This window comes from Scomber japonicus, chromosome 14 (genome assembly GCF_027409825.1).
Source record: "Scomber japonicus isolate fScoJap1 chromosome 14, fScoJap1.pri, whole genome shotgun sequence".
NCBI lineage: Eukaryota > Metazoa > Chordata > Actinopteri > Scombriformes > Scombridae > Scomber > Scomber japonicus.
In genome coordinates this window covers 32057896-32129984 of record NC_070591.1, presented here as the reverse complement: position 1 = coordinate 32129984, position 72089 = coordinate 32057896, and the positions used below count along the sequence as shown (strand labels likewise).

At 41.1% G+C, this 72089-nt stretch overlaps 2 protein-coding genes across 2 annotated transcripts; both read left to right on the top strand.

The window, feature by feature from the left end:
- The first annotated feature begins 20016 nt into the window (after positions 1-20016).
- On the top strand, positions 20017-46620 carry hells (helicase, lymphoid specific). Its single transcript, XM_053332471.1, has 23 exons — positions 20017-20090; positions 20757-20854; positions 27232-27350; positions 27799-27921; positions 29708-29749; positions 30390-30417; positions 30555-30613; positions 30701-30742; positions 30867-31094; positions 33729-33911; positions 35941-36084; positions 37135-37331; positions 40713-40806; positions 41023-41184; positions 41716-41855; positions 42530-42674; positions 42960-43043; positions 44025-44144; positions 44228-44344; positions 44893-45052; positions 45272-45368; positions 45467-45543; positions 46329-46620. Exons 1-23 carry the CDS (start codon positions 20083-20085, stop codon positions 46415-46417), a joined length of 2556 nt encoding a protein of 851 aa, XP_053188446.1. The 5' UTR covers positions 20017-20082; the 3' UTR covers positions 46418-46620.
- A 12462-nt stretch (positions 46621-59082) lies between these two features.
- calhm3 (calcium homeostasis modulator 3) lies at positions 59083-66297 on the top strand. The gene is made up of 4 exons (XM_053332477.1): positions 59083-59369; positions 62941-63068; positions 63199-63326; positions 65848-66297. The coding sequence occupies exons 1-4, from the start codon at positions 59083-59085 to the stop codon at positions 66295-66297; spliced, it is 993 nt and encodes a 330-aa protein (XP_053188452.1).
- Positions 66298-72089: the final 5792 nt, after the last annotated feature.

Genomic DNA, 72089 nt, shown 5'->3' with positions numbered 1-72089 from the left:
GGCGTATCAGAGGAGTTAAAAGATGAGTTGGCCACCAGAGACGAGCCTGATAGCTTAGAGGCCTTGATACACTTCACCATTAGGTTAGATAATAGGATTAGAGAGAGATGAAGAGAAAAGTCCCAGGGACAGAGGTCTCGGTCCCTTGCCTCTGCTCCAGCCACCCAAGTGGCTTTTTTCCCTCCCACCATTGCCTCACCATCTAGCAGTCCCACAGCAGACACTGGCCCTCCTGCTCCCACGGCGGAGGAACCCATGCAGTTGGGGCGTGCTAAATTGTCCCCAGAGGAGAGACAGCGACGCTTCATGAACCGGCTCTGCATCTACTGTGGCCAGAAGGGGCATTATCGAGCACAGTGTTCCTCCGCTAACCACATCCGATTACCAGGTATGATACACTGGACCCAACATACTCTCCCGGTTGACGTGTTAATTGACTCAGGGGCTGATGATAATTTCATAGATATTGACTTGGTACGGGAACACAATCTCCCAGTTCATCAACTAGTCCGACCCAAACAAATCCTAGCAATTGACGGCCAGCCCATTGACAGCGTCACGCACAAAACCCAGCCTATTAAACTCACCCTGTCAGGTAATCATCATGAGCAGGCAGAGCTATTTGTCATATCATCCCCTTTAACCCCCATCGTTCTTGGGTTGCCCTGGCTACAAACCCACAACCCCCATATAGACTGGGTGACAGCCTCGATTCGCAATTGGAGTGATCACTGTCACCGACACTGTCTTTTTTCGGCCATCCCCAAACCCTCTGTTGATTTGCCTGTACCTCCCGAAAACATAGACTTGGCTAATGTTCCCTGTGAATATCTTAAGCTAAAGGAAGCATTCAGTAAAGATCGAGCTCCCACTCTTCCACCACACCGACCATATGACTGCGCTATTGATCTGCTCCCTGGCTCATCTCTTCCCACACAACAACTATACAACATCTCCAAACCTGAAAAGGAAACCATGGAAACATACATCAATAACTCATTAGCGGCATGTCTAATTCGTCCCTCCTCTTCCCCGGTTGGAGCTGGTTTCTTTTTTGTTGAAAAAAAGGACAAAACTCTGCGGCGCTGCATCGATTACACTGGTCTAAATGCTGTCACTGTCAAAAACAAGTACCCTCTTCCGCTGCTAGTTTCGGCCTTCACACCACTTCATGACTCAGTCATTTTTACAAAGTTGGACTTGAGAAATGCTTACCATCTAGTCAGAATTAAAGAGGGAGATGAATGGAAAACAGCATTCAACACACGCTTGGGACACTTTGAATATCTGGTGATGCCTTTTGGTTTAACAAATGCTCCTGCTGTTTTCCAGGCCTTGGTTAACGACGTGCTCAGGGACATGCTGAACAGGTTTGTTTTTGTGTACATTGACGATATTCTGATTTTTTCTTGCAGTTATGAAGAGCACGTGGACCATGTAACACAGGTATTGAAAAGATTGCTCGAGAATAAGTTGTATGTAAAGGCAGAAAAGTGCGTCTTTCATACCACATCCATTAGCTTTTTGGGGTACATAGTCAAAAAGGGGCAGCTCAAACCTGATCCTGAGAAAATCAGAGCAGTGGAACAGTGGCCTGCCCCAGCCACCCGTAAACAGCTACAGAGGTTTCTGGGTTTTGCCAATTTTTATAGACGATTTATCGGGACTACAGTCGCCTTGCTACCCCTCTCACCCAGTTAACCTCCGTCAAGAAGACATTTGTTTGGTCACCGGAGGCACAGGCAGCTTTTGAGAGGCTGAAAACTAAGTTCACTGCAGCCCCTGTGTTAATTCATCCTGATCCGGACCTCCAATTCATAGTGGAGGTTGACGCCTCAGATTCGGGGGTCGGGGCTGTCCTCTCCCAGCGCTCACCTGCAGACCACAGAATTCACCCATGTGCTTTTTTCTCCAGACGCCTTACTCCAGCAGAGAGAAACTACGATGTGGGGAAACGAGAGTTGCTTGCGGTGGTCTTGGCCCTTAAGGAGTGGCGGCACTGGTTGGAGGGGACGGTCCAGCCGTTCATTGTCTGGACTGACCATAAAAACCTGGCCTATCTCCGTTCGGCTCGCCGACTGAACTCGCGCCAAGCCAGATGGGCCCTCTTCTTAGGAAGGTTTGATTTCACCCTCTCCTACCGCCCAGGCTCGAGGAACACTAAGCCGGATGCCCTCTCAAGGCAGTTCACTCCAGAGGAAGAAGAGGCTCTGGAGGAAACCATCCTACCATCGTCCTGTGTGATCGGGGCAGCCAGGTGGGAAATCAAACAGAGTGTCCTAAAGGCTCAACATGGGGAAATGGTTCCAGATGGGTGTCCGCCTGGACGACTGTATGTTCCCCAGTCAATGAGAAGCCCCGTGCTCCAGTGGGGGCATGCATCCAAGGTAGCCTGTCACCCCGGAATTCACTGCACCCACTTCTTGCTCCAGCAGCGTTTCTGGTGGCTGACCATGACCACCGACACGAGGGAGTTTGTCACAGCCTGTACCATCTGCGCCAGAAATAAATCCTCTCACCGTGCACCAGCGGGTCTCCTCCAACCCTTACCCATCCCACACCGCCCCTGGTCACACATAGCTGTGGATTTTTTCACCGGCCTCTCTCCCTCCAAAGGTAATACCACTATTCTAACCATCATTGACCGTTTCTCCAAGTCTGTTCACTTTGTTCCACTTCCCAAGCTCCCCTCGGCATTGGAAACCTCTGATCTCCTGGTCCAGCATGTTTTTCGTCTTCATGGTATCCCCCAGGACATCGTCTCGGACAGGGGTCCGCAGTTCACCTCTCAGGTGTGGAGGGGTTTCTGCCGAGCCCTTGGGCTGACAACCAGCTTAACATCTGGATATCATCCCCAATCTAATGGTCAGACGGAGCGGGCAAATCAGAGCTTGGAATCGTCGCTGCGGTGTGTGGCGGCACGTCTCCAGGCCTCCTGGTCCACGAACTTGCCATGGGTGGAATACGCCCACAACTCCCTGGTCAGCTCTGCTACGGGTATGTCTCCTTTCATGGTGTCCAATGGTTTTCAACCCCCCTTATTCCCCAGTCAGGAAACAGAGGTTACTGTCCCTTCGTCGTGCTCGTCGTGTTTGGCACCCCTGCCCCGGAGTACAAGGTGGGTCAGCAGGTCTGGCTTTGCTCCAGGGACCTTCCTCTCCAGACAGAATCCCGAAAGATGGCTCCCAGATACGTCGGCCCCTATATCTGTATTTCACAGTCCCCTGCATCCCCCATCCGACCCGCCCCCTCCTCCTCGTCTCATCGATGGCCACCCGGCGTTCACGGTAAACCGTATCCTGGATGTTCGCAGGCGGGGGCGCGGCTACCAGTTTCTGGTAGACTGGGAGGGGTACGGCCCGGAGGAACGCTCTTGGGTTTCACGCTCCCTGATTCTGGATCCCGGCCTGTTGACTGACTTTTATCGCAGATTCCCTGACAAGCCTGGTAGGACACCAGGGGTCGTCCCTTAGTGGGGGGGTACTGTTATGGACTGGGGTCAGTTTTGTTCTGTTTTTACTTTTGTTTTGGCTGTGGTTATGTTTCTCTTTCTTCCTGTCTCCTGCAGGGCAGGTGGTGGCTCAGGGGGCGGGGCTGACCTACTTCCTGAGAAGCAAGGAGCACACCTGGGTTCAATCCACTAATCATCTCACACCTCCATAAAAGCCTGGTTCACCTCCACACCACTGCCAGAAGATTTTTCAGTCACCGAGCCTCATGGTCAGCCAGCCTCCAGTCTCCAGCTACCACTGCCTGCACCACCGCCTGAAGTGGCCCGTTTTGAGTTCGTTCTTCCCCCGTGAGGAAGCCCTGCCCGACCCCCCTATACCGCTGCTTCCAGCGGCTCCTTGAGTTTTGGTTTTTGCAAATAAACCACTGTTTGAATTGCTCCCTGGTCTCCTGCCTTTTGGGTCTACCCTGCACACAAACCGTCACAACACTGCTCAATTCAAGACTAGTGGGCTCATGACAGCTGAGAGGAAAAGCTTACAGCACCTGAGGCCTGTACTACGAAGCTGGATTAACATACTCGGGATATCTCTCCGTTACCTGGGTTGATTTACCCAGACATTTGCAATCTGGGATAAGCGGTACTACGAAACTGGTTATCAACTCGGTAATTGAACCCAGGGTTTTCCAATCTGGATCTCTGCGCGCTCACATAAAGGGGAGGTGTTTGCAGCATCTGACCAATCGCAAACATGGAGAAACCCTGCAGAGCAGACTACTTTACCATGGAGGAGCAGACAATTATTCTTCAACAATATGAAGAATTCAAACACAACTCATCCAGGCCAAAAGCAACACTGATGATGCAGCAAAAGCCAGGAAGGAATGCTGGCAGAAAATTGCCGACTCTGTTAATGTTGCGTAATTCGTGAGATTATACAAAATTAATAAATTGGACAATTTTAACGGACAGCACTCTGATCACACGATTTCACTTTATTACGGCACAGACGTTTCGGGCAGAGCGCTTCCTCAGTGCCCGTCCTTTCATAGAGACATTAAGTTAGTTTAATATTCAACATTCAAAATACAAACCTATTCTGCGCTTCAACCATTTGAGTGAATGATGTCAAACCAACTGTATAATATACTGAATAATATCCCTCACATGCCTCAAGGATTGTTTTTTTAATATATATTTTGGCCAATTAAAAAATTGCATCTATCCCTAAAAACTCTTGCTCTCCTAAGCGCTCCTCTCACGATCCATGGACCAATGTTGACAGGATCTTCTAAGAATGGGTAGGTCATTTTCTAAGAGAACTGATTGGTCAGAGGGGGTGCTTTTGTACTCACTGATCTCTTATCCAGAACATAACCTGCTCCGGAGCAGGTTAGCTGTTCAGCATAAGTTACCATGGTGATTTACCCCGGTAAGAAGTGAACCAGCTTCGTAGCACAGAAAACCCAGGGTTAACCCTGAAGTTACCTCGATAAGATAAAATCCAGCTTCGTAGTACAGGCCTCTGGTGTTCCCAGGCACTTTCTCCACCAAGTCCCTAAGCTCCCGTCAACCGACCAATGGTTGAGCAATGTTGAGCAGAGTTGAGCAGACCAATCATTGAGCGAGGATCGGAATACGTCAGCTAATGTATTCACCACTCATAATTATTGACGATCAGGTGCGCCGCCGGCCATTGCCACTACTGTCAACGGAGGATTCACTCAGGTAAATTTTATTCTCTTCATCCTTTGCTAGTTAATAATTAGACATTTTTTAAGGTATGTATTAAGCTGTATCGATTTTGTAGAAAGAGAAAAGATTCTGTGTCATAACACGGTCGTTGTGTATAAAGGGAAGACGTTGAAGGTATGTTTTTAGCTGCTGGGTAGACTTCAGTCAACCTAACGCCATTTTGTCTGTGAGCAACCATATTACTCGTGGTTGGTCTCGTTTTAATCATGGCAATCTAAGCTTTCCAACGGTGTATGGCATGACTATATTCACCCAAGCTGATTAATGTGTGTTCTGTAGCTAGCTAATGCGGCTAACAAGACTGTTTACAAGACGTCAGCTTTCCTCCTTTCATAATGGGCCAGATTCCTCCTCAGTTTGACCGCAAACCTTGCATGGCTCAACGTGTAGTTCAAGAAACTCGCCCCTTTCATTCTTCCTTCCACTCCAAACAACCACAGTTCCTTCCATTCCATTCTCTCTACATATCTTTCATTCCAACATCTGTTAATTATCTCTTTCAATTTCTCAAAATACCCCTGCAACTCCCCACATTCAACAAACTCATGCTTACACGTTTCAACTTCCACTCCACATACTTCACATTCTTTCTTCACATTAACATCAAACTTACTTATAATGTCTTAAAAGAAAATCAAAATTCTCACATTCACTACTATTTCATTTCACTCAATATTCATCTATATTCTTTTCACATCCATGTGATTCATCACTCTCATCCATACTTTCTCTGCAGCTGGTCTCCTCATATCCCTCTATCTTAAACATTTATACAACACTCTGGTTTTCACACTCATCAGATTCACTCTCTTCTCACTTTCTCCTACATACATCTCACTCTCTCCTTCCTCATCCACCACATTCTCTCTCTCAATCATTTCCATCCACTCTTTGGGCATCCCCCCCTTTATCTTTTCCATCACCCCCTCTGCTGTACCCATCCACACTTCATCCGCCCTGCCCCTCACCTCATCAACTACCACCTGTGCCCTCATAAACCCTGGTACATATTCATAAACTAAATCCCTCACCTTCCTAAACCCAGCCCTCCACATCAACCTGTTATAGAGTGTTTCCCCTTCCCATGTGATTTTTGGATTTAAAAACACCGGCTGCTCCCAGACCTGCTTTACATTCTTACATTCATACTTCACACACTTCACAAACTCACCCCATGATCCCAGCACCTCCTTATAAAAATCAGACACTTAACTCAACATTCCTTTCTTCAGTTCCATAAACACTGCACTGTCTCCACACCCTCCACATTTATCAATAGCTTCCTTTAAAAACACCTTCCATGTATGATCCCTGTTGTTTCTTAAATATCTCACCAAAAGATGAGTAATCGTCCAATTACCTGCAATTGATCTGCACATCCTCTCTGGCGGCTGGGGAGGCAAGTCTGTACCTTGTGGCATGAATCCATTGCCTTCGACCTTTTAGAGCTGTCTTTTTCTAGAGATTTGATTCGTACATAGTCTCCCTCCTTAAAAGGATGAATTGGTTCCCTCTGATGGTTTAGGGAGCCTCTTGGATACCTGCCAATGATATTTGATGGCCTCCCCATCAACACTTCATGAGGACTAAGTCCTGGGGTTCCAAATGGTCATGTCTCACAATGCAGTTCTGTTTTCTGGTCTGTTGGCATATCAAGGAACTTGTAACAAGTGTTTGTGAGACCTGTGTGACACCTGGTGTAAACCATTGTGAGCGAATAACATCATTGAGCACCCCTCTTCCGACATGCACTGGTCCGTGTGCGACACGTGCCAGAATCACGACCATCAGGTTGGAGCCACAAGCTAGACTCTGCATCAACTGTACAACCTTTTTCTCAACCAAAGACTATGCTCCCTATCATCAGCATGATTTTGCAGCATCACAACATCATTAACATACATATACAGTTCCTCGCCCAAGTGTATTATTGTTTGGTTTTGAGAGGCTGTTACAGCTCCTCTCAGTGCTTGGCATGAAGCCACCATTTTACCAAGATGTTTTGCCTCTTTTCCGGGCGCAACAGCTACAGTGATGTGTGGAAATGAATCTTTAACACCAAACAGTGTATGTTGTGTGTCAGACAGATGAATTGGATGTTAACGCATGTCCAACAATACAAACAATTAACAGTGTATTGCAAAAACTGAAACACTTGGGCTTCTCTGTCATCAGGTAGGGTTAAAAATAACCCTTCAGGGGTGCAGTGAATTGTTGCATGGAGCTTATGTGGCACAATTAAGTCATATGTTAGCTAAGAGTTGTGTTATCAGCTTTATATGTGTTTATGGGAAGAAGAGTGTTCTTTATAGTTAAAATCTAGGATACAAAGTTATTCACTGCCAGTGTTAGTGTTACGCTAGTAAGTCACCAGCAGGTGGCAGTGTCGCTACACAAGCAGGGTGAGGTACCAGGAAGTCTCAACAAGTGACACAATGAGAATTTTTGTGTACAAGATGAAAGCAGAAAATGCTGTGTAGCGACTGTGAACCAAAAACTATACTTTCTGCATGTTCCAGAAATTCATTAAATGTGTAGCACCAGATTGAGCCTGCGTGACATCATTCTTTGCACCGCTGCACTTACAAAGCAAGTTTGGCCCCATGAGTTGAATTGCTCTCTTATGGGATATCAGAAAAGAGTACTGTACTCCTTTTGGTTTGTCAACTAATTCTCTGTCTGTGTTAAATTCTGAATCACCACCTCAGCTATGAGGGCTAACATTGACTTCTGAAGCCAATTCTTCCATTTCTGTGATTTCTCTCTTTCTGATCCCGATTTTACAGTGCTATCCGTCTGTATACCTAACAGTCTGTACTTTCCTATCTCTTCTTTCCCTTTCTACAGTCACAAGCTTCTCTTTTTCCTGTCTAGCCCTTTCTTCCTCTCTCTCTCTCTTGCGTTGCAGTGGCCTGTAGGACAGAAGAAATCTGTATTGGCTGTGGCTTGCTGTAAACTGGCTTGTTCATCTGTGTCGCTGTCTCAGAAAGGATTGGATATCGTACGTTTTAGAGAGTTTGGAATAGTTGGAGATTGTATATTTACTTTCCTGTAGCTCTGGTCGTAAAAATTCAACATCTTTCAAAGCATTTAGCAGTTCTTGCTGAGAGGGAATTTTTGCTTGACACTTTGCCCTATTGTACATTATAGCTGTGGTACACACACACAAATGATCACCATGTCTTTGCTTTGCCATGTCTTTGTCTCAACTCAATAGCTGTTGTCTGCAAAGCCGCTCTGCAAAGCCGCTTCTAGTATAAGGGGCAGCAATTTTCTCTACGGCAGCTTCAACTCAGCAGAACACCTTTCAGGTCTTCTCTTATCCACATGCACTCCGCATACATTGTCTCATGTAAGCAAAGTTCCAGGATAGATTACCCATGTTTATATTAACATTGCAGCCCGAAGCCGCCCCAGAAACCAAAACAGCCACAATGTGCAGTATCCATGTTTTAGTAAAATGGATATTTCGTTTTGATCAATGTCAATTTATGGGCTTTCTTACTTTCGCCTTTGCCAATTTGCAAAATTAAAATCAAAAGGTTCAAAAGGATAAACTTTAAACCACACAGATAATGGCACAGTTTGAGCCATTCTCTAATATGGGCAGATCCAACACATCTACAATATACAGAATTTAGTCTACTGGTCTATAGACAAACATTGCTTAGACAACACTCAGGACCTTTGTCCTCCATCCAACACTATATCAAACCTCTGACTCGTTACCTTTACCCGATTCAGGGAAAACAATCAAACACATATCTGACCTTGGCCGCTATAGCAACACTAGCCAAGTCAAATTTTATTTATAAAGCGCATTTCATACACAAGGTAAACTCAATGCGCTAATAAAATAAATAACAACATAGTGCAAGTGTAAAACAAGATAAATAGGTCCAATCAAACACACATGTGCACACACCTATACACACACACAACCATCCCCATCGTGGGGTTGGTTGTCACAAGTGCTCAAAACATATTTGAACAGAAAAATCTGAAGGAGAATAAGACGTCTCTATTCCTACCTGACACTTTAGGCTTTCATTACAAATTAAAAGGGAATTTATTCAGTTTATGGTTTATGAGGAATTCAAAGGGAAGTAAAAAGTGTGACTACCAACCCCGTTCTCCCCTACGCCATATTGTAGTGCTGTAATGTCTAGTGGGAATTATTACACCCTATATAGTGGACTCAAAGTATCCCACAATGCATCGTTAAAAGTAGTGTACAGCTGATGGTCACTAACCAAGCAATATTTGCCATCATGCATTGTGCTGACGTAATTAACGGCACCTGAGTAGTGTCTGAAAGTGCTTTTTTATTTCTGCAGATGAGCTCCCTACATAGGGAATCCACTATGTTGGACTCCCTATGTATTTTTGGATAAAAAATTTGATTTGGACTATTACAAAATGAACATAACAACACTATAAAACTAAAAGTGCTTATTGAACTGTGAACTGTTTGATCTAATTAAGGCATAATTAATGTCCCCTCAGACTTTGCCGAAGTAAATTTCTCTTCTCCCACTGGCAAAGCAAAAGCTGCGGAGCACTTTTTGGAGGTCCGGGCCATCGGTCAGGTGTTTGTGGATGTGGAGGAAGAGGAGGTGATTTAGGCGTCACTCAGTCATTGTCAAGCAAAGAAAAGTTTTCAACCGACGGAGGGAGGAGAAGCTCCGCTCAGCCGTTGCGTTGGACATGGGCACCGCAAGTGTGGCCATCTTCATCACCCGACTGATGGGACTTTCAGCAGAACTATTATGTGCCTGCAAAACAGCTGGAAGCATTGACAGCTGGGTGCGCAGCGGCTCCATGTCCACATCGCCTGTGTACATGTTGACCACATTTTGGGGGATGCTGATGCTGCTGAATCCGGGGTAACTGTTGTTAACTGCTGTGAGGAGTATTTCTTCCATACTCATCAGCAGATGCAGAGTGGGCTGGTTGAACCTGCGTGTCAGCTCAGAGGTGAGTGTGGTAGTTAAGAATTTAAAAATAATTTGATTTTCCAGAATCCTTTTCAGCGTTATGCATTGTGTTCCACTTTCTTAACACATCATTTCATTGTTATTTCAACTAAATTGCTAAGGTTATTACTGTGGAGAATATGCAGCCAGAGTGTAAATAATACAAATAGGTAATGTGTGTTCTTTGTCTGGGTTGATTAGGCTATGCGTCGATCTATTGGTAATGCCTTAGGGCTCCAGTAGGGGGAATCGCGCTACTCTTCCTCACTCAATACAGACGAGTGAAGGCAAGAGCAGAGTGTGTGTTTCTTCATCCCTCTTCCCTCACTATTTTCCCTGTTTAAGGTAATTACCGTACACAAAGCACTATAAATCTGGTGACACACGTTGTTGATAATTGTTATTTTGTCATGGTTGTTCATTGTGAGAGAAAGAGGTGAATTTTGTACTTTTATGTTGTCAAAGAGTTTCTGGCTAACTTTGTCACTGTGTAAGCTAGCTACTGCTATTGTATTGCTTTAGCGCCTGACTGTTGTTTCCGCCATTTTCTATATTTGAGCTTGTCACGGAGGTATTTTCTGTAAGATGCTTAAAAATGTTATTTTATTACTGTAACAAGTCAGTTCATGTGTCAGCTAAAAGACATAAGTTAAAAAGGTAAATGTATTTCATGTAAGTTGCAGTCTATGCTGGTTAAAAATATAATTTACATTATTTAGAAAACCATAGAGGATAACTTAGTTGTGGAAACTGTGGTCCTGAGACTGAGTGTATTCATACTGGGAAAATGTGTGAATTTGGTTGTACTGTATATAATTAAGACTCAATACAGACGAGTGAAGGCAAGAGCAGAGTGTGTGTTTCTTCATCCCTCTTCCCTCACTATTTTCCCTGTTTAAGGGCACAACATGAGCAGGTCGACTATTTGAAAGAACTGGCTCCTGTAGTAGTCCTCTGGATTTTCCCACAGGTGCGGTGCGTCTCTGTCATCATAGCAGCGTGGAGGAGAGCGTTGCTGTGGGGGCAGAGCCAGTGCCTGAACCAGGTCAACATTGACCATTTTTTGGGCCTCTTCAAAGATGCTGTGGAATGCCTCAGTTGACCGGAGGTTTTTGTTGTGTGTTTGGAGCATCTGCACTGATGACTGAACTGTCTCTGGTGAGACGTCTGTGGACTGAAGCAGAAGAGAACAGTTTTAGAGACACTTTCAAGCCCAGAAAAACACTGAATTATGTCATCAGTGCCCGTAGCCGTGGTCCTTTTTTGCAGGCCTCTGTGTTTCCCCCATCCGGATTATTTCATCCAAAGTGTCGTACACCGCTTCATAATTATCCAGCAAGGATTTTACTGCACTGGTTTTGGCTGTCCAGCGAGTGGGGCAGAGCGGTTTGAGGCCAGTGGGTGTGAAATTAGATGCAGCACTGATGTTAAAGATGGCAAGTCGTTTCGGTGAGTTATTTTTTATTTCATGTATGTCATGAACTAAACTGAAAGCACCACGCACAATGTTGCACTTTGAAGCAGCTTCTTGTAGTATGAGGTTTAAACTTTGAGTAGTGCAGTGCATTGAGAGTGCTTTTGGATTTATGTCTTTTATCCGTTTAGCCACACCTGACATTTGTCCCTGAAGAACGGATGCTCCATCGTAGGTTTGCCCTCTCATATCACTAATGTCAAGGCCGCATCTAAGTAATATGTCCTTTATCGTTTGGGTTATTGATTCCGCGTCAGTTTTAGGACAGTCATACATTCCTATGAAGTCCTCATGGACAACATAGTCAGCGGATACCCATCGGACAGACAGAGACAGCTGTTCACGCCCAGCAAAATCGCAAATTTCATCCACGGTAATTCCACAGTGTTTTGCATTGGATTTTATTTCCGTTAAGAGAGTGGTGAGAGACTCCCAGTACATCACATTTATAAGTTCATTGATGGTCTCGTGTGATGCATATTTCCCGGTGAGCATAAAGCTTTTCAGAGTGGGGTTTTTCTCAGCTACCAGTTCAACTAGCTTTTGAAAATTGCTCTCCTTATCAGTATGCCCTCTGACTGCGAGTCCCTGTCGGGTTAGAAACTGTAGACAGCGAAGTTGCTCCATCATCCCCTCTCTTCTGTTTTCCTGCTCAATGTGCTGTTGTTTTACAAGCTTAATATTGACAGGTGTTTGGCAGAAGTACACACATTTTTTTTGGACACACTCTTTGTGAAATTGAGATTTTTCATGGCTGTCTAGTAGGCTTGGGCATTTTTTCCAGTTATTTATTCCGGAATTCACAAAGCTGTCTTCTCCACATTTGGGTAAAGTGACAAGCTGTTTGATAGCAGCAAATCTGTATATTTCGCAGAAGGCTCGCTTGGTGGTTTTACACAGGACTAACCACTCTCTGTTTTTGTACCAGTCTGCATTGAAGTACCGCTCTCTTTGGCCAAATGATCTAGCGGTCTCCTTTTTGCCGATGATTAGCTGTACAGCTTTACCCTTCTCGATATCGCGGCAACATTCCTCCACGCAATTGGAACCAGCCTGGCTGGGTTCATTGCCAACTCTGGCAGTAGTCTCAGTGGGAACAGAGCTGCTTTGGGGTTCTTCTGCTGGCTGAGATGAAGATCCAGGCTCCGATAAAGTTGTCGAAATCGATGTAGCATTTTTCGTTATGAAGTTCAATTTTGTTTGGAAGTGTTTTATTTTCTTATTCGCCAGTTCTTCTGACATGTTTGCAGGAGTAGGTTATGCAGTCTATTGCAGCTACAACAGTTCAAACAGCCAACACACAATATATCGAGTAAATGATTGTATTGGTTTTTGAATTGTATGATGTGATCTTATTGGATTAAAAATGTAAATACTCTCTTCTTCTCTTGTTTTTTATGTTTGTGTACTACTCTCTTCTTCCTTTCTTTCGTGTACTACGGAGCCGCGGAGGGGCCATTGGAAAAAAACAAAACACACAACGATACAAATTGTTTGATTGCGAACAAGATAGACACAATTTGGCTCACTTTTTTATTTATTTCTATTTTTATAACTGTTTGTGGGGATTACTGCTAGGTGCTAGAGCCAGAGGGCTGAGAGTCTACCCGGAGCCTATACCGAGGACACTCGAGGCTTTACCGGGGTGGTGAGGCAGTAACAGGCAGGAAGGCGGGAGGTTTGTGGAGTCTGTGCGCACATTGAGTGCCTGCTGGAGGCTGTTTTCTTTCTCTCTATGGCCACTCTCTGTATTTTACTTAACGTATGAGTGAAAGTGATGAGTAAAACTCTTTTTTTACCACAAGTAATGTAATCATCCGCCTTCTTCCACCTAAGGAACATTTCCAGACTCCATCCTTCACTCTCTGACTCAGTTGCTGAGACTCTCATACATGCATTCATCACCTCACGTCTGGACTATTGCAATGCCATCTTGTATGGGGTCCCCAATAAAACACTGGACAGGCTCCAACATGTCCAAAACTCAGCTGCCAGGGTTCTCACTCGAACTAAACCCTGGCAGCACATCACCCCCACACTCAAACAGCTACACTGGCTTCCAATTAAGTTCCGCATCACTTTTAAACTTCTTCTCCTCACCTATAAATCTCTTCATGCCGTTGCACCCCAGTACTTAATGGACCTCCTCCATGTTTACCACCCTTCACAGGACCTGCGCTCCACCGACTCGGGCCTCCTGTCCATCCCCCGCACCAGAAGGCAAACCTTTGGGAGTAGGGCCTTCAATGTGGTAGCTCCTACACTGTGGAACTCGCTCCCTCCTAACATTCGCCAAGCACCAACACTGGACTCTTTTAAATCAATGTTGAAAAGGCACTTGTTCCTGCAGGATTTTGCCGTCTAAATGTGTGTTTTTTGTCTGTGTTGTGTGTTCTTGTTATTGTGAAGCGACCTTGGGTTTCATGAAAGGCGCTATACAAAATAAAGTTATTATTATCATTTATTAATATAGGGACCAGTGGCGGCCGGTCAATAGGGGGCGCTGGGGCGCCGCCCCCATCAAATATCTGGCCAAAATCTACTTAATCATATTAAACATGAATTAATTAGAAAATGCTAAATAATTATGAAATAAAAAGTATTTGTTTGTAAGATGGTCCTGTTAGCCTCTAAGCACCTGTCATCGTTCATTATAAATCGATTCCAAATGGTATTTTATTAATTTCTATATGTACTTCCTGTATGCGGGGCGCCGGACTAATGGAAGTCAATGCAAGCCCTCAAACTTTTGACAAGCATGTGACCTGAGACTGCTGTGATTGAACAATTATGGCTGTCAATCACGCCCATCGGTCAACATGAGCATGAACGTGACTGTCAATAAAGCTCCGTCTAACAGTCATTTCAGGAGAGATGGCTACTACAAGCGGGACCGCGGAAAAAGAAAATTCAGTTATTTCTCTTCAAAAACACCCCTTCACACAGCGTTCACTTGAAGAGAAAAAGAGGATGAAGGAGCTTGGACCGGACCAACCCAAATTACAGCTTCAGGAGCAGGGAAGTGATAGAGGACGATCTTACACCAGGAGTTTTTCCCACTCCTGTTATGAGAAACGGAGCTGGCTAGCTGGATGTGGTGTAAGTAACTAATTTTATTGCTTTCCCTGTTTGCTCTTTCAAAGTGTCGGCACTGAAACCGTGTGGACAAAAACGGGTGTCCGAGACCTAAAACATCTGTCAGAAAAATGCAAACAACATGAAAGTAGCCGAAGCCACCTTGACAATAGTATGAAGCTAATTTTATTTGGCAGTCTTAGCATTGCTGAACAGCTGGATGAAGGCTACAAGATTGGCATTAGGAGGCACAACGAAGAGGTGACAAAAAATCGGCACATCCTGTCTAGGATAATAGACTGTGTGAAATTTTGTGGAGCCTTTGAGTTGGCTTTGCGCGGTCATGATGAGAGTGAGAGCTCAGATAGGCCCGGGATATTTCGTGGGCTGGTGGATTTTGTTGCTTCCCTTGATGGTGTGTTAAAAGAGCACCTGGAGAGCGCCACTGTATTTAAGCGAACTTCAAAAACGGTGCGGAACGAGCTACTGGACTGTATGTTTTCTGTTTTAAGGGAACAAATCATCAAAGAAGTCCAGAGCAGTAGTTTTCTGTCAATCCAGGCTGATGAGACCATGGACATTGCCACACAGTGCCAACTTGATGACAAACACAACGTGCAGGAAAGGTTTTTTGAGTTCATCCCTCTGCAGTCTGCTACAGCTGAGTCCATTGCTTCAGCACTAAAAGAGCGTCTTGCTGCCATCCTTCCTGAGGATCATAAAAATAAGCTCATCTCCCAGGCTTATGATGGAGCCAGTGTGATGAGGGGTGCCACTGAAGGAGTGCAGAGGAAAATACAGGATGTGTATCCAAATGCCCACTACATCCACTGCTACGCACATCAGCTCAACCTGATAATGCAACAGGCCACATCTCACATATCCAAGGTCAGAATTTTTTTTTCTGACCTTGGTGGATTTAGCAGCTTTTTTTTCCAGGTCACCCAAGCGGACAGCGGTTGTGGCCCATAGGCTGCCAACATCCAGCAACATCAGATGGAACTTTCACAGCCGTGCCATCAATACCGTGTTTGAGCACAGAGGAGACCTCATTCAGTGTTTTGAGAGCATACGAGACTCAGGTAACTTTGACCCCAAAACCGTCAGAGAAGCAGAAGCCTTTGCCTTGCTACTGGAAGATCAGGATTTTAACTTCTTTCTGCAGCTCTTTCACAACATCATGCCACATGTGGACCTCCTCTATGCTAAGCTCCAGAAGAGGAATATAGATTCGATATAGACCCCATGCTCAATGGAAGCAAGCTAAAGACAGAGCTTGGTCTCCTGTACAGCAAGGATGAGTTCCAAGCCTGTCGTGGTGCTGTGGATTTGTTCCAGTTATTCATGGAAAACAATCTTGGAGAGGTATTTTCAGAGACTGTCACCCTCCTGAAAATCCTCATCACCACACCCATGACCACGGCGGAAGCTGAGAGATGCTTCTCGACATTGAAAAGAATTAAAACTTTTCTACGGAACACCATGACCCAGGAGAGGCTAAATGCACTGGACATGCTGTCCATGGAAAAAAGACTGGTGACTGACATGACTGACTTCAATCAAAAAGTCATTGAGAACTTTGCTGGCCAGAAGGAAAAGTGGGGGGCCAATGGTTGGCAGCCTAAAATCAAGATCAAGAAACAGGTTTAAAACATTATAAGACAAGTTAGTTACAATAAGTATAAAACACAGAGTGACATAAGCAGCACACACTAAAAGCAAAGCAAACTACGACTGAACAAAGCGACAGTTTCACAGCAGTTACGTTCAACAGCAAAAATAAACTTCTCCACACACCTCCACTCAACCCTGCAGCTCAGCCTCAAACCTCTGAATCTGAAACGCCTGAATGCTGTTTAAAACACAGCAGCTGCTTTATGCTGATTTAGTCGGTTCAGTTTAAAAAGTCTTCCATCTGTACAATAAATCAACTCTGATCCTGATCCTCTACTTAGACATCTGCAAGTATTTTATTGATAAGCAAAGAGAGTTAGTTTAGTTATTTAAAGAAACACAATGTAGAAAAAGATATTTACTGAAAAAATGTCAAAATGTAACAGTGTTTTATATGTTCTTCAATAAACTAGTTGAACTTAGATAATCACTTCTGCTTTCTTTGTTTCAGAGTTAAAATATGGACATTTGTTTTTTTTTGATGGTTCGTTTGGAACATTTATTAACTGGTCAAATGTATTTCCTGTGCTCTTTGGGTGTGTCATCATCATTCATATCCATACAACCAGCAGTTAAATTACTAAAGCACACATATTTTTTTCTAGACATAACCTCTTAATGTTGCTCTCAGAGTGCACCAGAATGATGTCTTCACAGACGTCTTTAACACTTCTCTGAGACAAGCTGCTGTCGCATCACATTTCAAGACCACTATCATCATACCTGTGCCAAAGAAACCTGCTCCATCTTGCTTCAATGACTATCGCCCTGTGGCTCTGACCCCCATCATCATGAAGTGCTTTGAATGGCTACTCATGTCACACATCAAGTCCACCCCCACCCTGGACCCCTTTCAGTTTGCATACCGAGCAAATCATTCCACAGAGGATGCAATCTGCTCTGCTCTCCACCCACGTGGACACAACAGACTCAGAAGTGAGAATGCTGTTCATAGACTTCAGTTCAGCATTCAACACCATAATCCCACAACAACTCTGTAAACTGGACCAGCCGGGGCTCAACACCTCCCTTTGCAACTGGCTGCTGGACTTCCTCAGTGAGAGGCCACAAGCAGTACGAGTCGGCAACAACACCTCGAGCAGCATCACACTCAGCACAGGGGCCCCCCAAGGCTGTGTGCTCAGTCCCCTGCTCTTCACCCTGCTGACTCACGACTGCACACCAACCCACAGCACCAATCACATGGTGAAGTTTGCAGATAATACAACTCTGGTGGGTCTCATCACCAAGAACGACGAGACCCACTACAAGAAGGAGGTCAACCGTCTGACCACGTGGTGCAAAGACAACAACCTCCTGCTAAATGTCAGCAAAACCAAAGAGATTATTGTTGACACTCCGGAGAGGCCGTGCTATGACGACCCCGCCCATGTTGAGTAGGTACCTTTTGTAATAGAAAAGGTCCTTCCTGCTGGAACTTTGTAGTGGAAAAGCGCCAATATATATCACCCGCCTCACTCGAAAAACTACCTCTGTGAGCGACGCCAGCCACCCCACACACAGTCTGTTCAGCCTCTTGCCTTATGGGAGAAGGTATAGGAGCCTCCGTGCCCGCCCCACCAGTCTTGCAAATAGCTCCATCCACCAAGCTGTCAGGAAGCTAAATTCTATCCCCTCAGCCACACCCACCAGGCCGTCAGAAATCTGCCCCCCCCCCCCTCCTCCTTTCTGCCCCCCCTGCACTATTATTATTATTACCATCACTACATACAATACGAACTGAATTGCTGCTATTCACTGACTGTTCTATTTTTTGCACTGTTATTGTGGCAACTTAACTTATACAATAATTTATGCAGCTACTTCCTACACACACACACACACACACATATATATATATATATATATATATATATATATATATATATATATATATATATATATATATATATATATATAGTTTTTATTTATATTTTATTTTATTGTTTATCTTTTTTGCACTTCAAATTTTCAACAACTGTTTAAAAAGCTGGCCCAGTGGTCCAAAAATGAAAGCATGCATCATTTGGACTGCTCTTTAAACTTATTAAAATATGTAAAAGTATTATTATTAAAAGTAGTATAGTATATAAAGTATTGTTTCAGCTAGTTAATCTTCATCAATCAGTGGTTAAAATATTTCAGCTATATATTTTTTCAAGCTGAAGCAAGCACACAAATTGTCTTCTGAAAATCTAGCCTTTTCTAGTTTCTATGTTATAAAGTTAAGGGCTCTGTTCTTCCCACTAGCCCTCCGTAACTTTATAACATGTCCGTCACACTTGTATGCTTCCATTAATCTGTTCCTTTCTTTCTTTCTTCCTTTCTTTCTTTCTTTTTGTTTTTTACCAGTGATATTTCATTGCTTAATTTGTTGTTGTTTGTTAGTTTTACAGACACTGGACATCAATGACTGAGAATATCTGCAAAACGCTGCAGGCCAGTAAAATAAATAAATAATTACAGAAAAATGTACAGTGCAATTCTTTACAGTGCATTGCAGAGCAGAACAGAGCACCTTTATTTTATTTTAAGGTTGCCAATATTACATAAAAAGACCAAATAATTTAGTTTGATTCTTCCCTGAAGGAGGAATTTCAGAAGACTACATTCATATTCCTTATGATATTACAATTTTCAAAAATCATCTTATTGAACACATATCAATGGAAAAAATATATGGAAAAGGATACCAGATCCACTCTAACAAAATTATTACATTATTTTGACATAAGCTGAAAGTCATCAATAGTCTTCATTCATAATTTCCACACAAATTACATTCATTATTTTGATCAAATTTGTATCTGCTTTTGAGATCTGCACTTACAAACACAGGCATCACACACGTCAAACATACCAAACATACACATTTATACCCCCCCCCCCCCCCAAAAAAAAAACCACACACACACACACATACAAACTCCGGTCTCCCTCAACCCTCGTAATTTATTTGTATTATTATTTTTATTTGTTTTTAATTTATATTTTTATTTTATATTTGTGAAAAACACTTCTCAACCGACGTGGAACATGATGACAGCATTGGAGCGGCAGAATAAAGCCGTGGTAAACCATTATATTAAATACAGATAAACCCTTGCCTGCTCTTTACATTCGCGGGAAATATCAGATTAGATTAGGCACATATTCCCAGTCAGGGGGGTACTACGTTGTTAAATTGTTTTCTGTGTTCACTGAAATGCTCTGTAGTCTGTAAACAGAAGTTAATTTTCATTTCTAATTGAATTAAATACTCGTTATTTTTATTCCGACGTTCCTATTAATCGATAAAATAATGCAGTATCTAGACTCTAAAATACAATCAACCCTATTTCACAAGCAGTGGTTTCGTCCGAACTGGCGCGAAAGGGACTCATAACCCCACCCATAACAACACCCCCTCACTGCGTCAAGTAAGGCGAATTGACGTAGAAAACCGGCGGGAAAAGGGAACTTTTGTTTTCAAAATAAATACAGTCAGGCCTTCTCCGGCCAGCTCTATAATGTAAACGAGCAGTATGCACTTTTATTTTGAAAGATATTAACCGACGGTGCATTTCATTCTGATTTCTTTACCATTTACCGTAAATTACTTGAGGACACGATACATTTTTCACTTCAGGAGAAACCTTGAACTACTTTCTGCATTGTCTGGTTGGCTGTTAGCAACAATGAGCTGGTAAGTGAAATAATTAAACTTAATCGTTTTTATTGAAACAAGTCAAAGTCAGCGAGAGTATAAGTCATTGTAATTTTGAGCAAAGACTGTGGGAAAGGATACCAGGTCCACACTCACTTAGTTACAGGTATGTGTTACAGAGGGGACTAGTGTCCCTATGGATATTCTGATTTTCATGTTTTACTACTGATCGTCCTGTACACAGGACGAAGAAAGGATATTGGGGAGTAACGGAATACATGTAACGGCGTTACGTAATTAGAATACAACAAAGGTAACTATTCCGCTACAGTTACAGAGAAAAATACGTAATCTAATTACAGGTACATTTAATAAAAATGGGGATTATTTAGCAGGATTACACTCTTAAAACATATTTTGCAATAAAGAAAAATATACTAATATGCACTTTTAAAGTACCAAACTAAACTGAACAGAAACGAGAGGAAAATGAACTCACTGATCCATGATGGTTTGAGTAGAGGATGATACCGCATGAGTGCAGGTACACACACACACACACACACACACACACACTGAAGTTAAAAGTTGACAGGGAGGGGGAGCGTATGGGGGGCCGATTGTAAAATTTCAGTTCCTGTTTTATAGCTGATATATTTTGAATATTTAGCTAACTTTCCTCACATTGTTGTTTTTCACTGCCAGCATAAAGGAAGAAACTCGAAGTGCCTCTCCTCAATGCCCCAAACCGGATGAGTCCGAGAAGCCGCTGGGCACATCCATGGAGACTGGAGCTGCACAGGGTCAGTAACATGACGAATCAGAGGAGTTCACTTTGGGATTGTCTTGAGCTAAATCAGGTTTAATTGTCACTTTCATGTCATTTAAGGATCTATCTATCTATCCATCTATCTATTTATGTGCATGTGTATGTATATATGTGTGTGTGTGTGTGTGTGTGTGTGTGTGTGTGTGTGTATATATATATATATATAAAAATCAGTGGGTGTTTGAAACAAGAGAAGCTCACTTTACATCTTCATCATAAAACTTGTCGTATTGAAGCGAGGCAGTTACAAATAAAAGGAGTGTTTAATTGAGGCTGTTGTATGCTTCATCTATGCCATAGAACCACATCAACACACACAAAAAGATTTTCAAAACTAGCCACTAGCCTGCCCAGGTAGGCCTGCACAGGACAAAGGGCCTTAAAGCAACACTTAACACCTCACCCACCCAGGTAACAGAGCCCTATAGTAACTCTCTTAACCTTTGTACCCTATTTTTTACAGGCACATTTACCACATTGGACAAAAGTATCCAATGTGTTTGATGCCATAAAAAAGGCATATTTGAGATTTATTTTTTTGCATCCACTTCTCCTATTGATCCAAACCATTGATTTAATTAATTTCAGACTTTTAACCCCTTCAATGCCAGAAAATAGAGTCCCTGGTAAAAAAAAAAAAAAAAGGTGAAAAAGGCACATGAAAAGGTGATTATTTCCAATATACTGAATGCAAATTGAATTTAGTTTGGTGGGATTATGACAGTCTTGGATATGTCATTCATGAGTAACAAGATGGATTTCCAGGGGGTTTTAGTTTTTTTGTCCATCTGACTCTCCACCAAACTGGCACAAGTACTACATTGGACAAAAGTGTCCAATGTGTTTGATGCCATAAAAAAGGCATATTTGAGATTTATTTTCATTTTTTTTTTTTTTTTTTTGCATGCATCTTCTAATCCACTTCTCCTCTATTGATCCAAACCATTGATTTAATTAATGCAAATTGAATTTGGTTTGAAGGGATTATAACAGTCTTGGATATGTCATTGATGAGTAACAAGATTGATTTCTAGGATTTAAAAAAACAATTTTTTTTAAAGATTTTGTTGGCATAGACGCCTTTATTTATCAGCAGACCGACAGGAAATATGGGAGAGAGGGGGGGTGTGACATGCAGCAAAGTACTGCGTATATGGCATGCGCTCTAACCACTGAGTCCACTAGTGCGCCCGATTTCTAGGGTTTTTTTTGTAGTGTCAGATTAAAGAAATGGCTCCCATAGACTTCCATTATTTAAAAAAAATGTATCAACGTCTATGGGGCAATGGAATAAAATGGCAATGCGTGCACATGACACAGACTAGCACACACACACACACACACACACACACTTTTTTTTTACCAGGGACTCTATTTTCTGGCATTGAAGGGTTTTCCAAAAGTGACAGTCATACCAGTTGGCTGTGTTTTCCAGAAATTTGACCAATTTCCTTTCAATGGCCAGCAGAGCGAGACTGCTTAGACGATATTGGCCCATGGTATTGCGGGTGAAAGACTTGACCCTTTTTAAGCAGGAGAAGCTTCTCTCTACTCCAGCTGATGTAGCTCCAATTGTGGCTACCAAAGACAGCAGCTTGTAAAGCTGTGCCATCTCCCTATCCAGCTCCATGTCTTTTAAAAAAGACCAAAAAATCACACCGTTTGCCCCTTGTGCCTTGCAAGTCATGATTTGAATAGAGGACTTGGAGTTCAAATTTCAGTCTTCCTGCATCAAAGAAATGGCCATACATTTTCAGGACACTTTGAAATGCTTCCTCTGGAAATGCTTGTTTCATTTCATCAAACTTTCCAAGTTTGAGAAACAACGTGGAATCTGCTCAATGAGATTGTCTATGATGGCTATGTACAAATTCCTGTACTTCTCGTGAGGATCTGATTTGAGTTGGACGACACTTTCTCATGGGCGCATCTCGAGGGTCCGTTGTGACATTTGCGGCTTTTGCATAAACAGCTTGAAAATCCTCCTGACCTTTTCTCCTTCGCAAAAACAAGGAGTGACTCAATTCTTTTCTTGCAGAAAAGGACATCCATAGCCCTCTGCTGGACAATGTCAGAAACATCTGTTTCACAGAAGATTTGGTAATAAGTGTGTAGAAGGAACACAAACTCGAAGTCCTCCATTCTCATAATGTAGCCCTTGGCACAATCTGTTGTCTCGTCATCCATACTCTTGTCAGCAACAATGTTGTCAAAGATCTCAAGCAAGGCATCATAATTGTCTACTACAGTGCTCACTATGCGAGATGTAAAATTCCACCTCGTAGGAGCATTTCTGGGCAGCTTTGCTCTCTGCAGACTCAAGGAAAGACATTCTCTTTGTGGAGTTTGAGAAGAAAGTGGTAAACCCAGACAGAGTGGCAAAGAAAACCCTTGATGGAGTTATGCATTTAGCACCCTGGGACAACACCAGATTCAACCTGTGTGCATAACAATGCACAAACATGGAACTGGGGGCAACTGCTTTGACTTTGGCCTGCAGGCCATTGAGAGATGAGGCCATAACTGCAGCCCCATCATAGGTTTGTGCCACAAGTTTTTCTTTGAAGTTGTACCCTTGCATGTTATGATTTAAAACCTCAAACACAGACTGAGCATCACGGCCTTCAGACACATCAAAAAAGTGGCTGCGAGAGAATAGATCAAGTCATTTTGAATTGTGTGAGACATACCAGAAAACACAGATGATGACTGAAATTGTGTAGCCAGGACAGAGTCGTATTTTGCTAGTGTTTCTGTAAATTCTCTGTAATTCCCCTTGTTGGCTGATTCACTACTTTCATCATGCCCCCTGAATGACAGTTCTTGACAGCCCATTAAAGAGGTAACATCAATCAGGCGGTTCAGGAAGGCCCTGTTTTTAGCCACTGTCTCATTATGTCTTGCAACCTGAATGCGCACACCGTCATTAATTGCATGTTCAGTCCTGACCCTCCCCAGACAACTTAACCTTGCACATGAAGTCACATGTTCATTGCTCTTTTCATGCCTTCTGTATGCCCGGTCGAAATTGCTCAGGTCTCCAAACCCAACTTTTGACCAAACAACACATCCTCTGGAGGGTTTCATTAAGAGGCATGGCCAACAATACATTTTGTTTGTCACAGCACTCCCAGTCAGCCAGTTCACTTTTTCATACCAGCAGACCTGAAAAGATCTATAACCTCTTCCTGTTTTTTGAATCAAATCAAGCTTGGGCATTGGTCTGCCTTGCTGTTTAATTCCTACTCTCTCCTCAAAAGGAAGACTGTTAAATGGCTTTGCCAAAATTGAGTCAACAATATTAGCTGCCGTTATGCTAGCCATTGCTAGGCTAGGCTCACTAGTAGGCTAAGCCTACTAGAAGATTTACAATATATACAACCACGGGGAATGAATGAATTAACAAACTAACAAAACTTGAACAGGTTACAAACTCGAAAAATCTATTATTGTGTTTTTTATTTACAGTGTGATATGTACAAACGTGAAGGTAAATGTGTATTTGAAAAGCGCCTGGAAAAGAAATGCACTTCGGGATACAACTACTCTCAACCAGCTCTCAACGGCTCTGCTACGAGTCAGTCAAATCCAGTGATTGTGACAGTGAAGAAACTTTTAAATTTACATCTCGCTCTGTAAACCAGGACGGGAACAGCGGCAGCTTTGCACATGAGGGGACGCGGAGTACTTATTGATTTGTGTTTGTGTTTTTAAAGAACACACACATTTTCGTGAGAAATTATTTTACATACATTGAATATTTATTGCACAAGTTCACATTCAGATTTGCACATATTCAAATTTTATCCACAACTTCACATTTTTTGTTACAGGTACACAAATATGTTTTGCACCAAATATACTACAATAGGAGCAAAAATGTGAGCGTGTCAGTTTTTTTAATCTGTGACTTGTAAAATAAGATTTGTGCACCTGTAATTAAGAATTTGTGAATGTGTTGTATTTGTGGAGAAAAAAACAAGTACACAACTCATAGAGTATGTGACCTCAAATTTACTGACACACATACACAATCAATGTACACAACTACAAATTCCACTGTTACAGGTGCTCAAACCTTTTGCACCAATAAGACCTTCATAGAGTTTCCCTGGATAAAAACATCCCAATCTGTGCAAGCGTACCTCACTGCTCCACACTTAAATCGATGCATTTTTCACCGTTCTTTACTTCAACCTTTGTCAATATGTAAGCAGCAGCTGAACAGCAAAATGGTTTGAGGTGGCTACAGGTGGTTTCTGGGTGGATGTGTTGGCCTTATTTAATGTTAGTATAACACAAGTCTAGTTGTTTCTCTCCTCTTGTGTTATATGGGACATATTGCTCATATGTGGGCAGCACATTGTTCAATTTGCAGGTGTTAAAATCTCCTAGGATGACCTTCGGTGTCCCCTTCGGGGAGGCAGCTTCTAACTTTTCAATGCACTGAGATGTCCTGTGTGTGTTAGCTGATATAGAATCACCTGCCCAAATGGTCACAGGGAAATGGACAACCAGTTCTTCCATGCAAGTCTTTCACATGCACAGAAGAGCACCAGTGTTCATTAATATAGAAACAAACCCCTCCTTTCGTCTTTTTATATGCCATGTTCAAGTCTCTGTATTGGTCCAAGAAATCCATTTAACTGAAGAATGTCCTCCTGCAGCTCCTCCAACAGCCAGGTTTCCATGAAACGCAAGATATAAGCACCCTTGTATTCTCTCAGGAATCAGATGATGGTGTTGTTGGTCCTGTTCTGCAATGATCTAGCATTTGCGAGAAAAGTTGGGAGCGATAATTTAGTTTTGCATCTCTGAAGTTTCCTCTACATTCCCCACTGGCAGTCCTGGCTCCTTTTTGTTGGAATTAGTGAGTGAACCGCCTTTGCTCTCTGATCTCTGGTGTAACTAACTCGTCAAGGAGTTGCTTCCTGGTGTAGGAGATGGCTTGCTTCCTATTTACTTCCTCATGTTGGCACTGAAAGTGAACCCCCTTGACAAATTTGTTTCCAAGAAACAAATTTCTTGGAAAATAAAGAAACCACAGTCCATTGTTTTTTTTGTTTTTTTTAGCTTCTTTAAATCAGTAAATCAAACACATCACACTCACACTGCATAAGGTTTACATAATCAGGGACTGATGTTGTTTATCACAGGTTCTCCTCACCAACACCAACATAGAACCATATTATACTGACATTAAAGAAACCTGGACAGTAACAAGGATTTCCTCTCTGTGTTAATTCCTCCTGTTCATACTGACTATTAAACGATCTCCTTCAAATGTGCATTCTATTGAAGTGATAGAGGACAAAATCCAGTGTGTCCAGTTATTTTAAGCCGAAATGCATTTACAAGTTATGCTACCCACACACCAGAAGACTTTGAAAAGATTTAGAAAAGACTCTAAAAGATCAGCTCACATCAAAAGACTAGTGTTTAGAGTTTTTTGTCTCAGACTAGATTTTACAAAGACTGTGAATCTTATAGGGTCACTATTTACAAGACTACAACTAGATTATTTTAGGGTTTTTTTTCCCAACATACTATTTTTTCCCATCATGGACAGCAGACATTTTACAAAAATGGAGGAGAATCAGCTTTTAGCTACAGCTGCTCTTGTCTGTGCAGTGGTTTATATCAAAGAGGCATAAAATATTTTTAAAATTTCCACCCCATCATTCAAAAACAAACATTATTTCAAATTGACAATGCAAAAAAGTGCTCAAACATGTTACTGCTTGGAAGTCCCTGAGTTGTTAAAGTAACATTAAATTATAAATAATAATTTAAACAAAACAACTACTGTAAATGTCTGATAGCTTTAACAAAATAACACACATGTATGCTACACAAAATTAGGTATTTTCTGTAAATAAAAGAAAAATAATAATAATGGTTCATTTTTGTAGTAACCAGTTTTACTGTTTCCATCATTAGGCTTCCATACAAACTATGTGTGCTAGATTCCCCTGCTGCTCTCCTCATCTCTTACTGCTGACTGTGAGATCTGAGCAGGTAGAAGCGCCGCTGCTGAATGTACATAGAGGAAACACTCTATATATATCTAATCTATTGGTTGTTGATCGTGTTACGTCACTGCGACCTGCGAAAATATCTAACACGTTTGATATAATGGCAAGGGAAAGACTGGTATGAAACACAGACTGCAGATTACCACCTTAAATTTAACGATCGAGATGACTGGAGCGTGCTGAGACTCCAGTTAGACTCCTCAGATTTACCAAAGACTGTCAGTCTTTAGTCTGGGACTGTGAAAATTGTTTGGTATAAGCCCAGCATTAGTCATATCAATTATATAATGTGATCAATTTTTTTTTTTATGTGAAGGTACCTGTATGAAATCTGAGAATATGACATCTGAAGTGGTTATCACCAAGGAAATGGAGGAAGAAGAGAAACAGCTGATGGAGGAAGGGGAGAAGAAAGAGAAAGAGATGATCGATAAGGTTTGTTACTAAGTAATTCCTCTCCTCCCTTTTCTTTCCCTTCTTTTTTTTCCTCTATCATGTCTTGAGCTGAGTATTGATCTTCAATGCTTTTTAGGTAGTGATTGAAATTTGTATTAAAAACTGTCAGGTTGAATGCTTTGTCAAATTTATAAACTGGTTGTTGAACAGTTCCCAAATACATCAAAAGTTTGCCTATTTTTATTAAGGCTAAATTCTAGCTGCTTGTGGTCAGACATCATTTTGAAAATGTTGGATTTTTTTGTTAAATGGAAAAAATGTGTTTGTTGAAGAACATTTAAAGTTTTTAGTCCTTTTTGGTGTGTGTATTAAAATGCTGTTGTTGTTGTTGTCATTATTGTTATTGTTATTATTATTATTATTATTATTATTAGGCTTATCAAACACAATCATTAATATCTGATTATTTTGCCACTCTCACCACAAGGCACGGGAATGCTGGAAGAGAGACTCTCATGACATGCGACTCAAAAGACTGCAGCACCTGCTTCAGAAGAGCAACATCTACTCGAAATTCTTGTTGACTAAAATGGAGCAACAACAGAATGAGGTACTGGGGTAACTGTATGTATAACCCAGTGTTTCCTCTAGAAATGTTTGTAGCAGAGGTGCTTCGTGTCGGTAACCTGGCAACACTAGGGGGAAGAAAATTTTGAAAAATAATAGGGCTGCAACTAACGATCATTTTCGATTAATCAGTCAATTATTTTTTCAATGAATCGGATAAAAAAAAAAAAAGAAGTAATTTCCACCCCTTCATTAAAAAAACCCAACAACCATTATTTCAAATTGACAATGCAAAAACGTGCTCAAACATGTTGCTTCTTGGACGTCCCTGAGTTGTTAAAGTAATATTAAACCTACCCTTACCTTTGTTACATTTTTACACTTTTTTTTTTTGTTTAGGTTGAAATGCTATTAATAAGGTAATGGCACTCTAAAATGTTAGAGATCCACCAGGCACAGAAACAAAACATTATTCCATTCTCAAAATATTCGGTGAAAACTCTGACCGAGCGTTTTCCCCTTCCGCATTATGTAATTGCGCGCGCAACCCCACCCAGAAGAGAGACTGTTGTGGATCCACAGCATTATAATACATCCATGATACACGGAGATAGCCGTAAACAGACAGTAGCGACTGACAATGACAGACAAAAGCAGCCACGGCTTCCTCCTCCAGCTGCTCCCATGGGGAAAAAGAAAACTATATCAGAAAAGTGTTGTAGTGCGTGTTCATGGAGGGGGACAGGGGGAGAAGGGAAGGGAGTGCGGGGGTGGGACATAGGAGGGAGGAGAGGTTGTTGCTGTTCAAGTGCTGTGTGAGATGCAAGAAAGGTAAGGTAATAAAAAAATAATAATTTAAACAAAACAACTAAATGTTACCCAACATTCCCACATGAGCAAGCACTTGGCAACAGTGACAAGAAAAAACTCCCTTTTAACAGGAAGAAAACTCAGACAGAACCAGACTCAGAGTGGGAGAACATCTGCCTCGACCAGTTGGGTTAAAGAGGAGAGAGAGGAAGGATAGGAGAGAGAAGCACAATGAAAATCAACAATACTGCTGACTGTGAGATCTGAACAGGTAGAAGCTGATAGTTCACTAACTATAACCAGGGAGCACACTGCAACAAGGTTAATAATCCACAGTGACGACATATCATTGATATGACGCGCAAAAACGATAGGAAACCCATCGTTTTTTGTGCGTGTGCATATGTGCGCAGGATGCAGAACAGACTTTCTAGTTTTATGTAGTGTGAACTGCTCCTACACTTTAGAAGATTTAGGTGCGATTGGTCTAATAAGCAGCGACACAGATCTATCGGGATGCTGTGCTCTCACACGCTCTGCATTGATAGTCAAACACACACACACAAACACACACACTCAGTCACTCTAGTGCGCGCTCTTGCTTGCTCGTCCCGATTCTGGGAAATTGTGTCTCATTTGCGGGAGTCAAGGAGCCGCTATCAATATGCTGGAGATTCATGGAACGTCCAGGAGAGTTGGTTGTCTGCTTTTATCCTCCCCCTACTTCAGTAGCTTATGAAGGGAGGGGGCAGGTTGTGTTCTGAAGCCTACACCAAAGCCAAAAGCGAAGTTCTATGGTTATCTAGCGGCTAGCAACTTCTAATGAAATCGAGCAAGTGATCAAGCACAGTCACAGGCTGTGCGCCGCTGTTGAATGTACATAGGGGAAACACTGTGTGTGTGTGTGTGTGTGTGTGTGTGTGTGTGTGTGTGTGTAAACCCTTTGCTGTTTGTGAGGTGTTTAGGATGGGGCCTGTAGTCACTAACTCCACATTGTGTTTTTCCATCAATGATTTTAGGAGAAACTCAGGAAGGACAAAGCTGAAAAGAAGACAAAGAAGGTGAGCAAAAGTTCACAGACAGACAAAACATTTTTGCTCTGCATTAAATATTCACGATGCTCTGCCGGGAAAAGGTGGATTGCCTCCTCAGGGTTGGTCCGAGGAGCTTGGTTGTCTCAAGCAAAGGAGTACAAGTACCTTGGGGTCGTATTCACAGTGAAGGTAAGAGTGTGAGATTGACAGGCGGATCGGTACAGCATCAGCTGTGATGTAGTTGTTGTACTGGACCGTACTGGACCGTCCTGGTGAACAAAGAGCTGAGCTTGAAGGCGAAGCTCTCAGTTTAACAGTTAATCTACGTTCCAGGCCTCACCTAGGGTCCCAAGCTTTAGGTAGTGACCGAAAGAATGAGATCACGGATATAAGCGGCCAAAATGAGTTTGCTCTGGAGAGTGTCTGGGCTAAGCATTAGAGATGGGTCAGCTACCTCCTTTCCCATGAAAAGGAGGTAGCTGATTTGGGCACCTGGTCAGGATGCGCCCTGGGACCCCTTGGAGGAGCTGATGAGCGTTGCTGGGGAGAAGGATGTCTGGGTTTCATTGCTCAGCCTAATGCCACCTGCCCCAAGATAATGAATAGAAAATGGATGGATTAAATATTCTTGTAACCTCATTCTTCTATTTTTGCCCTTTTCATGTAGAACACGAGCAATGCAGAACCAGAAAAAGGTGAGTCAGATGTTGTGATATTATCCTATATTTATATTAGTAAAATTAAAAGTACAAGTTTAAAGCCTGTTTTTCGTGAGCTTTTAAGTCCAAATAAGACACTATATTAACTGATGTCTGTGTTCTTATGTAACTAGATAAAAAGAAGAGGAGGAGGGATGATGAGTACAAAATTGCAGATGTCATGTCAAAAGAAGTAAGGTTTCATTCATTATGTTATTTTTTTGTGGCTTGGTCATTTTCTTGTTTGCTTATATGGGTTCTACTTGATTTCATCATCCAGGAAATCATGTCGCAGGCAAAGAAAGTGAAGATGGAGGACAAGGTAATAGTTCATCTTAAGTTTATTTATTTTGTTCATTTATTATTTTCAAAACTAGTTAAAAACTGTATAATAAGGATACAGTGAAAAAGACAACCACCAATATATGTGGAATATTTGATATTAGGATGTGGCACCCACCCAGAAGAAACTCGAAGCTGAGGATATTGAGAAGATGAGCGATTCCAACCAGGACATCAAGAATCGTCTGTCAGAGGCGGTGCGAGACAGTGCCAAGCATCTCCTGCACCCTGACAGGAAGGTGAACGGCCAGCCAGTCCCTGCCCAGCAGCCACAGCTCTTTACTGGAGGAGTCATGAGGTGGTATCAGATCGAGGGCATCGAGTGGCTGAGGGTGAGCACATTCTGACCACAAAACAGTCTCACTTCATTTAGTAATAGAGGAGCTTTTGATAATATTACATGTTCTTCTTCAGAAAGTGAAGGTTGCTCACTTATGGACACAAACTAATATTAGAAGTTCTTTGAACGTTTAAATAAATGTTGGTGGACAGTTAGGCCTAGAGCCAATCAACAAGCACAGAGGTTTCCATGAGTGCCAGCTAGACAGCCCACTACTCATTTAAGTCCAGCAAGCTACTTTTAAAAAATAATTCTTTATTCTAATAAAATGGTTTTGATGAACAAATTGCTGTTCACTATGCATGTACATTTACGTCCACTAGCCTTCGCTTGAAAACATTGGGAGCATGATGGCAAAGAGAGTCGTCTTCAGTGTTTAACAAATATTAGCAAAGTAATTGATGACAAAATATGTGAACTGTATTGATTGCGCAGACAGGGGAGATCATCAATTAGATGGGACAATGTTGCAGTAAGTATTAAAGTCCACTTAAAGTGCTAAATTTTTCATATATTCAAAAGACAATTTAATTAGGGCTGTCAGCGTTAACGCGTTAATCGCGATTAGATTAATGCAATCCATAACACGTTAATTTTTTTAAATCGCATTTTAATTTTGCAAGCCTTTTTGTCCCTTCTACTCACCCGTAGACAGCTCCTCTAGCTGTAGCGCTATGCTTTGAAGTGGCCTCCTGCAGTAAACCTACCGCGCTGATGGAAAGTAAGAGAGCTACTGGACTTTTGAACGGCTTGTTTAACTTTAAAACACTTCCAGACGCTTCAGTTGACAAGTCAAAAGTAAAATGCAACCTGTGTCAAACGGAGTTTAACTACCACCGGAGTACGTCGAGTTTGAGTTAGCACCTCTATGCTAAACACCCAGGTGCAGCCAAGCGAGCCTCAGCTCCACCAAAGTACCATTTTGGAGTGTGGGAGTCGCAGCAGAGCCGTGATTGATTCCCAGTTAAGACACTCTGGTAAGAAATGCTTTACATTATGGGCTTAAAACTGCCTTGTAATGTAAAATAACAGGATTTTAAACATGCAATTCAAAATGCGATTAGTCACGATTAACTATGGAAATTCTGCGATTAATCTCGATTAAAAAAAATTAATCGTTTGACAGCCCTAAATGTAATGAATGAACAAATTATTTATCTAAATTATGGACCGAGGCAAGGACCCTATTGTATTTGTGTCGTTTATTAGGGCCCGAGCGCTGACTGGTATGAAGGCCCTATTGTTTTTCAAAAGGATAATTATCATTATTATTATTATTATTATTATTATTATTATTATTATCCATTTTAAATCGCGTTTTGGTGGTCGCAACATCCACAAACGCATGAGACTATGCAATGCGTGTCAGGTACAGTGGAAAAATTCGATATTTTATGAGTCTTGCAAAAAGGCGGGGTAAATTGGCTCAATAGCACCACCTAGGCACAGTAGAAGGATTAAATTAAGTATGCATTTATATCATGACCAGACGCACCAAAAAAGGAACTAGTACCTATACTTTGAATCAAAATGGCCAATTTCCTGTTGGATTTAAAGTTGCAAATTTGGCCATTTCCAGCTTGCATACTTTAATGTACTCCTTCATTTTTCACCTCAGCGACTTCGTATTCAGTAAGTATCATCTACAGACCTTGGACATGAAAAGTTATAAAAATGGTGACTTTACGTCATTCTCAGGGGGCGTGGCAGGGCGCTGAATTTCGATCCTTCACCGTGAAAAATGAAATGGCCATAAATCCAACATACATGATCCTATGAGGCCCAAACTTCTAGTGCTTCATAAGAGTCCCGCCCTGAACAGATCCATGTGTCAATACTGTATCTGAGTCATAGCGCTTAATTATTATTATACTTCTCCATTTTAAATCTCATTTTTGGCGGTCGCAACATCCCCGGAAACGCATGAGACTATGCACATGCGTCAGGTCCGGTGACCTGCGATATTTTATGGGTTCTGCAAAAATACGGGAGGCAAAATGGCTCAACGTCGCCCCCTTGAAAATTAAGAAAATTGAGCCTCTAATGGCGACAGGAAGCATTCTTTGACTAATAACTCCTTCACTTAAGTCAGTACACTTGAAATTGACACATCTAAGACATAAGACCTCGGTGATGCTACATTCTGCAGCTCATGACCCATAATCAAATACCGTTGCCATGGCAACAGATTCTATGCCATGACATGTTTTTGTTGAGCAAGGGATGCCTCTACGGTCACGAAACTTAATACACACGTCTGGAGTGGTTCCTGTTGACATCAAATATAGTTCAATTGCATGGGCATGACTAAATTAATTTAAAAAAAAAATATGACTGATAATAATAAATGGTGATGTTTGATGAATATCCATCTGCTTTAAAAATGTATTCGATATTAAAGGCTACTGCAGTAATTTTATTGCGTTATTTTAAAGTTAGACTTGCAAGAGAGGGCCGTTTCCTTCAAGAAAGTGTTAAACTGAAGTCGGAAACTACACACTGCATCACAGCATATTACATAATCAATATAGCCTCTAACAGACCCTGTCACTCTCTTCACTGATTGATAGTGTTCATGTTCCTGTTGAGTGTAAGCCAGCAGCCTCTGTTCCCTCTGTGCTGTCAGATGTTGTGGGAGAATGGCATCAATGGAATCCTGGCTGATGAGATGGGACTTGGAAAGACCATTCAGTGCATCGCACACATTGCCATGATGATAGAAAAGAAAGTGATGGGCCCCTTCCTGGTGGTGGCCCCTCTGTCCACTCTGCCCAACTGGATCAATGAATTTAAGCGCTTCACACCAGAGGTAAGAAGCAGGTTATTGGGAGGCATGTAATTTGATGTGACGGTCACACTTCTTATCAAGCTCACAGAGGTCTAAAGAACAAAACCTAAGGCAAATAATTGTTTTGTAAATTATTTATTAGGTCATCCCAAAAACAACCTTTACCATTCAAATCTGGAAAGTTAAGGAAGAAGTGTGCAGTTACAACACCTGTGATTTAAGTGCTTTTGCATTTTAACTCTTATTTCAAACTTCCTGCATTGCTTACTTTAATAGGAACCCCGACTATTAAAACGTGTATGCTGTAATGGTGTATAATTGCCCTCTCCAACTAAAATACGTTGCTAGAAACACATGAAATATATTTATTATTTTAACATCCTCTACTTTTAATACAAATTTTGACATACAGAGGCCGCCATTAGACTATGCTCGCAATGTATTCTGGGTTGATGACATAAAATTGTTGTAATTCGAGCCAATTGTGCTGCTTTCACTTTTTGTAATTTCTAAGTCACAGCTTTCCTAGCAATAAGAAGAGAAAGAAGTAGACGAATACAGCTTTCTAAAGACCAGTGGTTGTGCTCTTACGTCTTCAGTCCTAATGTGTTTGATGCATTTAGTCAACCACAGCTGTTCAAGGGCTAACAAATGCTGCTGCAAAGACTAAAGCAAAATGCAGTACCTCCAGAGCTGATCTCTGCCACTTTAATCAATGATCATGATCTCACCAGGAGAGCTGCGGCACATTTCAGCAGTGTCCCAGAAGCGGCTCTCCGCTCTGCAATGAATCTGCAGCGATTTATTTTTGATGGAAGCCGTTTCAAAGTCGCGTCAAGCTCAACAGAGCAGATTACATCAGACAAGAAGTCAAACACCACCTTTTTTCTGGCAGAGCACCATGGCCTCCGATTTGGGGTTGCTGTCTCTCAACCCGACCGCTTCACATTCGGCTGCAAACCGTCCCAGTGCCTGTTGGAGGTCCTGATGTGTTGAAACCAACAGATCCACATCATCTGCAAACAGCAGAGAAGCAATTCTGAGGCCTCCAAACTGGACACTCTCCTCCACATAGTTCCTCCTGAATCGGATGGAGCCTCCCTTCAAGCACCCTGGCATAGACCTTTCCTGGGAGGCTGAGCAGTGTGATCCCCCGACAGTTGCAACACACCCTCCGGTGCTCATTTAAAAAAAAAAAAAAAAAAAAAAAAAAAAAAAAAAAAATTGGAACCATCATCTTGGTCTGCCAGTTCATAGGCTCTGTCCCTGACCTCCATGTGACATTGAAGAGGCATGTCAGCCATAACAACCCCACATTGTCCAGAGCCTTCAACATCTTAGGTCGAATCTCATCCGCCCATGGCGTCTTGCCACTGAGGAGCTGTTTAACTACCTCAGTGACCTCTGCCAGGGATATGGGTGAAGTCCCCCCCCCCAGCTCATCCAGCTCTACCTCCTCCACAGAGGACATGTTGGCCGGGTTTAGGAGTTCCTCAAAGTGCTCCTTCCACCACCCGACAATATCCCCAATCGAGGTCAGCAGTTCTCCACCCCTGCTGAAAACAGCCTGGGCTAAGCCCTGCTTCCCCCTCCTGAGTCGCCTGATGGTTTGCCAGAACTTCAAGGCCGTCCGAAAGTCCTTCTCCATGGTCTCCTGGGAAGGTAGCATGCTTCAGAGGACGGAGCAAAACTATGGCACAGCCAGACTGCGGTGCAGCTGTGCCTGGTGGAAACCCCGGTAAATGTTAAACACCCTCGGATAGACAATAACAATATTATCTGTGCTGAAATTGATTGTATTCAAGTTTGGTCATTTGAAATTTCAAGGATATATTCCTCTGAATCCTGGTACTTTCTTGCCTCCTGAAGTAAGTGGACATGAAACTTAGCACTGAAGACTTAAGAAATGAAATGGGTTTTAGGCAGGTTTGCTGTGTCTTTAGAAGGAAATAATTTCTCTAACATTTAGTTTGAAAAATACAAAGATTAATTAGCTGTGGTTTGTCATATGACCACTGAGCAATCTAAACATGTCCTATGTTTGTCCTAGGTGTCTGTGCTGCTTTACCACGGGCCCCAGCCAGAGAGGGCCAAGCAGCTGAACCAGATCCGCAGGCCTCAGGGGCCCCTCAGTATGTGTCCTGTGGTTGTCACCTCCTTCGAGATTGCCATGATTGATAGAAAATTCCTGCAGGTAGGATCACTGCTTATCTTTAAGCATAGTAAACACTTATTATCCCCACTTGTAAACATCATAAAGAACCAGTCCATCCAAAAAAGTTAATTTTTTATTATGGTAATATTACACCTGAGCTACAAAATGTAACATTTCCCATCAGTTTGCATAATATCCCATTATACATAAGCATCTTGTTATACGTAAATGACAACAACAGAAGTTGAGCCATGAAAGAAGTATGCAAATTAAATATATTTAACATGTGCACCTTAAAAGTGTTGTGCTATAAGCAATGATCCATCATAAATGACAGGAACCTGCACTTTGAGGTTTTGACTATAAAAGGTTGACCTGACAGATCATGTAAAGGAAATCAGGGCTGCGGCCACATGTGAATGAACATTGAATCTGGTCAGTAGTAGTAGTAATAGTAGCAGCAGCATTATTGTCATTATATTGAGGGTCAAACAACAATATAATGATATTTGGATTGCAATCCCTGATGCATAAAAACATAAGACAATTAAAACCAATTTAAAACATGAAAAAACATTAGAAGTAATCAATAAGGGAAATTAAGTGCAATATGCGGCAGACAGCAGCAATACTTTGCTATAACAGTAGGCCATGTTTTAAGGCACACAGTTTAAAGTTTAGACTAGACTAGTAGTCCTCCAGTGAGTGTGCATGGATGAGGGGTGGTAGGGCCCAGGCCATGTTCATTGGTTTAACAGACTTTATCTCAGTCTTGTAGTGTGGCTGAATTTGTCCTGTACCGCCTGCCAGAGGGAAGTAGTTGGAGTGGTGGTAGCCAGGATGTGTTGTATCCTGGATGATATTTGGCCTTGGTCCTACAGCAGGCTTGGTAAATGTCCCCCATTGCAGGATTCAGGGTTCCAATTACTTATTGTGCCATCTTGAGGAGTCTTTATAGAGCCTTCAGGTCCTTCTTGGTGCAGCTGGCAAACCCCACAGTGCACCAGTAGAAGTTTACCAGTAAGTCTCAACCTCACTGGTTTTGTGAATATTAGATAAGAAGCCAGGCCATGTCTGTTATCTTTCCAGAATTTCCAGTGGAAGTACCTGATAGTGGATGAAGGCCACAGAATCAAAAACCTTAACTGCCGGCTGGTGCGAGAGCTAAAGATGCTGCCCACCGATAACAAGCTGCTGCTGACAGGAACACCACTGCAGAACAATCTGGCTGAGCTGTGGTCCCTCCTCAACTTCCTCCTGCCAGAGGTCTTTGATGACCTCAAGAGGTATGGATCTGTTTAATTGCTGTCCTTATTGATCACAGAGTACTGGTCAGTTCAAAGATATACCTATCCAGGGTTTCCCGCAGAAAATGTGTTAGTTAAGGTGGTGGGGAGCATTTTTTATTTATGTCTTTTTTTGAAGACGTTAGTAACGCACGCTGTTCCGCATATGGGAGGTAGCGACAAGTTCTTCTGAATGTTTTAAACACCAACCCTTAAACATATATATTCATGCCGTACATTGTTAGAAAGCTTAGATTGTCCTGATTCATTCAAGACCACTCACGACTTATATGGTTGCTCACACACATGTAATAGTATTAGCAATTGTCTCGGCTAGCCACTCAGCTAAGTGAGAACCACTATTATGCTACATACCTTCAAAGTCTTCCCTTTATCCACAACGATCATCTTATGACACAGGACCTTTTGTACAGCTCGCCAAGTATCCATTCTGGTGAAATATGAAATCCGTTTCCATAAAACCGAAATCCTTTCCTCAATATGTCAACATGTATTTAGTCCAACACGTAATGTAATACACAAGGAACAAACCATATACGGTCCGTTTACGTCATTTCCTGACCTGCACGTCCATCTCAGAGTACACGTGACTAGATGTTTACGACCGTGAGCCTCTCCTGCTTCTGACGACACCACACACAGGCCAATCGGTGCTTAGGATTAGGCAGTACATGCCTCCAAAGCCAATGAGGACATGTGACTGACGACAACGACAACATGGCTTTGATTGACTGTTGTTTCAGCCAATGATGGAAATATTCGGTGAAATTAAGTTGATAACCTTAGCCAGTAGTCCGAGGTTTCCAACGGTGTATGACACTAAGCTATCAGTTTGGCTGTCCATAAGCGTAACCGGCGCGCTCCACTGTCTTTGACTTGACATCTTTATAGCTAAATAAATAAATAGATAAATAGATATATAGCTAAATAAATAGATAGATAAATAGATGTAAAGCTAAATAAATAGATAGATAGCTACATATGGCAAAGAAATACACTGCTGCAGAGGCAGCTTATAAACTGGAGGGATGAGGAGGCATTTTTTGGTCTTTTGACTCCAAATTTGGACTGCATGAAGCCAAGACCTGTGGCTGTGACCTCATTGTGTCTATATCCCGCTGAGAGGTCCCTGAATGTCTGTACACGTCATTGTCGAGGCAAACCTATGGGCGAGTAAACAACCCCATCATTGTAACCTCTGCCACTCTTTGTCAGTAAGTCACAGAATCACACAGACACTTTTACAAGAATCCTGAGAGTGTTTCCTTTCCAATGATACCAGACACATCTCGGAGTCTCAAACTATGTGGGATCTGTGATGCTCACAACTTGGGCATGTCGTTTAGGCTAACAGCATAAAAAATAGGGGCGTGTATTAAGTGGTTAAGGCGGCAGGCGTGTGTTGCTTAGCTGTAAAGTGCTGTGGGAAACCCTGCTACTGTAAAGCAGAACTAGAAAATGATGATGAATGAAAAATTGGTAATGGAATAAAAGTTGGTCTATGTACAAGTGTAAACAAATGCAGTGCTGTTTGGATTCTTTAACATAGAAAATGGAACTGAGTTTTGTTGTGTAGTCTTACGGTGAATACTGTTCTTCAACTGCTGTCAAACTCAACAACGGACTATCTTTCACTGAGATCGTTAGGCACTGCAACCACAAGATTTTTTTCATCACAACTGAACAGCCAATCAGGTGTAAACTTTACCCTCCACTACAGCCCTGATCATAGTACCAGACATTTACCTGTGTGACATGAAATACACCTGCAAGATCACTGGTATCACACACACATTTGAACCTTCAGACATGATTAACCCTTTTTCACATCTAAATCAATCTCAGTGATTCAGACCTACAGTATCTGCCTTCACATGCTGTTAGAGCAGACATTTTAATTACAAGCCCAGTTCCAAAAAAGTTGAGACACTGTGTAAAATGTAAATAAAAACAGAATGCAATTATTTGCAAATCTCATAATCCCATATTTTATTCACAATAGAACATAGAAAACATACCAATTTTTTTAAAGCAACATGTCTCAAAGAAGAAGACTGGGACAACAAAAGACTGGAAAAGTAAGTGGTACTAAAAAGAAAGAGCTAGAGGAACATTTTGCAACGTATTAGGTTAATTGGCAACAGGTCAGTAACATGACTGGGTATAAAAGCAGCATCTCAGAGAGGCAGAATATCTCAGAAGTAAAGATGGGCAGAGGTTCACCAATCTGCGAAAAACTACGTCTACAAAGTGTGGAACAATTTTAGAAAAATATTCCTCATTGTAAAATTGCAAAGACTTTGAATATCTCATCATCTACTGTACATAATATCATCTGTGTGCAGGGGACATGGCCAAAACTCTTTATTGTATGCCCTTGATATTCAGGCCCTCAAGCGGCAATGCATTAAAACAGGCATGATTCTGTAATGGAAATCACTGCATAGACTCAGGAACACTTCCAGAAATCATTGTCTGTGAACCCAACTCCCTGTGCCATCCACAAATGCAAGTTAAAGCTGTATCATGCAAAGAAGAAGCCATATGTGAACACGATTCAGAAACGCCATTGTCTTCTCTGGGCCAAAACTCATTTAAAATGGACTGAGGCAAAGTATAACACTGTTCTGTGGTCAGATGAATTGAAATTTGAAATTGTTTTTGGAAATCATGGATGCTGTGTCCTCCAGACTAAAGAGGAGAGACCATCCAACTTGTTATCAGTGCTCAGTCAAAAAGCCTATGTCTTTGATGGTCTGGGGGTGCATTAGTGACTATGGAGTGGGTGGGTTGCACATCTGGAAAGGTACCATCAATGGTATACTGCATCTATTACAACAGCATGGCTGACCTGCCTGCAAGGACTACAGGTGACCTTTCACCAATTGAAAACATTTGGTGCATCATGAAATGAAAAATATGCTGCTGGTCTCCTCAGTTCCCAGATGTTTATAGACTGCTGATAAAAGAAGAGGGGATGCTATACAGTAGTAAACATGGCCCTGCCCCAACTTGTTTGAGACATGTTGCTGCCATCAAATTCAAAATTGCCTTTATTTTTTTCTTAAAATGGTACATTTTCTCACTTTCAACATTTGATATGTGTTCTATGTTCTGTCGTGAGATTTTGCAAATCATTTCATTCTGTTTTTGTTTACATTTTACCTCCCAACTTTTTTGGAATTGGGGTTGTAGATGGTGATCATGTGTCTTAATTTTCCACTGAGTAAATACATATGTGGACATGATGAGCTGCAGCTGGGTATGGTATCCATGGTAACCAATAACGAGTAAAATGTGCCTATGTTGACAGAAAGCATGGGTTTGGTTTAACCTCTTGTTGACATGTTTGCTGTACAGCTTTGAGTCATGGTTTGACATTGACAACCTTGGTGAAGCGGAGAGCGTAGTGGCAGCTGAACGTGAGCAGAACATCCTAAGCATGTTGCACCAGGTCAGTCCTACAAAAATGACTACAAAGTGCAGTCATGAGACAGTGTTTATGATCTGTGTTTAGTATGATGGCTTTGCCATGGACTGGAGTTATTTGCTGTTAAGCTACACTTTTTCCCTAAGTATTCATAACATTTTTTATTACATTTATTGTAATAGACTACTCATTGATTATTGATTTTATGTTATTTTATTAATAATTTTTTTTGCCCTTCAGATTCTGACTCCATTCTTGCTTAGGAGGCTGAAATCAGACGTGACACTGGAGGTTCCACCTAAGAAGGAGATCATTGTTTACGCCCCTCTGACAACCAAACAGGAAGCCTTCTACACTGCTGTGGTTAATAAGACCATCAGCAAGATGCTCGGCCAGGAAAAGGTAACATAGCAAAGTTGTACCCCCCCCACTGTGAGAGCACTGGGCAGTTCCATCACTGACAGGCTGCTTCACCCATGCTGTATGAAAAAGAGAAACCTTTACAATCAGTACTACTTCTAGTAGACCCAACACACCAAAGCTGACAATTAACTCATGTGCAATATCAATGCATGTCTGTTTACTTATTATACTGTATCTTGCTGCCCTAACACTACAAATTACCCTGCAGTGGCATTAATATAGGATTATCTAATTTTATCTTTAGCTAAATATCATTTTCTTGGTTAGTTGATTAATCATTTGGTTTATAGATACCAGAAAATGACTGTCATAGTCCAAACCATTCAAATGTTTAATTTACATCTTACAATGTAAGATCAGAAAATGTTTATATTTGAGGAGTTGGAGCCATAAAGTCATCATAATCTTTGCTTGACAAAATGCCTAATTGACAAAACACCTAATCAATTAATAGATCTATTATAGATCTAATAAACATTACAGTTGGTGATTGAAATTTACTGTGTTTAGATGGAGGCTCCTGTGGCTTTGACATCGAGCGGTAGGCCAAAGCGCCGCAATCGAAAGGTGGTGGACTACAGCGAAGCAGAAGACACACCGTACAACCTGGAGAAATATTTGGAGAGGGTCAGAAAGGAGCATGAACAGAGGTCAGCACTAAAATGTTTTTTATAAAGTTGTGATACCTGTTTTGAGAGGCTATTACTTGTTAGTTTAGTTTTGTTGAAGAAAAATCACTGAAATCCTTCTTCAAAGTTTGCTGTGGTGCTGGATGTTTATTGATATCCTGGTACATCGGTGACTGGACTGACACAGAGTGGGTCTGTGACAATAGACTGACTCAAAGCAAAGGAAAATTAAGTATTTTATACAGTGAGGTCAAGGCAGTAATCGGCCAGTGAAAAGAAACAAAAGGGCAGGAAGGGAGGGCATTTGCATTCAGATGGGAACCAGGGCCATCTTAGTAAGGGGAAAGTGGTTGTCTGGCATTCAGGTGTTAACACTGAGAAGGGCCATTACAGGAGGAGGTACTGTAGCAAAAGGTAACATCATTAGAGGGCAGGATTGATCAAGGAGCCATCTGTAGACATCATTTCATTATCACGTCTCTACCAAACCAAATGTGTAGGAATTTTTCATCTTAGTAACATATCACTTTGTTATTTACATTTGTCAGCCTCAGTTATTTGGTTCCTCTGTTCCTCTTAGTTGTTAATATATATTATAACCTTTGTTTGAAAGTGCCGGTTGCCATGTCGCCACATTCCTCTACAAAAATGATGTCCTGTAGCTGTGCACTTAACGTGCCTACATTTCCTCTCAGCTCCCCTCCTGTGCTGGATGTCCAGAGCCCAATGGATGCGCAGATCAATCTGAAGCTGCAGAACATTCTCATGCTGCTGAAGAGATGTTGTAACCACCCATACCTGGTTGAATACCCACTGGACCCTGCCACACAGGAGTTCAAGGTAACATTCAGTTGCATTTAAATCTTTATAGTAAAGTTCGTGCCAGCACTTACAGGTGTATTCCTGTTTACCACTCTGAACCACAAAATTGCACAATATGTGCTATCTGATTTATAAATCTGATTTTTAAAAATTTCACTTCTTTACTTTCAAAGTGTTGAAAGTAAAGAAGTGAAACCCATGATGAGACAGTTGGTATGACTGTCATTTAATGATGTTCTCTTCTTTCCCCTTGTGAAATGTTCCCTTCTTCACATACTGGATGTCCCACTGCCATCCCTGCAGATCGATGAGCAGCTGGTTCAAAGCTCTGGGAAGTTTCTCATACTGGACAGACTGCTCCCTGCACTGAAGAAGCGGGGGCACAAGGTATAACACAGCACCAGTAGCTAAATATGTAATTAGGAATGTCTGATAATATTGACCCTCCAATATTATCAGCCGATATTTACTTAAAAATGTAATATCAGGAAGTATCGGTATCAGGTTTTTATAACCGATGTTTGTTCTGTTGGCTTCAGCATTTCCGAGTCTGCCTGAACGCAGCATGGGAAGTTTATTGGCGCACGCATGACTCGTGGGTCGCTAACTGTGGCTAAAAAGTTCATAGCGTCCACCGCTATGTACACGAACACACAAACCACAAACGAGGTTTACCTCCTTGTTGTCATTTTCTTTGTTATGTTTTTGGCGAGTTGCCTCTGTGACGTCACCGTCAGAGTCCGGTGGGTCCTATCTGAGTCCTACTCTGCTGGAGACACAACAGCTGAGAGGAGTGAGTGAGAGGACTTCCTGTAAAGGTCCTGCCTCCAGAAACGGGGCTTATGTTTGTGGTTTGGAACTATTTCCAAGTGTGTCCTACAGATAGTAAATTTGCAATTTGCAATGACTGCAAAGCAGCGTAATAAATATGGCAGTGCCATATTGGTACTTTTTTCCATAACTTGAGTTGAAGTTGTTCTCTTATTTTGCACAGACAGTGTTTACATGTGGAAAGCCATGTTGCATTTATGTATGCATCCAGTGGGGCATCACTATACAATTAGGGATAATGTGTTAATTCCACAATAGGAGATATCTTATGTTGTTATCTAACAAGAGTTTTGGTATAAAAAGCCTGCATATATCAGTAACGGAAATGAAAAGTTGGACAATATCGGATATCGGCAGAAAAGCCAATATCGAGCATCCCTATATGTAACCGCATAAAAGTTGTTTATCAAGATTTCTGGCAGATGTGGTACTTCTGTGTGTCAATAGTCTTGTTGCCATGCTGCCTTGCCTTGTCTTTGGTTTTTATTCATTGCCTAGGTATTTACAAGTCATACGTGTGTGCTTGTTGTGGTCTAGGTCCTGATCTTCAGCCAGATGACGTCCATTTTGGATATTTTGATGGATTACTGCTATCTGCGGGGCTTCCAGTACAGCAGACTGGATGGCAGCATGTCATATGCCGACAGGGATGAAAATGTGAGTTGAAAACAGCAAAATGGAGGTTACTCTAGATGGCTGCCTTTTAAACAATGCATCATCAGGTGGTTCTTCTCCTCCAGATGACTAAGTTTTCCAAAGATCCAGAAGTTTTCTTGTTCCTGTTGAGCACCAGAGCTGGAGGACTTGGGATCAACTTGACTGCTGCTGACACCGTCATCATCTTCGACAGTGACTGGGTGGGTGCAGATGAACAAGACTAAGAGTCTACAGTCATGCTAGCAGCTCTGTGAGACTGTATTAATTCCAAGTTTAGCTTGTTAGCTCGCTAACATTTGCTAAATAAAGTATTGGACAAATATAAATAGTAATGATGGTCCTGGATGAAAGATTAAGATTGATTGAGAGATTTAAGTGATTGATATTCATTCTATGGGTCAATAAAGGTATTTGCAAAATTTCACAGCAAATCATACAATAGTTGTTGAGATTTTTCGATAAACTAAAATGCCATCTTCATGGTATCATAGATGAAAGTGAGCGTATCACCAGAGTTAGTACAATTCCTCATCTGAGAACTATGAATTGTACTAAGTTATGGGAAAGTTACTAATAGTTGTTGGCAGGAATTTGAGTCTGGACCAAAGTGATGGCCCAACAGGACTGCCAAGCATAGAGCTGCAGCAGGTTAATGATATTTAGCCATACTGCTAGCTGAAATATTACCATTACAAGTGTGCACTTACAGTTTTAATCAGTGTGTAGTGATACCTCCTTCCCCTCTTAGAACCCCCAGGCAGACCTGCAGGCACAGGACCGCTGTCACCGCATTGGACAAACCAAACCAGTGGTGGTGTACCGACTAGTCACAGCCAACACCATCGACCAAAAGATCCTTGAGAGAGCTTCAGCCAAGAGGAAGCTGGAGCAGATGGTCATCCACAAGAGTGAGTGCCCCCGAAATGAGATACCAGGACTTCAGATTTTTAGGCTTTCAGGAGCTTTTATTGTTTTTAAGTCCTTCATGCACTGCAGTAGCAGTATATTTTCATCTGATGTTGCACCTCATTTTATATTGCAAACATTGGTTTGGTGGCCTGAAATATTCCCCAAATGTAGACTATTAATCTTTTCCTTTTTATTTTTGTTTTTGCTTTCCTCCACAGATAAGTTCAAAGGTGGGAGGGCAGAGCTGAACCAAACTAAAAGCTGCATTGATCTGGACGAGCTGATGGATCTGCTCAAAGCCAGAGGCACTGAGAAGTAAGAACTGCTCTATTACAACAACTGTAAATGTTTCTAGATGTAAATAACTATAAATGGGCCAGTATTTATTTGGCTGTAACCTTTGTCTCTGTCAGGGAGGTGAAAGCATCAAGAGGGAAGGTGATAAGTGACAAGGACCTGGAGATTCTGCTGGATCGCAGTGACTTGCTTGGTAAGCAGAGTATAAATAATAAATGAATAAACTTGTGGGGCAACACAGGCCTTACTATTGTATTTGAGATATTAGGCTCTTATGTCAATCTGAGACGAAACAACAGTATTTGCTTTTTCTGTTCTAGCACAGGAAATATAACCGTTATAACTTGTCAAGGTGTTCCTCAAGTTCACAGAATCAGGATTTGCATTTCTGACATAGAATGTCTCACAGTTTGCTCGACACATAGTGACAACATACGGTTTCCTCAGACAGACTAAGGTGAACCTTATGGTGTCTCTCTTCTGTATTTAGCTACATAACTTTACTGGAAGGAAAAACCTCATTCTTTGCCAGAAGTCATTCAATACAAAAATTATGGGACAGTTTTATTTAACAAAATGTGAAATGGAAAGGGAACAAAAAATGATCATGGTATCTACCCAAGGAATTTAATGTGACAGTATTTGTCTCTAATAGCCCCTTTCTGACATAAAACAGTTGCAGGTAGTAATGAGACGCAGGTATTTAACTGAGGAACTAGAAACCATAATCATTTCAACAAGGAATCGTGCCAAAAGTGTTGTGGTAGAGCGAGACAGTGAGCAGCAGAAAAGTGATGGTGAATGCGAGCAAAGTAGAGGAAAAGGTGAGCAGTAAATGTACAGTTCATGTTACCTCGATACCTACCTGCTGATGGAAATGGTGATGTTTTGTTTCTTTCTCTTAGCCACAGTTGTAGCTGTAGTATTTTTTTTCTATTAAACTGGTAAGCTGAGGAAAAGTATGTTGTGTGTTTTCAGACAAAGAAAAGGCCAGCATGAAGAAAGAGAAGGTGGGAGTCTTCAGAGTGATCGACGCCCAAGAGTCGTCAGAGATCACATTGACCTGAGAGGACTTCCTCTGACATCCCAAAAAGTCTACAAAAGCACGCACAACCAAGCGGCAAATGCTAGGTGCTGCACGGGAGAACATGTGAAAAACGGATAAATTGACTCTGCACATTTGATAATGCTCCCACGAGTACCAATAAATGTTTATATGAGCATTATCTAGTGTGCAGGCTCTATTTATCTGTATAACCTCTGACATTCATAAAGGGGGGAGGGGGGGTTAAAACTGCACCCAGATGGCTTGCAACTGCTGTCACTTGTAGTACAAACTGAAACTAAAGAGGACTTGCTGTAAAATATCCTGAAACTGCTACTTGTGGACTTAAATAGTGTATTTTGTCTTTTACCTTAACTGCCTTGATAGTACTCTTTGTTCTTGCACTTTTTGTGTTGAACATGGAATTTGACTGATAATGGGGTTTTGAAAACTGAAAATGAGATTCATTATTTTTGTGCCAAACAAAAGTTGTTTTGCCCAAAATGTTCATCTCATGTATTCACTGGCAGGTGGGAAAACTGCATTGGTATTAGGACTATTATAGGACACTAGAACCTGTCAATGATACCCACAACACTTCTTCAATAAATTCTTGAACCTACGTTAAATGCAAGCAGAATATTTTATTAGAAAGTGTTCAGTCATGTATCCAATATGTCCCTTTAAGTATCTGGATGATTTCTTCACGTTGAGGTTGGTGTTCACATACATTACTTTTTCCTGTCCTGACTGACAAAATCAAGATGTAATGACATGGTCTAGTGATTATGGCCATTCATAACCAGTTACTTCATCTAAACAATGTAAGTAAAGCACTTTCATGCAGGTGAAGCATACATGTTCTCCATTGTGTTTTTTGTATAAATAAACTGTAATTTGACCATTTGTGCTTTGTCTTTTTGACATGCAAGGGGTTTATTGTGTGTGTGTGTGTGTGTGTGTGTGTGTGTGTGTGTGTGTGCTTTAACGTCTGTAAAATGCCTAGGTTTGTTTATGTGCTTTATTACCTTAGAACTTCTCTTCTACAAGTATGGATGGCTATTTTTCTCAGTGAATATATTTCTTAAGGTGCTATTGACATGACCACCAGATGTTGGTAACAACCCAAATAAGTTAAGAAATGAAGTCGTGTAATAAAATGGAATGACACAGGGAAAAAGTATTGAACGCGCTTAGTGGAATTTATTTAACTTTGTACAAAAGCCTTTATTGGTAATAACAGCTTGAAGATGCTCAGAAACTGAAGACATAAGATTGAAAACATTCAACAAAGAAGGTGTCTGCCCCCCCAGACCGAATCTGGAAGATGGTTCCACAGGAGAGGAGCCTGATAGCTGAAGGCTCTGCTTCCCATTCTACTTTTAGAGATACTAGGAACCACAAGTAAGCCTGCATGCTGGGAGTGCAGTGTTCTGGTAGGTACATAATGTACTATGAGCTCTTTAAGATATGATGGAGCCTGATCATTATTATTTAAATTCAATTTTATTTCTCTGAACTTCATTAGAACTAGAACACAGACACAGACAGTAGGGGGACAGAGTAAAGGTACACAGGACCTCTAATTTCCACATTTTTATTAGCCCCTGGGTCCCGAACATCTTGTATGTAATATGAATGTGTAGGGGGGTGGGGGGGTCATTGAAAATGTGTTCTGATTTATGTTCTTCATAGACAGAAACTGAGTTTGAAAAAATAATTTATTGTATTGTTTTTCTTTTGATAAAAATGACCCGAACATCATACAATGGTTAAAGGACTGTGATGCATATCCTGTCACTAAAGACAGATTGATAATATTTAATAACTAAGGGAATAATTTCCTTGAGCAGCCTAGTTGGAATCAAGTCTAAGAGACAGAACGATGGTATGGATGAAGTAATCATTGAAGTTAATTCTGTAAGGTCGACTGGAGAGAAACAGTCTAAATATGTATCAGGTTTAACAGTGATTTCTAAGTTTCCTGTGTTAGAAGATAAATCAGTGCTTATTGAGGGCAGGAGGTGATTGATTTTGTCCCTAATAGTTAACATTTTATCATTAAAGAAACTCATGAAGTCATCACTACTGAGAGTTATAGGAATACATGAATCAGTAGTGTTATGACTCTTTGTCAGTTTAAAAAGAAACCTTGGACTGTTTTTATTCTCCTCTATTAGTGATGAGTAATAGGTGACTCTGGCATTACGGAGGACCTTCTTATATATTTTAAGACTATCTTGCCAGGCTAAGTGAGATTCTTCTAATTTAGTGGAGCGCCACATTCTTTTAAATGTTCGTGAAGTTTGCTTTAATTGTCTGGTTTGGGAATTGTACCATGGAGCTGTTCTCTGTTGTTTAATTACCTTCTTATTTAGAGGGGCGATGGAGTTCAGAGTTGTTCTCAGTGAGTCTGCAGCACTATCAACAACACAGTCAATCTGGGGGGGACTAAAGTCAGAATAAGTCATCTCTGTTGTATTGAGACATGGCATTGAGTTCAGTACTGATGGAATTATTTCTTTAAATTTAGTGACAACACCATCAGACAGACATCTAGTAAGAACATGTCTGTCTAACGGTGTATAGTCCAGTAATAGAAATTCAAACGTTATTAAATAATGGTCTGATAAAAAAAAGGATTCAACTTCAGTACCATATGTCAGAACAAGGTCAAGGGTGTGGTTATAACAGTGAGTGGGTTCATTCACATTTTGGGAGAAGCCAATTGAATCTAATAATGAGATAAATGCAGTGTTAAGGCTGCCATCATTAACATCCACATGAATGTTAAAGTCGCCTACTATAATTACTTTATCAGTACTAAGGACTAAATTTGATAAAAACTCTGAGAAGTCAGATAAAAATTGGGCAGACGGGCCAGGTGCAACTCCACCTCCTCGGCCGGCGTCTCGAGGAATGTGAGTATTAATATGACTAGGAGGCGTGGATTCATTTAGGCTGACATATTCTTCTTGACACAGCCAAGTTTCAGTAAGACAGAATAATATGATGATCTGATATTATGTCATTGATTAATACACCATTAGAGGAGAGAGATCTAGGGCCCCATTTTAACGATCTACAGCGTATCATGCGCATGGCGTAAAGCGCGTGGGGCAAGTGCCTTTGGGGGCGGGTCCAAATCCACTTTTGCTATATTAACGGAGGAAAAACGGTCACCACGCCAGGCGCATGGTCTAAAAGGGATGGACTTACGTCCCTCATTAATCATAGGCGTGTTTTGGGTTTAACACGTGGTAAACCAATCAGAGTGTCATCTCCCATTCCCTTTAATATCCAGGAGCTGTCACTTTGGATTGCTATTATAACAGCACATTTACCAGCAATGTTTCAATAATATAACATGAGTTACTTTTGCTGAAAAGAAAGATGGCTGATGAGCTGCTAACCTCACATTTAATTCATAAAAAGGAAGAATATGGAGATATAACCAACCAGTGTGATGAGTATAGAGGTGTGTGTAGTTATACTGCAGCAGCCTGGTGTCATCAGCTGATTTAATAAACAGTGAGTGGCTATGCAGCATCTCAGAGGCTGCAGTCTTATCAATATATCAGCTGTGGATAAAAGGCACTGTAAGAATCACCCACGTTCATTAACAGATTGTTGTATTTTTGTTCATTATTATTGAATATTAGTTAAAAGTTTAAATTCATGATTTATGTATATTTCATGATTCATATTAAGGATTAAAAATACAGTTAAAATGTACATTTAAGTTAAGGTAAAAACATGATTTCATTTATGTTATAGCACTTTAAGACCACAAGGTGGCATTTGTGTTACATGAGAGGTCAAAGTTTAGACAAGAGAAGAAGAAGTAGTTTTGGACTAGAAAAAGAAAGAAGTTTAGATTAATGATAAGTGAGACAAGAAGATGTAACATTTACTGCCGTTTGTTAATAAAAACTAAAACTACAACAACGATGTCCCGCCTCGTCTTTTAAGGAAGCTGCAGATAATTCCCCACACAGATTAATACAGATGTTTTAACCACAGATGTTCAGATGCTTTTCTTGTTGATAAAATCAGTGCCAATGGAGGATCTTTCCTCCAGAAACAGATGTTGTTCTGGCTCCATCATATCTCAAAGAGCTTATAGTACCTTATGTACCTACCAGAACACTGCACTCCCAGCATGCAGGTCTACTTGTGGTTCCTAGTATCTCTAAAAGTAGAATGGGAAGCAGAGCCTTCAGCTATCAGGCTCCTCTCCTGTGGAACCATCTTCCAGATTTGGTCCGGGGGGCAGACACCCTCCCTACGTTTAAGAGTAGACTTAAAACTTTCCCTTTTTGATAAAGCTTATAGTTAGGGCTCTTAGAGCTCTTAGTTCATGCTGCTATAGACTTAGACTGCCGGGGGACTCCCATGATGCACTGAGCTCCTCTCTCCTCCTCTCTCTCTCTCTCTATCCATCCATCTATAACCATTAACATTCATGTACTATTAATGCATTCAATAACCTAAACTTCTTCCCCGGAGTTGTCTGTGCTTTCTGGTCTCACAGGTAATCTGGGCCTGTAGACATCCGGATGACAGATTCCAGTCCCGGACCTTCTAGCTTCATTGTTGATTTTCATTGTGCTTCTCTCCTCTATCCTTCCTCTCTCTCCTCTCAACCCCAACCGGTCGAGGCAGATGTTCTCCCACTCTGAGTCTGGTTCTGAGGTTTCTTCCTGTTAAAAGGGAGTTTTTTCTCTCCACTGTGTCTCATGTGGGAATGTTGGGTCTCTTTAAAGTTAAAACCTGAAGAGTTCGGTTTAGAACCTACTCTATGTGTAAAGTGCTTTGAGATAACTTTGTTGTGATTTGGCGCTATACAAATAAATATTGATTGATTGATTGATTGATTGAGACCCATTCTCCACAAGAACACCAACAACTCACTATGTGCTGCATATATTCATGTCTCCTCTCATCAGATCACCATGCATGCAGCTGCACTACACAGACGTTGTGGTGCTTTGTTATCATTTATTTATAATTTAATTACAATTTTGGTTGTATTTAAAAATCATTCTCAATTTTTTATAATTAATTAAATCTGATCAATATTATGACTTACTAATATGACGTGTATTTTTAATATGTTGATGTACATCAAAAGACAAATTCACATTGAGGTCCTTTTTTTTGTAATGTTTTGCATGTTGTTGTGCGTCCGTGTGGTAACAAGCACGCACCCGCCTATCTAGGAGCATATTGGACTCTTGATAATGCGCCCCTTAAATAACAGTGACATATGCACCAGTGACTTTGGATCTGTTTTTTTTGGTCAGTAGCGCAATCGCTTTCCTCTGCTTCAAAATAGCAACGCGCCACCAATGTACCTGACCACACCTCATTTTGAGATCAACACGCCCATAGGCAGGGCCGTTGCGGGGAGGGGGGTTGTGAGGTCTGGAGTGTATTCATTCTCATTTTCATCACGTTTGCGTTTCACTCGCCGTGTTGCTTTTATTACAGGTTCAGTGTCCATATCAGAAGCAATCTTTTGCAGACACAAATCCAGGGTCTCTGTATTTTTGCATGAAGTAAATTAATCCATGTAGCTGCGATAAGGCCACATCAAGCTGCATGGAGAGTCTTACTGACGGTGTTCACGGCAAACAAAATACCATATCACCATAGACATGATCAATTTAAAGGCTTTGCATTTCATTAGCCTGCGACTTGGCTTCACTTTTAATTTTGGGGTTGTTACAGTTCTCTGACACTTAAAGCAAAGCATCCTTAAAATCACTTGTTTGATAGCGTATTCCTTTTACACTCTCTACCCGACATTTCCACCTTGTTTCAGAAAACTGAAACCGTGAGATCCGGGACTTTTGCTTTGAGTAGAGCCTGCGAATATGGTATAAAGTTATTGTACAATTGTAGCACGTTTGGAACACACCACAAAATCACCACGACACACGGCTCTCTTTAGATCTCTTTTACTGAATGAGTCTGTAATAATACAACATGTGACAGGGACTGCATCAGTTCACATCCTTCTCTCCTCTCAGAATGCAGACTGAGTACAACAAAACATTTATACAATCTCGATAGAACATAAATAAAATGAACAGCATGATCAACATGATCAAGCATGAATTGAAATAATCGTATAGTGGTTATATATTTTCCCCCAATCATACCTGTAATGATACAACATGTGACAGGGACTGCATCAGTTCACATCCTTCTCTCCTCTCACAATACGGTAAAGGATGCATAAATGAACAAAGTAGAATAAATGACAAAAATCAAATAAATATGCCCTGTCTCACATGTCTAATTCATCACAGAGTAAGCACATTGACCTTGTGTGCACTCTCACACTCAACATTAGACAAGTAAAAATACACTTTACATTCATTTTATACAAATCCCAGAGAAAAACTACATTTCCCATAAAGCCTTGTGTCACCCAGCTCGACTTGATGTGAGCAGCAGCACTTCAAAGGAACACAGTTGAAAGCAATGCAACGCTAACTTCTGAGGTAACGCCAAAACGCTTTACAGTACAGACTTGTGCTTTATGCATTACAACTGTCTTACATGGCTCTTCAAAATAACGTTACAATGCTGTGTTTTAAACACTAGGACAACTTTTAGAAGCTAATATGCTCCGTCCACATACCTGTCTCCTAGATTACATCATTATTATAGTAAAGTGTGTTATATGACCCTCAGAGGAGAATGTCTCACTGATATAAAATGGGAGTAGGAGCGAAGTCCACAACAATAAGATAAGGGAGTAAGCTTTTGTGGTAACTCAATTCAATGTCTAGTACTACGAGAAGGATGCCTACAAACCACCTGGCAGAAGTGAGTTACTCAAGGGTTATTGGGTGTATTGGAAGATCAGAGTGATTGGGTATGCTGTCTCCTTGTTGTACAACAATATTTGTTTAATCTTCTGTTGTGTATTACTTCATCTTCGTGTTTAGTATTTTCAGACAATTGCCACAACATTACTTTGAAGGTTCGCATTGAGATGCCACAACCTGTAGGCAGCCCCCCCCCCCTTCCTATCTGTGTGTGTGTGGGTGCTGGTAATCCTGACTGTTAGGTGTTTATGTGTACGTTCTGTGTTGAAGAGTCAGAACACAGCTGAGTTTTGAGTTGTTTGAACATAGAAAGTTGCTCTTTGTTCTTGAGACAAACTACGTTGAAGACCAGCTGTGCATGAGTGGGAGGAACTTAAATGTCTTGAGTTTTTGATTTCCGGAACATTTTGTTGTGTGTGTGAAGTAGATGAAACTGCGGAGTTCACATTAGGAGGTTTGGTAAAAGTTAATTTGATACTTTTTGCCTGTTTCACCATAGTGTCCAAATTATTTGAATTTAGGAATTCTTATTTATTATTCTGAGCAGAAAATATTTTCAAGAATTCTGGTTTAATCTTATCACTAGTAATATTATGTCTAATCCTGATAGTTAAGCTTTAATTGTATTTTTGTCTTACAAAAAACTATTTTGTTGCAAAACCAGTGTGGTGATACTGCAGGATTATTATTGTTGGGAAAATAATCAATTTGATTGGGAGAGGTTTATTAATAATAGTTGTCAGAATAAAGTCCAGGGCCCTGCAGTGGTTATGTATGGAAAATATGGCAGCACAGTCACACAGTTTGTTTTTTGTTTTTTTAAATTGGGGTTATCTCAAAGTGGGAGAATTAATCATGCCTCACTGAATTTAGAGATAAGATGGGAGAAATGTTGGAAGATTACATAAAGAGAACAAAAGTAAGTGTTTGTAAGAAGGGTAATGGTAAGTAGTCAAAGCAACTTTCAAAGGTTGAAGCTGAGGGAGAAGGAAGCAGCCAATAGAGAAAGGGTATGAGACAGTGTGTAGAGTCTTTCAATCTAGACTACATTTGGCCTCTGAGGGGTGAACAGGGAGAACTTGTTCAGACGCGTGTTCTGGGCAACAATAAAAAAACATGTCCATACGGTGTCTATCTTTGAGTGCGGTGACCCATTTATTTTCATTCAATTATTTTTCTCACCTGAACATAGGTATAACTTTTGAGTCCATGACATCACAGGTAAGTTTTCCATTCATTAGTTTCCTTGGTCATTCATTCAACAAGGAAAAGAGATGTCATGCTGCCACATTGACACGGTCAAAAACTGTTTTTCCCTCCCCTTCACACACCGTGCTCATTACCTATATGCATTTCCGGTGCTGTGCACCAACCACTCACAAACACAAAAAACGTCAGATATGGTCCTCAGTATAATAAAGAAACAAAAAATAGAAACAAAAATAAAAGAAGAAACAACAAATTATATTATGGCTCCAACAAAGTGTATAAAAGTGTTTGAGGAAGTGTAAAAGAGTGTTAAAGTGTTTCCTTGTGTCTAGATGATGCACAGATGACACTTAGGGCTCTTGTTAAAAAGGTAAAGTTATTTTATGATGCCATTATGTGATCATGTAGCAGAGTTTAATCCTAGAGGGCGAAAGATTGGCCAATTTCAAAGATCTCAGATAGCACTGTTGAAATAACTCATAAAACCTCCCAGCCCTATGGGGCCATGTGACTGGAATAATGAGTATATGGAATGTCTCGGTGTGTGGAAAACACTGGTCAAAAGGTTTGTCACACAGGTCAGATGATCCGCAACCATCTTTTTAAATTTTTTTTAACAAGGTTTATTTTTATTTTCCATTTTCCAAATAATCAGTAAAATTTCTGAAGACTGGACTATAGCTTCCAACCCACCCACCGCCCAAATCGTTCCAAAACCCACCCCTCCTTGTATCCCCACCCCCGTTTGGCAAGTTAGTCAAGATATCAAATTAACCCATAACAGAATTCGTAAAGTGGATTTAAAAAATAAAATAATTAAAAAAATAAATACATAACTAAAATAAAAAAATAAGGATAAAAATAAGTATATCGACAATCTAAATTGTAAGCTGACCCCTTTCAATCGAGCATCCGATTCCTCCACGAAAACTAGAAAGGGTTCCATGTCGAATGGAATTTGGATATAGATCCTCTCATGGTGTATCTAATCTTTTCTAGTTTTAACAACTGCATAACCTCTTTAATCCAATGTGCATAAGTAGGAGGGGAAGCTGTTATGTTCAATAATGCACAGATAACGACTGTATGCTCACAATGGGTCTGTTCAAAACCGCATACTTTCCTACTACTCGTACTATCTCTGACGTCATTTGAAGTATGTAGTGTGTTTCAACTGCATAGTATGTGATTTAGAGTATGTGAGAAGTTTCCGGATGGTTTACTGGATTCTCCAGAAATGCAGAGTATGCATCAAGAGCTGACTACTCACACTCACATTACCCAAGATGCAACGTAACTTCTGAATAAAACCCAAAATACAAACGTCACAGATCACCACCTCAGTGGTTTCAAGTTAGCTACAGCGAGGGCATGTTTGCTTCCTATTTTCAAAATAAAAGCACCAATTCTATCGTTATGGTTTTCTTAATAATAAAAGGTAATGGGTATTTTATTTTGTGAAACTTACCGGAAGTGCGTTACTCGCTACGGCTAACTTGAGTGGCTCCGAATTCGCAGGAACAAAACTTGAAACAGGTGTTATTTGGACAAATTAGTGTCACATTGTGGATCTAAAGGACTACTTTCTCATCTAAAAAGGTTAGAAATGTGGATAAAGTGTTATATTTACAGAGTTAAAATGAAATCAGCTTCAGCCTGATGATTTCAGCTCGGGTAGGGACGAAATGCATTGTGGGTTATCATGTAGCTCACTACAGTGTAAACGGTCTGCTTACTATCTGGTCGTTTAGTGTGTAGTGTGTAGGATGGAAGTATGTAGTATGTAGTATAGAAGTATGTGGTATGTGGTTTCGAACACAGCCTGTGTTTTTATTTACACCAGCGGCCATTCATGCACTGAACACACTGTATAACACTTTACGGCAATCACGGACGGTGGCTTCACCTGTCTAAGGCGGCTGACATGCCAACGTGAACCGTCGGTCAGGCGGAAGGTGGCTGGTCCCAACTGTGCAGTGATCTGTTGGTGCAGACCAGAATGATAGCAGCTTGTGGGCCCGATTGGGTCAACGGATCCGGACCCAGTTCGACACGATGTCAAAATACTGCTTCATGCGGCATTGCTGCTCTGCCACTCTGTCGCCCAGAGAGGGCATCGCCGCTGGAGTTTCTTCCGTCGGTGGGCGAAGATAATCCAGGGGAAGCTGCAGTTCACGTCCCAGCATCAAGAGGACTGGGGAAGTAAGGTGCTCTGCAGTGCCAATGAGAATGGGAGGCTCTCTGCCAGGTGTGCTCTGGGCCCGTTCTTGAGGGTCTGGTTAAACCTCTCCACACCGCTGCTGGCAGTTCTGATATGTTTGATCCCTCTCCCATCCACTAAGGCAGCGAAGTCGCCCTGGATGACCTGGGGGCCACCACACCGGGCAAACAGGGAGGAGAGGAAGTCGGTAACCACCCTGGCAGTGACGGACCCGACAGCACTTCGGGCCATTTGGAATGGAGGTCGTAGGCCACCAGGAGGAAGCATTGATCCACCTGGACGTGGGTCCACGGTGCCACTGGCCACGGCAGGGGCTGCCAAGCCGGAGATGGGGGCGGGCCGGTCTTACCGCTGGTGAGGCTAGCCGTACAATCTTTCACCATGTCTCTGTCCACGCCGGCCCTCAAGGCGCCCTCAGCCCCCTTGCCACGCAGACGTCATTCCAGCAGGAGAGGTCACCCTTGACATGGTGGAGCAGCGCGTGCAACATGAGAACCAATTCCGGCTCCGAGGGATCTTGGGCGGTGTCTGGTGCAAAGCTGGGCGTGGCTCTGGAAAGCAGGTCTGCCACGATGTTCTCCCTGCCAGGCATAAATTGTGTAGTGAAGTGATATGCCTGCAAACTCTCCGACCATGAGTAAAGGCGCAGCGGCTTGTGTCCCAATCCGGTTTGGCCAGCAGGGCTGTGAGGGCTTGGTATTCGGTCCGGAGTGTGAACACATGCCCAGACACAGGCTAGTGCTTCCCTCTCCCCCACAGAGTATAAGTAAGGGACCTTGAAGCAAACGCCACTGGGCGCTCCCCGCTGTAGTTGGGACAGGACAGTGCCAACCACGGTGTTGGATGCATCGCAGGTCACAAATGTGGCAAGCCACCTGACTCTTTCTTCCCCACCACCAGGTTGGAGATCCAGGGCGAGGCGTCAACTCGCTCAATGATTCCAGCGTCCAGGAGTTTCTGCAGCTTGGCCGTGACATTGTTGCATAGGGTGAGGAGCAGGACAGTGGCCAAGGCAACAAAAATTGATTTCCAGAACAGGGTGAGTTTCGGACAGGACTAGAACATATGAAAGAGGCTGGAAGTTTCTTGTTTGCACCTGTCACATGTTGTGTCCAGCTCTATATAGATTTTAGCCAATTTCTCTTAATGAAGGCGTTACGGGTCCCAGGAATGGGGGGCCACAGTAACAAATATGTGCCTGTATAAAGCAGGCAAAGCATAGGAATGAGGACACAGTTTGTTATGTTTCCTGTCCAGATTGCCTCTGTATGATTTATTTAACATCATGAATCATAAAAGTCACATAAGCACAATACAAATATTTTACCTCATCTCAGTTTTATGTAGTTCAATTTCACATTTTCAGTCTGTTATCTCACTTAAATCACTACTTCAATCTCAATAACATACATTTTCTCTCATCTTCTCTTTTCTAATCAACACATATATCAATAAACAGCTTCTGTAAATGCATTACATTTTCTTTGTCCATGTCACAGTATAAACTGGTTCAAAACACCATTTTCATGTAGTGTAGTTTTACACCTTGCTCCTGTAAAAGAGCACTGAAATGTGTATTCAAACAAAGTGCTTGTGTTACATTAAATTCACATTTACCAGGCAACAGGCTTAAAACAAAGATACATTCACTCAATTTAATGCAGTGACTCTGCCACAACTCACAAAACAGAGTAAATCCATTAATTAAAGAGTCACTTCAACATTGACCTGCTATACTTACTGTAGCTCATCCAGTTTCCCTGTAAGAGGGGCTGTTAGTAACATTTCAGGTGCACTCAAATAATAATCTGATCTCCAAATAAAGTGCTTTAGATAATGTTTCCAGCTTGTCTGATTATCAGCTTGCATTTTTTCATCCCTAAAAAACAAACGTTGCAATAAAGAGATTAAATAGTCCAAAAGTTTGGTTAATCTACTGTATAGTCCTATATGCTTTGGGGTTGAGTTTCATCCCCATAAATACAATACAGCTGTACCAGGAACTACTGCTGTGACTCCTTTGATGTGAGTGCTGCTTAAACAGACAGACGGGTGTGGTCACACAATTCTGTCAACTGGTCTGGTGTATTCATGCATTCTCAGCCTCTCCCTGGAACACTGCAGAACTTATTTCATTACAAATACCTTTCAACAGACACTCAGATGCTGTGAAGTGAGAATGCTAAGCTGTGGATTTGTTCAGGAAGGAAAGGTTCATATTGTGAGGTAGGAATTCAATAATATGACGGCATAAACAGACTTTTCATCATCAAGAGTATTTTTACAGGAGCTAAAGCATTTTGTGAAACTGTAAATGACTACTGGAGTTATTTCAGTCTTATGGCATAAGACAGCAGAAACTGGACCACCTTGCTGTTTCTATTTCCAACCTGAACATTACCTATAGTTTAAACTATGGAGCGTCTGAAGTTAGTTCTGCAGTATTTCCAGTCCAACTCTGAGTCCATCTCCAATGGCATCTGTATCATCTTGGCATTGGTCAGCGTCAAGCTCTACACCAGCTTTGACTTCAACTGCCCATGCCTTCCTCAGTACAACAAACTGTATTCTCTGGGAGTGATGATCGTCCCACCCATCATACTGTTCTTTTTGGGGGTCCTGGTCAATCGACATACAGGCGTCATGATGGATGAGTGGATGAGACCGGTTGGAAAAAGATCCAAAAATCCTGCTGTGGTTAAGTGAGTCCAAAATGTCCAATCCATAAACAACTCATGATGAATAAATAATTAATTCAAAATAAAATAATTTTGCTTTTTTTCAAAGTTTTAAAATTTCAATATCAAAATTTGAATTTTCAATTTCAAATCTCTTTTTTGAACAGAGAAAACATATGACCTTGATTCACACTTAAGAGTTCATTACTCAAGGTGGATACCATGAAGTGAAATTCTTATTAAGAGTTCAGGTCTATTCACTTGAAACTATACCTATTTAAAAACTGATCACAGAAAATGATAATAATGATAGGTGGCTCGATTGTGAATTTCAAAATATATATTTTTTATTTGAAATCCACCAGAAAATAAAATAACTACCAGGTTGAAAACAAATAAATTAGTACATTTTAGAGGTGTTTGTTATGATTTGTGGCTCAAGTCCATGTTCAAAGTTTGCTGTGATGGTGGTGTTTATTGATATCCCAGGACATCGGTGAGTGGACTGACTCAGAGCAAAAGAAATTGAAGCAAGTGAAAAGAAACAAAGGAGCATGAAGTGAGGGCATTTGTATTCAGATAGGAACTAGGGTCATTTTAGTAAGGGGGGCGGTGGTTCCCAGACTGTCAGATGTCGATGTTAAATGAGAGGGGCCAAAACAGGAAGTACTGTAGCAAAAGTTAAAATCCTCAAGTGGCAGGAATAATCAAAGGGCTGTTATCAGACGTCACTCAGTTAAAGGTGAGATCATCAGGGGCAAGAGTGACTACGGCCCAGACGTCACTTGATTATTATGGCTCTGCGACTGTGCCACAGACTGGAGGTGACTGTATTTTTAGAAGTTGTAGAGATTGTGAGGCTCAGAGGACAAATATTGCTCCCATCCAGTGACATGCGGTGAGGTCAGTGGCTGGGTAGGCAGTGGGCATTCAAAAATCTAAACCCCACCCTAATATACACAAAAAATGTTGTACCCAATATCATGTCAGTAAACTCAATCAGCTGCTTTAAATATCTGAAATACAGGGCCATGCTGGCGTAAATTACACATGTAAGAGCTTGTTTGTCTGGTTTAGCTATCATGAAAGCTTATACCATTGTGAAAGTCACAAAAGATATTTAGATATTTATAGATAGATATTTATTTATTGTCAGTGCATATAAAAACACAACCAAATTTCGTTTGCAGCACCAAAAAATCAGCATAGAAGGGGAGCATAAATAAAGGTTAAAGTAATAAATAATGCACACAGCATTATTCTACACAAAAGACATTTTCATAAACACTGTGTAGAAAAAGATAGTTATACAAAATGTCTTAAATGAAACCCTTACTTGAAGATGAAGTCCATCCGACGATCTTTCTCCACAAATCTCTAAATGACATCATTGTAGAACTGTTCTCCGTTGTTGTCTCACCAGACGTTCTGCCTCAATGGAAATGATGGCCAAGGATGATAAGTGCTCTTCTTCAGTTTACTCTTCTGTTTCGGCTGTAGGTCTTGATTCTTTTCAGGGCTGAAAAAGATATCTCCACTGAGGCTGTAGTGGCTGGAAGTGTTAATATGAGAGACAGCAGTTTGGTTGCTTCTGACACAGTCACCACCAAACCTAAGGAGCTGTGCAGGGGTTGTGCACTGCTCACAAATTAATTGTGAACTGTACAGTCCAGTCAAGTTTACAAGACATGCGTCTTTTAAAAGGACTTTTAAAATGAAATTTGGGGCAAAATTATCATTAAAGTATGCAAATAAACTACAAATTGTGACAAGATTGAGTCTGTAAACAATTTAAATTAAATGTCAGATTCAGATTCAGCTTTATTTATCCCCGAGGGGCAATTCAGTTTCTACGAGCCCAACCTCACATAAACAGACAGTAAACAACGACATTCGCTCCCACACAACAACATCAGAGCAAGTGACAAACGACCAGAGGGGAAATAAAATACAATACTACACAATACAATATTAAATACAGCTGAAGGAGAAACAGCTGAATAAAGTGCTTGAGAATATTGCACAAGAATGTTGCTCTAAGTAAAGTAAAGTGCAAGTGCAAAATGAAGTTCTAGGGCTTTTTTCACATCAAAAAAATACAAAGGACTGTGCCAGGCCCCAGGAAAAGAAAAAGAAATCTTATTCTGCATTAAGCAGCTTAATGGCAGAGGGAATGAATGAACTGGAGTAGCGGTTTGTCTTTCTATGTGGGGGTAAGTAACGCTGCCCTGACGTCATTAGTGTAAATTCTTTGGATAGAGCGTGCTCGCTGTTAATGATACTTACTGCTTTCTGGAGAACCTGACGCTCCCAGAGAGAGTTTAGATCAGTCAGCTTCACTCCAATCATTTTTGAACAGACTTTCACCACACTGCCAAGACAATTTTTGTCTTTCACAGACAAACCGCCAAACCACCAAACAAAAGAAAAAGTTAACAGGCTCTCAATGTATTACAAGATGGGTTTTGACACATTAAAGAGTTCAACTTCCGCAATAAGTGGGTTCTTTGCTGACCCTTTTTAACAATTACCTCAGCGTTTATATCAAATCTGAGACGGGAGTCAAATATAGTGCTCAGATATTTGTAAGTATCCACTATATCAACATCTTCACCATGAATAACACTAGCCATAGGAGTAGTCTTGTTTTTTCTAAAGTCGATCAAGAGTTCTTTGGTTTTAGAGACATTTAGATCAAGGAAACTGTCATCACACCATTTAATAAAATGGCTGCTCTCTGTTTTGAAAACAGAGAGCAGCCATGGTCCGACTCCCCTCCCTGGAGGAGTGATAAAAGAGCAGTGTCATCTGAGAATTTTACAAGAAAGCTACTATCTTTACAAGACCTACAGCTGTCGGTGTACAGAATAAAAAGCAATGGTGAAAGAACACAACCCTGCGGATAGCCTGTATTTGAGACCAGTATGTTTGACCTGTCACCATTAACTAAAACCTGTTGTGGTATATTTGTTAAAAAGTTTAAGATCAGAGATAGGAGCTGGTGGGGTAAGTTAAAATAAGAAGCCAGCCTCTCGATCAGGGTGTGAGGTTGCAGCTTATTGAAAGTTGAAGAGAAATCGACAAATAACAGTCTGACATGAGCCTTGGGTTTCAAAGCTTTGTCTAGAATAACACGTTTGCCATCTTCTATTCCCTTATTTGCTTGGTAGGCAAACTGAAGCAGGCCAAGTTTGCCCTCCACAAGGGAGAGCACCTCCTCTTTTAAAATTTTCTCAAATTTTTTCATTACAAGGGAAGTGAGGGCTACCGGTCTAAAATCATTCAAATCACTAGGATTCTTAGTCTTGGGAATAGGAATTAAAATAGAAGATTTCCACACAGTGGGCAGCTGACAGCTGTCAACACACATTTCAAAAAGCTTGGTGAAAATCACACATCAAGTTGGTCAGCACAGTGGTGCAGAGTGCGACCACAAATGGTGTCAGGGCCAAAAGCTTTCCTTTTCTTAGTTTTCTTAAATAAAATATTGACCTGGTCCTGAGATATCGATATTTCCCTGTCACGTTGTTTTGTAGGCAGGGTAGGCACTGCCTGTACCTTGACCTCACGTCATTGCTCCCATCTCATCCTGCAGGTATCTGTTCTCAGCCATGATCCAGAGGGCCCTGCTGGCACCGATGGTGTGGATCCTGGTCACTTTGCTGGATGGAAAGATCTTCATCTGTGCCTTCAGTGTGAGTGTTGACCCTGCACTCTTTTCAGGTAACTGCAAACACACAGGACATTCTACATACAGTAGATATATACTGTACATATTCAGTGAGTATTTTCAGTACTACTATTTCAGTAGCACAGTACTAGTCTCTCTAATGTCTGTGGTATCTCTCCTCAGGTTTGCCCAACAACACAGGACTAGATGTGATCAAAATCATGGCAAAAATACCGTGTAAGGAGGACATCATCTTCAGTAATAGCTCTTTCCGTAAAGCAGTCTCTCGTTATGTTCGCTGCTACTCACAAGTAAGCCAGTTCTCTTTCTCTCTGACCTTTTTTATTGTTTTAAATATTGTACAGCATGACATGAATTAAATGAATATTACAGACTGCTCAGTTGAAGAATTAACAAAAAAAATTTAACAATTATTGTATAATAGCATACACACAGTGACATCAGCTCTTCTCAACATGCAAAGAACAAACCTAATCTATTGTAGTTTCTACTACAGTAAGGCAAGGCAAGGCAAGGCAGTTTTATTTATATAGCGCATTTCATATACAATGGAAACTCAATGTGCTTTACATAAAACATAAAACATGTAATTTGAGAAACATTAACCCCCCCCCCCCCCACACACACACACACACACACACACTAATAATAAAAACAAAGTATAGAAAAATAGAAAGAGAGAAATAAAATACTAGAATAGAGCATTAAATATAAGATTGCAGCATAAAATAATAATTAGCTTTAAAATCATTACAAGGACATAGAGTGCAAATGAAAGATTAAAATGTAAAGTGCTTTAAAAGAGCTCAATCATAAGCACAGGAGAAGAGAAATGTTTTTAACCTGGATTTAAAAGTGTTCACAGTTGGGGCTGATTTCAGTTCTGCTGGTAGTTTGTTCCAGTTGTGTGCAGCATAACAGCTACAAGCTGCTTCACCATGTTTAGTTTGAACTCTGGGCTCAACTATCTGACCTGAGTCAGTAGATCTCAGAGCTCTGGGCTCGACTATCTGACCTGAGTCAGTAGATCTCAGAGCTCTGGGCTCAACTATCTGACCTGAGTCAGTAGATCTCAGAGCTCTACTGGGTTTATATTCTACTAACATGTCATTCATGTATTCTGGACCTAAATCATTCAGTGATTTGTAGACCAGTCTATGCACAACACACAACTGATGGTCTCAAATGTGCTCAGAAGACAAGAAATTCCACCAACTAACTTTTGACTAGGTTCACCTGTTTATTAAAAACCATCCACCTGACGTCCTCATGAAGCTGGTTGAGAGAATGCTAAGAGCGTGCAAAGCGGTTTTGAGGAATCTAAAATATGAGACATATTTTGGTGTATTTCACTTGTATGCTTACTACACAATTCAATGTGTGTACTTACATAGTCTTGACATTATCAGAATTGTTCAATGTAGAAATTAGTCAAAATAAAGTGCGGACACACACACACACTCACACACACACACACACACACAGACAAAGAAACAGATCCTTGTACTTTTATCTTAATGATGTATGCATCTGAAGGGGTACTTCTGCATTCCATTTACCTCGGAAGTTGGAGGTTGAAGCTTAGAATGGCGTCATACGAGTTTTATTTGTTCCAGTTAGAAGTCAGAAGACCAGTTCTAGTCAGGTTAGCCATTGATAGCAATACCAGTTGATAAAAACACATGTTGCTCTAGCAGCGTAGCAACATGTACACAGATAGAGGCAGGATCAAAGGTCAGTCATCCCATACAGACATCTACATCTCTGGTGTAGTGGAGACACTGTTTCTTAATGACTTCAAACATATACTGTAATTTCTGATTAACAGCTAAATTACCATAATGAATATTTTCTAGACCGACTGTGGAGTCTTCAGTCTTTACTAAATAAAGCAGAAATTTGTAGCTAATATGGCATGAAATGTATTTATTGTATTTTCTAACAACTGGATATGGTTGAGATATACCTATAAAAATCAAAGTTGACATTAAAACATGTCCAGTTGGGCAACAGACACAGCAGTGAGAGGATCAGTCAGACAGGTCGGAAGCAAACCTCCAGGTTAGTCAAACTTATTTGAAGAAAAAATGAAGTTGAATAGAAAATGAAAATGAAGGTGAATAGTAAAATGATCATCACTTACTGCTTCAGCATTTCACTTTTAGTGAAAACACCAAATGATAAATGGACTGTACCTATAGCGCCTTTCTAGTCTTTGCGACCACTCAAAGCACTTTACATTACCTGTCATTCACCCATTCACACACATACATTGATGGCAGGAGCTACCACGCCAACCTGCTCATCAGGGGGGATTTAACCATTCATTCACATTCATACACCGTTGGCACAGCAATGTGTCTTGCCCAAGGATACATCGACATGTGGACTGGAGGAGCCGGGAATTGAACCTCCAGTCTTCCAATTGGAAGACGACCGCTCTACCTCCTGAGCCACAGTTTGGATAAACTCTTTTGTGTCTTCCTTGTAGTGATGTCACCATGTCCCCAGATTTGGTATCCTAGCATATAGAAATGACTACATTTACAATGTGTCCTTAATAAATGAGGACTATAGGATATTCAAAAATAACTCTACTGATAACTGTAACTGTAAGGAAATGTAGTCATACTAGTCAGATGATGAGACTTTTGTTATTGTGTTTGCCTACACCCACACCTATGTTTAAGAGTATTAGGGACTTGTGGTGCTACTGATTGATGGCCTTTTGTGGTCTCATCACAGTTTCTACACCAAAGGACTCATACCTTTTGTTGACTTTGTGTAGCTAACATTCCTCACCTTTTCTAGGCGGTTGGCTGGTCCATCCTCCTTTTGCTGATTGTACTCGGAGCACTGGGACGCCTCATCAAGCCCTGTTTCGATGACCACTCCACCTTCCTGCAAACGCGCTACTGGAGCAACTACCTCGATGTGGAGCAGAAGGTCTTTGACGAAACCTGCATCCTCCATGCTCGAGACTTTGCCCGAAAATGTGTGGTGCAGTTCTTTGAGGACATGACGGAGGACACCATACTCCATATCCCCCATCCACCCTTTATCAGGCACTCCAAAGAGGAGTGGGAAGAGGAGGAGGAGGAGAGACTTCATGGTATAACAAAGGAAGAGCAGGTGGACCAGCTGTTCACCAAGTGGTACTACAGTAAACCTGAACTGGATGTGACCAGGATCGCCCACAGACCCAGAATGTGTGTTACCTGGGAGAACCATGAGGGGAAGACTTTGTATTCGGATGTCTAGGATACACTTTGTGGTGTGTAGCAGTCGGATCAATGTGTGTGTCATGATAAGGTCAATTAAATTAGTAAAGTTACCTCAGCTTGTTAAATTCAAATAAGTTCAATATTATATTAACCATCCTGCCAAATTTGAATGATTAAAAAAATCGCCAAATATATGAAATTAGGCTTCAAAGTTGTGTAAAACTCAGCCTCTTTCTCTGCTCCCAAACGCTGTGGGAGTGTCCGCCGAGTTCGCTGAAACCCTGCCCCCTGACAAGTGTCACCTGTCAATCAAAGTCACCACCTACCAGAAATATGGATGCTAGGTCTGAGAGCTTTCTGCTGCTAACCCGGCGGCTAGCTCAGCTAACTGGCTAACTGTAGACTGTAGTAATAGTAGTATGTGCTGAATGTATTTATACCTCTACAGCAGCAGGGGCGGGTTTATGCTAACACAGCAGTGATTTTCAGACCCGCCCACTAAATCCTGAACCACTGAATCTTGAAACACAGTTTGTGAAGCCTAGCTCCACAATTCAAATCTAAATGGTTGAAATGCTTTTTACACCTTTTTTAGAAATACATTTATGACCTATTTACTGTGTTTAGAAGAAAATATCTGAATTCACTTTACTCTGTCTTTAAGTCCTAAAATTATGCTATTTTAGTTCACAACTGTCCACTATATTTTTAAACAATAAATCTGGTGATTTATTGTTTAAAAATGTTGTCTCTTGTCAACGAATCCTTTGTGCATACCTATATCAGCAATAAACTGATCCCACTAAGTACTTTGTGTATGTGTATTGCACTGGGTGACATTACCATGAACACACACTCTGTAGTTCATTTTGATTCGATCCCACACACACTGTCCTGCTGTCAGAATAACACCTTAAAGCACCAAATAAGGATTTATCTACCAGTAAAAACAATCCCCATATGCACAATGTTGTCCTATAACCTCTCTCCAGTAACCCACCCTTAAAACCTGCAGTGTCCACCTGTTTTAGGATTACTTATGCAATTTGTGCACAGCTTCTAAGGCCTCTAAAACGTTTGACTGGTACTATATGTCTTCAGCTGGAAGCAATGGGCTTGAGTGTGAGGGCCACAGACATGGTGGGGAAGTTAGGAAGTACTGGGAGACAGACTAACACATTGTGAGTTTTATTTAAAAATATTTTCTGTATATATACTTTCAAGATAATATAGCCCTGATAACACCAGGGGCCTGTTTCAGGAAGCAGGTTTAACTAACTCTGAGTTAAAACCTTAACTCTAGGTTGACCAACTCTGAGCTGTCAAACTCAGAGTTTTGGGTTTCAGAACAAGTGTTAACAGTTAGTTCAATCAACTCTGAGTCAAAGTAACTCTGAGTGAAGCTTCTGCATGAGGAGATACCAAGCCCTCATCAATGGAGCACAGATAACATGATTCACCATGACAACAGGAGAAACAAAGGGCTCAGTCCTCCCACTTCTCCCCAAAGGAGTTAGAAATATTAATGAATACATGCAGATGATGAGTATATTTAAGAAAAGTATGAATGAAAAAAAGAGAAACATTTTGTCTCGAGTGGTCGATTTATTCAACATTTATATTCTGTGTGTGTGTGTGTGGCACATTTAACATTCATGCAGACCCCAACAGGTACAAAACATAGGCCTACTTGGCAGCAACTGAATATGAAATATAAAAATATAGCTCAAACAAGTAAAGTATAATTTCATTACAAGCAGCTGTGATGTTGTTTAACCTGCCCTACCTCATTAAACAGCATTTAAATGCTACATTCAACATGTTATATATATTTCAGTAGTTGATGAAATCTTCTAAGCAAAGAAGAAAGTCAATTTTTCAGCCATCCCAACACTGCCAGTATTTAATGTTGTCTATTTGAAAGCAACACCTACATGCCTTTATACATACAACACTAGAAAAGTAAACGTTTAAGTCAAATTTAGTTTTATATTTGGGCACTTTCACCTTAATTTAACAGTAGCTGGTATATATATAGAGAAAGTTCCTCACTGGTATCGAGCCAGCAACACTGTCACTATGAAGCATGAGCAGTAACCACTTGACTATCAATCACCTTCAAATATTGCCTTTGTGACAGCCCGACAGACGGTTGCCTTGGAAACATGAACTTGAACAGAGAACTTGTTCTGAACTGAGAGCATGTCCATGTGGTGTCGTACAGACGATACGAGGGCTGAGAATATTGTTCAGATAAATTATTGATCTTACAGAAAAATGGAAACACTCAAACAGAACATCACCAGAGAATGATAAAACATCCCAGCAGGGTCCGATCACCCTCTGATGGAGATTTATGCTTGGTATTTGTGCTTCAATATTAACCGACTCTTTAAGAAAAGGACACACCATGTCTGACACCTCCTTCAGTCTGCAGGCTTCAACTAAAAAGCAGGAGAAACTCAGGGTTAGTTGAAGAAAACCTGCTAGCGAGCAGGTTAGGTTCACAGAGTATGTTGCCAGGGTAACTGACTCAGAGTTAAGCTGAACTGGCTTTGTGAAACCGAAAAACCAGAGTTTCCCTCATCTCAGGGTTAACTAACTCAGAGTTCTCACTAAACCTGCTTTCTGAAACGGGCCCCTGGCATCCATTTTACTTATCATAGTTAGAATTTCTCAGCCTGTGAAAACACATCTTTATAGATGTGTTTTCACAGGCTGAGAAATTCTTTGGTGAAAAGCGCCCCATTTCAAAATGCTGGTCAAATTTTCTGGACTGAACACGCATTATGTTTAGTCCATTTTAACAACAATTTCATGCCATGGACATATCCAACTGAAACAACATAAAACATGACATTTTATTCCTATAAATGTTTATAAATGTGTGTGTGTGTGTGTGTGTGCGTGCGTGCGTGTATGCATGTGTTTTATGCAGGTGAAGAAATCAAATGAGAATTCATCTTTTCCACCATGATGGAAACCTTTGACATCATTCGTTTGTGTCTCGGAATATTAAAAATAGTTGGTCCATGTTTTGACAGTCATTTGAATATGTTAGGGTTGGGCTGGCTGATTTTGCATAAAGGTAGGTCACTTTATCTGGAGCTCAGTCACACAGACTGATGGAAACATGCAAATGAACATCTGGAACTTCAATCAGAAACTCTATTTAACTTGCTTTAAAGCTGCACTAATAAATATGCTAGCAGTATGGCAATAACTGTGGGTCCATTTTGGATGGACTGCCATGAAATTATGTTTCCTAGAGGATGTAAACTACTGACTTTGATGACTCCCCGACTTTTCCTTTACCACCGGCCACTTTTGAATATTTGTGGGTTTAAAAAAATGCTTTTTTACTGTGTTTAAACAAACAGAACAACATACAATGCCCCCACCCCAGACAGCCATACAACACATCAAACAGAGGAAAAAGACGAAAATAAATAAGACTTAAATAATAAAAATATTAACAATACTTGAGTAAGGTCAAAGAACAATGATAAGGAAACATTAAATATACAATATATACTTTAATTTAAAAAAAACAAACAAAAACATATTCAACATGAGATGAATATACTCACTTAACAAATGGGGTTAAACAAAACATTGTCTCCGTTCCACTCTACTAACGGCAGTTTCAGTAACCATGTCGCTCGTGTCCCATGACTGGGGCTACGAGAGGTGTCTTCCACTCAGACAGGACCCTTCCCTTTAAAATTAAGTTTTTCAGGTCTGGTGGTCAAGGAAAGGTGACCATACATTCATGAACAACTCATCTTTTCCCCTTAAAAGTACCTGTAACCTTTTGTGGGGGAGGGTGTTAAAAATCTCTCTGTGCCACAAGTAACACTTGGTGGGGAAACTTGTGCAAGATGTGTTTATGAGCAATCAAAAGGAGCTTCTAAAGAAGTTTGTACTGTGATGCCAGGAGATGTAATTTTCTGGAAGGCAGGCCGAGGAGAAAAACAAGAAGATCCTGTCTCACTAATCACTTGAGAAGTAAATGTCCAGAATCTGGAAATGAGTTTGCACTCCCAGAAGCAATGAAAGTATGTCGCCCTATCAGAATGACATCTGATGCATAGAAGAGAAAGCGAACGATCCATTTTACACAAGGTAACAGGAGTGATATGAAGCATATGGAGAATATGGTATGGAGTCTTCCTTAGTCTTATACACTCTTAGTCACTCTGATCAGGTCTCTAGCCATCTGCATCTTAAATATATTTAGTACCTAAATCCCTTTCCCATTTACGAGAGTGCTGTACCTATCACAGGAGCTGAGAGTCGAGTAGAAGCATGATATTAAGTGTTTTCCATGTTGATGTTCCAAAATAAACTTCTCTATGTCACTACAAGAGAAGGTAGCAGGAGAAAGGATAACCTAGGAATATACAAGATGTCTTATCTGCAGGTATCCAAAAAAGTGTTGCCTGGGAATATTAAACATTTCCTGTAGTTGCTGGAAGGACAGTAAAAACATTGTTGGTAAATAAGTTACTACGTAAGCACATGGATAAGCTACCATCTGCATGATTTCAGAAACCCAGTTTTCGGAAACGTAAAGCTCCAGAGAACGTTGCCGACAACCCACCTTGTAGCCGACCTCCATGGGATGCTAATTGGACTGTTTACAGAGGGTTTTGGCCTCTTCTACTGTGGTTTTCTTCGTCTTTTGTCACACTGATCGATTGCAATCTGTGACCCGCCATTGGAGGGCACCTGCTGGCCAACCTCACACTGGTGTTCTGGCAGATGGTTCCTCCGGCCTGTGGGATGTCAGTACCTTACCGTGATGCCATGCCAAAGTCTGCTCATTCGCCATGAAGCTGCTGTAACTTTAACAGACATGTTCCAATCATTTGTGCCATCTAGTGGAGAAAATTTGTATTGATTAAGGATACCTGATAAGGAAAGGTGCCTCAGTTTTCTGTTTCTAGTTCATGTTTATAGACTGTATTATGTTTTTAGACCACACTCCCAACTAACAGCTTACAAAGCCACCACACAAACGCCATCATCATTTACACATCTACACCCACATGTAATTACATCCTTACTTTTTCTCAATCATGCACATTTATGTCTGTCACCATCACATTTATTTACATACAACATCCTTACACAACATAGACATATACATTATTACAAGTTACACTAAGGCCAATTGCCACAATTTTGTGCCACTGTATAAAGCATTAAATTAAAAAAAATATACCCAAAGCATATTCATTCATCCATACTGGTATATTCATGCATGTTATTATTTAATATAAATTACACACCAAGACTATCGTTCTCACACACTTGCCTTTGAAGTAGTTAACGAGCAGTTTCCCTTCTGCTGCAAACTGCTGAGGAACAGTCATTGTGACGGTTAATAACGGTAATTGATGTGTGATCAGATACATTACCATACTGTTCTTGTTGATGTACGTTATGTAGGAAGATGTAACCATGCTGTTTATTGTGTATTACTGTTAATTGGAGTGCAAATATAATATTTTGTACTGCTTTATTTATCAGTGCTGTTCATCTGTGTATAATTGAAATATATACTATTTCCTGATATGTCCCATTGCTTGGCAATCAAACACTTTCCTCCTAAAGATTCTCTGACTGGAATCATTTCCATAGTGTACAGAACCAAACCAGTCTACCGAGGCTTCACTTCTACTGAGAGCAGTTATAATAAAAGATGATGCACAATTTTTATTTAAAATTTTGAAAAAAATGGAAGGATAGACCATTTGCCAAATACATGCACAAGAGATTTAACTAATCAAGAAATTATATCAGTAATCAATGCAAGCCCAACCA

Coding starts and splice junctions, on each gene's coding strand:
- hells (XM_053332471.1), top strand. Junction 30,418..30,554: donor CAATGCAGAACCAGAAAAAG/GTGAGTCAGATG, acceptor TTATGTAACTAG/ATAAAAAGAAGAGGAGGAGG. Junction 41,856..42,529: donor AGAAAGGAGCATGAACAGAG/GTCAGCACTAAA, acceptor ATTTCCTCTCAG/CTCCCCTCCTGTGCTGGATG.
- calhm3 (XM_053332477.1), top strand. CDS start 59,083: ATGGAGCGTCTGAAGTTAGTTCTGCAGTATTTCCAGTCCAACTCTGAG. Junction 59,370..62,940: donor AAAAATCCTGCTGTGGTTAA/GTGAGTCCAAAA, acceptor CTCATCCTGCAG/GTATCTGTTCTCAGCCATGA. Junction 63,327..65,847: donor ATGTTCGCTGCTACTCACAA/GTAAGCCAGTTC, acceptor CACCTTTTCTAG/GCGGTTGGCTGGTCCATCCT.